General features: G+C 45.5%; 1 non-coding gene and 5 pseudogenes across 1 annotated transcript; all 6 read right to left on the bottom strand.

Annotated features, from left to right (window-relative positions):
* Positions 1 to 40575: 40575 nt before the first annotated feature.
* LOC147037610 (U2 spliceosomal RNA) lies at positions 40576 to 40748 on the bottom strand (annotated as a pseudogene).
* A 1897-nt stretch (positions 40749 to 42645) lies between these two features.
* On the bottom strand, positions 42646 to 43336 carry LOC147037609 (uncharacterized; annotated as a pseudogene).
* A 20985-nt stretch (positions 43337 to 64321) lies between these two features.
* LOC147037608 (5S ribosomal RNA) lies at positions 64322 to 64440 on the bottom strand. Its single transcript, XR_015064407.1, has one exon. It is a non-coding gene; the product is annotated as a 5S ribosomal RNA (ribosomal RNA).
* Positions 64441 to 65580: 1140 nt separating this feature from the next.
* LOC147037607 (5S ribosomal RNA) lies at positions 65581 to 65697 on the bottom strand (annotated as a pseudogene).
* A 1132-nt stretch (positions 65698 to 66829) lies between these two features.
* On the bottom strand, positions 66830 to 66938 carry LOC147037606 (5S ribosomal RNA; annotated as a pseudogene).
* Positions 66939 to 70957: 4019 nt separating this feature from the next.
* LOC147037605 (5S ribosomal RNA) lies at positions 70958 to 71076 on the bottom strand (annotated as a pseudogene).
* Between the last annotated feature and the right edge of the window lie 1013 nt (positions 71077 to 72089).

Here is a 72089-nt window from a genome sequence, read left to right as displayed (position 1 = left end):
GCGTTTTAAATTTTATTGCCGAAATCGCTTTTTCTCGCCGAGATAAGCACGTTTTCTGAAATGCCGCTCTCCCGTCACTCTGGTTAAAGTGTTATGAAAAAAAAGGCTGTTGGGGGCTAGGGAGTATCGAGTTGATCATTATACATGAAGAAATAACCAATTTCATCGTTTGGTTTATGTTTTACACGCGTTTTAAATTTTATTGCCGAAATCGCTTTTTCTCGCCGAGATAAGCACGTTTTCTGAAATGCCGCTCTCCCGTCACTCTGGTTAAAGTGTTCTGAAAAAAAAGGCTGTTGGGGGCTAGGGAGTATCGAGTTGATCATTATACATGAAGAAATAACCAATTTCATCGTTTGGTTTATGTTTTACACACGTTTTAAATTTTATTGCCGAAATCGCTTTTTCTCGCCGAGATAAGCACGTTTTCTGAAATGCCGCTCTCCCGTCACTCTGGTTAAAGTGTTATGAAAAAAAAGGCTGTTGGGGGCTAGGGAGTATCGAGTTGATCATTATACATGAAGAAATAACCAATTTCATCGTTTGGTTTATGTTTTACACGCGTTTTAAATTTTATTGCCGAAATCGCTTTTTCTCGCCGAGATAAGGACGTTTTCTGAAATGCCGCTCTCCCGTCACTCTGGTTAAAGTGTTATGAAAAAAAAGGCTGTTGGGGGCTAGGGAGTATCGAGTTGATCATTATACATGAAGAAATAACCAATTTCATCGTTTGGTTTATGTTTTACACGCGTTTTAAATTTTATTGCCGAAATCGCTTTTTCTCGCCGAGATAAGCACGTTTTCTGAAATGCCGCTCTCCCGTCACTCTGGTTAAAGTGTTCTGAAAAAAAAGGCTGTTGGGGGCTAGGGAGTATCGAGTTGATCATTATACATGAAGAAATAACCAATTTCATCGTTTGGTTGTTGTTTTACACGCGTTTTAAATTTTATTGCCGAAATCGCTTTTTCTCGCCGAGATAAGCACGTTTTCTGAAATGTCGCTCTCCCGTCACTCTAGTTAATTTGTTATTACATAAAGGGCTGTTGGGGGCTAGGGAGTATCACGTTGATCATTATACATGAAGAAATAACCACTTTCAACGTTTGGTTTATGTTTTACACGCGTTTTAATTTTTATTGCCGAAATCGCTTTTTCTCGCCGAGATAAGCACGTTTTCTGAAATGTCGCTCTCCCGTCACTATGGTTAATTTGTTATAATAAAAAAAGCTGGAGGCTAAATTAAAAAATAGCTGATGTATTTCCTGAGTACAGTGATGTGAATTAAGTCATATATCATTGTCAAGTGGAGTTGATTAAAAGGATCGGATGGTCTTTGGGTGGGACCTAGAGGCCAGCCGGTCCTCCCTGAAGGACAACTCATGACCTCGGTGTTGACTGAGGCCCATACAGTGGCACATATAGGGCCTCAGGCAATGTTTCCAAAACTTCGTCAATGGTGGCATCCAAGGTTGCAGGAGGTGGTCTGGCAGTTTGTGGCGGCTTGTGTATTATGTCAAACATTTAATGCACGACCGACATTGAAACCCAAGCCAGGAGCATTCTCCCCTGTGGCCTGGCCTGGAGCAGAAATTGTAATTGACTTCACGGACATGCTTGACAGGGTCAACGGGAAGCGGTTCCTTCTGGTCATTGTGGATTCTTATTCACGCTGGCCGGAGGCGTATCCGTGTGCAAGGGAAGACACCACGTCAGTCATTAAAGATTTGGTGAATCATTATATTCCAACACATGGTTTTCCTGCTTTAATCAGATCAGATAATGGGACACATTTTAACAACAAAGCAATGGCTAAAGTGGAGGCGCTGTTGGGGCTGAAGCATCGCTTTGGGTGTGTGTACCACCCCCAGAGCCAAGGCAAAGTTGAAAGGTTTAACAGGACTTTGAAAGACAAATTGGCTAAGATCATGGCTCAAACAAAAATGACGTGGTTGCAAGCTTTGCCCCTAGCCCTGTTGGTCGTCCGCCAAACTATTCACAAAATAACAGGTTTTGCGCCATTCGAACTGTTGACTGGTCGCCTAATGCCAGGGCCTGCCTCCACCTTGGTCCCGCCAGCTGACGTACCGACACCTGATTTATCACACGCTGCATACTGGAAGTATCTTCATTCACTTGTATCCAGTGTGTCTACGCAGGTCGCAGACAAAGCGGTTGCAGATTTGTCATCAGCATCACCGGAGTCGGACATCACTCCGTATGTCTACCTCCGGGTGCTTTCCCGGAAGTGGACTGAACCTCGCTGGAAAGGACCGTTTAGGGTTCTGGCTAGAACTTCACACGCCGGCCAATTGGAAACTAAAGGACAAAAGTGGTACCATTACTCACAGTTGCGCCAGGCCCCAGACTTTGTGCCTGCCTATGGTGAGCATAAAGGTTGACCGCCCGGACGGGCAGGTCAAGAGAGGGAACGTGACGATGGCGAGAATTGGATCAAAGTCGGACTTGAAAGTGTCTGAACCAAGACGACGACGATGCAAATGTTTAACTTTATTGACTATTTTGCTTGCTGGCTTGTGCTTTGTGTGGACTATGTTGGCGTTTGAACATATGGTGCGGGATGGCAGAAGTGATGGAGCGAAAGGAGAACGAGTGAGGGTGTATCATTCCTGTAATGGAACGGTATGGTATGAAGCAGAGCAAGATGGTGGTAAGACGCTGACACAGACACAACAACTACTGCTAAATCTGAAGTATAAACAACCGATACAGGTGAACGCTTGGGTGACAAATTTCAACTGGACTCAACAATGGCTTGATTTGTTAGATAAATTGGACAATTATCAACCATGGTACCAGGACTGGCCCTTGGTACGCCCACAGGAACCAAGAAGGAGAAGAGAGGTGAAGTCAGAAAATGAGTGGGAGAAAAAAGGCTACCAGCCTTGGATAATAGGCTGGGCATACAATAATTCGGTGAGAGTAACAGTGGCCCCGAAAACAACTACCCAAGTAAATATACCAATAAAGGCACTGAGAGGGTTTCGGGAAGCGTGGTATACATCAGTGATGGCAGACATGTCGGTAGTAACTGGAGACATGTTCCCTGGTTATTGGTGGTATATGACAGGGCATGTGACAATGTGGGGATGGGATTCCTTGGTTACCACACAGGCGGGTGATTATTGGACACCGTCAAAGAATAATATTGCTAAGTATTTCCATAATAAGATTCTCCTAAGAAAAGAAGGGGAGATATTGAAATTGACAATTGCAATGGGTGATAAGTCAATTGCGCCACCACACCAAGAAGTGTTAGTGTTAAATACATCATGTTGGGTGTTTAAGTTGTGGGCATATTCGTCTGGAAAAGATCCATATTTTCCAATTATCATTTGTGTGAATGGGACTATGACAAAAGGGGAAGCACCAGTGTTAAACAATTATACCCGTCAAATGGGTACCACGGCCAAAACAATGACGACGGTGGATGACTGGTTTATGATTCACACAGGTATTTCTATGGTCACTAATAATTGGCTCCTGATGGCTGAACAGGCCGCTAACAATACTAACGAAAATTGTTTGGTATGTTTAGGTGCGAGACCAGTTTTGAAAATCATGGCAGCAACTGCTGTATCCAAAACTTGTCTCTTTGGTTTCCTGTATAACAAGACTCTCCAAGGAGAGTGCAGCAAATTGGACTTGGCCTTTCCACTGACAGATATGGAAAAGAAAAAGCCCATTTTTGAAGCCCATGTTGCACAACAAAATTTCACCTGCCTAAAGTTAAATGGGACTGGCCCTGGGATTGGAAATATCCAGGAGTCATGGTGTAATGAAAATGTGTCTTTGCCAGCAGGAATCCCTCTCGCTCGTGCTGATGTTTGGCTGTGGTGTGGAGCAAAAGTGTTGTACGATAGGCTTCCCTCCAATGCCTCAGGTAAGTGCGCCCTAGTAACGCTGATCATGCCAATTAGTGTGACAGCATTAGACGTGTCCAGAATAAATTGGGAAGGCATTGGACGGTGGGGAAGAATCCCCTTCCTTGTGAGGAGGAAAAAGGACATGCAAGAATGGTTGAATGCAGGAGACCCCACGTACATAGATGCAATTGGAGTTCCGAGAGGGGTCCCTGATGAATACAAAATGGTGAATCAAGTGGCGGCAGGATGGGAGAGTATTTTCCTGCTCATTACAGTAAACAAAATGTGGACCGGATTAATTATGTCCACTACAATGTCCAACGATTGGCGAACTTCACCACCTCGGCACTCCGAACAGTGCACGAGCAATTAGCAGCCACGTCTCTTATGTCATTCCAAAATAGAATAGGTTTAGATATGGTGCTAGCGGAAAGAGGAGGAGTCTGTGGTATTTTTGGGGATCAGTGCTGTACTCTGATTCCCAACAATACGTCTCCTGACGGTCGGCTTACTAAGGCATTAGAGGGTCTGCGCACGCTAAGTAACAAAATGAAGGAGCACTCAGGTGTGGACACCAGTTGGTACTCTGACTGGTTAAACGTCTTTGGCAAATATAAAAGCTTGATTGCATCAGTACTGATTTCTATCGCTGTGTTTGCCGCTATTATGGTGTTATGCGGATGTTGCTGTATTCCATGTATCAGATCATTAACTGTTAAGACAATTGAACGCACGTTGGGGCCACTCCCTCCGGGTGGCCAGTACATGATGATCCCTCAGAAGGACCCCCAGGAGGCGGAGACAGCTGTGGCCCTCCGGGATGTGAGTATGTGAAGGTGGCCTCAGGGACCTGGGGCCATGGGAGGGTATGAAATTTTCTCCTGATTGTCTACTAGAATTAAATTGTTTACTGATTTTTAGCTTACGGCTAGTGATTTTTAGCTTGTGTTTAACAAGAAAACAAGGTATTCGAGTGATGACCTCAGTAGTCTGAGGTCATGAGAGGGAATGAAGGAACATAAGGGTTTGATCTTAAAGTAGTTCATTAGACATCTTGTGCATGAGAGTATGAAACTGTAAAGTGCTGAGTGTGTGACGGTGGGAACAAAACAAGATACGTGGTTGGTGCAAGGACGTCTGCGTTCCAGAACAAAAGATAACCCAGGAGCAGCAAGGAGGACAAGACCCACAGGGCCAGCTGGTAGATAACAACTGGTGACCCTGGAAGGAAAACTACAACCAGGAGGAGCGAGCAAGTTATTCGGCAGGAGAAGAAAGACCAATGAGAGCAAGCTAAAGTTAACTGCAGTTTACACATAGCCAATAGAATAATGACAGAATGCCTTTGTTGATGTTCTATTTGCATATTGTGTAGTATAACTAATGGCTGGGCAACTCGGATGTAGAGTACGTCTGCTGGTGGCAACAGAGGCGTACAGAGGTGTATTGAGAGGGACCCGAGACCCAGGTGATGTATTAGATTTGTGTGTTAGGAATAAATCCACTCGTGTGTGAAAATGCCGGCTTCCTGATACCTTTCTATTGCAGAACGAGCGCGCATATTGTTGGATGAGTGGCAGTTGGGTAAGGTCACAAATTGGAGTCAGATTAGTAACTCGAGTTCAGGTTAAATTAGAAATATATTCCAACAGTGTCCATATTATTTTTTCTGTCATTGCCATGGGGACTCCATGCACAATATTCAGCAGTGGTTGCGTCTTTTCTGCATAATGTGGGATCCATGCTCTGCAGTAATTGCAGAGCCCCAAAAATGACATCATTTTTTTTTTTTCTTCAGGTTTTGGTGCATCTGCAATGATTTGTTTTCAGTTTTTTTGTATCTGTCTTCCAGCAGCTGACAACGTGTGACCTAAATAGTTCACTTCCTGTTTGATCCATTGTAGTTTATTTTTGCTTACTTTATTCCCTGCTTTACAGAGATAGTGTAACAAAGCTAAGGAGTCTTCCTTGCAAGCAGCTTCAGTTTCAGAGGCTATCAAGAGATCATCTACATAAACTAGAAGTTGGCTTTTGTTTGAAATTTGAAAATCAGCCAAACATGCCATGATAGCTTGAGTGAAAATAGTTGGACTATCAGCCTATCTCAGCAGTCATCGGGCAGTAGACGGAGGACGCCCTGAACTTGCTGCCAACGAAGCGCAGGGCACACAGAGACGAACAGCCATTGGCACTCACGACAATTTGGAGTGCTCAATCGGCATACCGAGCATGTTTTAGGGATGTGGTAGGACACCGGAGTGCCTGGAGAAAACCCACGCGGGAACGGGGAGAACATGAAAACTTCACACAGGGAGGGCTGGAGGTGGAATCGAACCGTCACCCTCCTAACTATGAGGCGTACGTGCTAACCATATCCTAACAAAGTAGAAAATACAAATCAACCAAAATACCTCATAGGTTACATGTAACAAATTAATCTTATACTGTTACATGAATAGCATATTGTTAATTGGTCAATGCACAAATTCGTACGCACATAACACTTTGTATTTGCGTACTTTATTTCTACAGTTCTATGTTTGACACGCTGGCAGTTGTCCTTATATGTTTATAGTTACTGAATATATATTTGAAATAGTAATATGGGAAATGACTTTAAAATATATGTAGTCCCCACTCAGCATCCGTCGCCATTTAATGAATGCCAGTTTAGAGGCTGAATTTGTGTGTCACGTGACGCGCGTTCGCGTCGCACTGGAAGTCACGTCACGCAGCCTGATAACTGGCAAAAAAAAACGACTTTCTGAGGATGCACCCTGTTAATTTGGACACAGCTAGTGAATCCTTTTTTGCAAGACCAGTTCTCTTGCTAGCAATGAGGCTTTAGCACATACCGCTCATCAAAAATTCAAACACACTACTATCAATCAGGGTTAGCAGATGTAGCTGTCTGTCGGAGCCTAGTGGGAATTTAACTCACACCCTCTGATTTACAATTCTAGTGCTCTTATTACTGAGCTACGCGGCCTTGCTTGGCAAACCTGTGTCAACCTTTTAGAAGATTAACCAGAAGAAACGCTTGAAAATGTAGTCTAAACAGGACTCTAAGCCAGTGATTTTCATCCGGCGTGGACACATTTGTGTGCCGTGAGAAATTATAAAATTTTCCTTAACATCCTCAAAGACAATAACTCATCGCACAAAGTCCCAAGTTAAAGTCCCAATGATCATCATCACACACACATTTGGGTATGGTGAAATGTGTCCTCTGCATTTAACTCATCCCCATGTGATTTTGATCCATCCACTTGGGGAGAGGGGAGCAGTGAGCAGCAGCTGTGCCTCGCCCAGTAATCATTTGGTGATATAACCCCCAAATTCCAACCCTTAATGCTGAGTGTCAAGCAGGGAGGCAATGGGTGCTATTTTTATAGTCTTTTGTATGACCCGGCCGGGGTTTGAACCCAAAACCTTCCAGTCTTAGGGCGGACACTCTACTACTAGACCACTGAGCTGGTGTCTGCTGGCCACCAGTACCATGGACAAGATACATGGAATTACACCCTCAACTCATAAATTCAGCTTGTGCAGCAAATGTTTAGTATACAATCAGGCCTCTGTGAGAATTGAACTCACGACCCCTGGTTTACAAGACATGTGGTACTGCTGCTAATAATAAGCTGTAAAGTATTGAAGTACAATATTGCAAAGTGGAACTCAGGATGTCACCACGTTTACCTCCCATGCTACTATTCTGCGAGCAAGCAAGGCTAGATAGCTTGGCCAAGTTTGAGTACCTGTTAGTGTGCTCAAACCCCATAGCTGGTTGAACCCCTTGTCTTGTAAAGCAGTTAAAAGTCCTGATTTTGATTCTCCTATATGTACAAGTTTGAATGTGACAACAGCCAGGAACAGCCGTGCTTCACGAGCAAATGGACAAGGTGTGTCCTTTCATAAAAAAAAAAGAGGAGGCGGAGCCAGAACAAGGAGGGAAAAGACCCCTACGACATTAAAGAGAAGGAAGAAGAGGATATTTACAATATGCCCTCATCTGGTCTCTCTTTGAAGAGTATAGATGAGGCTCAACATGCAGTGAGCAAAGGGGCGGAGCCTCCAAGTAGAGCACTTGTCAATAAATGACAACAGAAGATAATGGAGACCAGTCTCTCGTTGTGCAAAACTGATAGAGACATACCCCAAGGGACTTGCAGCTGTAATCGCAGCAAAAAGTGGCGCTACAAAGTATTAGCACAAGGGGGCCGAATAATATTGCATGCCCCACTTTAGAGTTTTTTATTTGTTAAAAAAGTTTAAATTATCCAATAAATTTCGTTCCACTTCACGATTGTGTCCCACTTGTTGATTCTTGACAAAAAAATTAAATTTTATCTCTATGTTTGATGCCTGAAATGTGGCGAAATGTTGAAGGGTTCAAGGGGGCCGAATACTATCGCAAGGCACTGTATTTGCAGGTTGGAAAGCTTGGGCTAATGATTTAAAGGCGTAGGTGTTGGTTGGCCCTTTGTTTACTTACGGTTCTTGTTTAATGTCCTCCATTCTTGATGGTGACACGTGACGTTGTAGTTGAGGGTTTGAGCAACTTGTATTGTTGTTCCACGTATGCACTGGGTTGACGAGAGGTTTCATGCGGTTCCCCGCTTTCACGTTGTACTTCTTCGTATGCTGTTACCTCAGCTAATGCTGCAGCTACTTTTTTTTTACTTTTAAAAATATGACGTCCTGTTCTTTTGCCCTGTGATCTGGCTGTCTGCTATTAGCACGCTTGCTCCATTTTGCTGCTCTTATTTGTCTATTTATTTATTTGGGTTATTTGCTTATTACTTATTCGTTGCTCGTCTGTTCGTTTTTACTCTTTGTGCTATTTGATTGTAAGTGTTGTGTACTGTGTCTAGTCACCGTGGGACGGTGGGAAACGTAATTTCGATCTCTTTGTGTGTCTTAACGTGAAGAAATTGACAATAAAGCGGACTTTGACTTTGACTTTTGATGAAGACAGGCATCCAATTCAGCCTTTTGTCTCATGAGGTTGGCTTTCTTCTCGGCCAAGGCAAGCTGGGCCTTGGCTGATTTGGAGTCGGCTCTTGTAGGTGAGTAGTTTGATGATGCTTGTGAGCGCCTGCTAAACGAAGGCAGCCGTTTGCAGCACGATGGCTGTCCTCCAGGATACAGTTGGTCCGTGGCTGCGTCGGCAACTGGTGGTTGCTCCGAGTCGATCTCCACCACAAAGTCTGCCTTATCTTCAATCCACTGTTCATAAACTTTTAGGTGGTTCTTTCCTGAGGGTAGACTCATGTTTGCTGAATGTAGCTCCGTGTGACTTGAGCCTGCTGATGATACTCGTCTTTTTACTGGACTGTCCTTACGGCACGTGACTGGGTGCTGCTAGACAGCCAGCGAACCAATACAGAAAAACTTCACTTTTTTTGGTTCTTTTATCACAAACAATTTTAATTTTAGGTTATATTACCTGACATGTTTCAGCATGTACTTCCGCCTTTATCAGAGTGCCGAAACATGTCAGGTAATATAACCTAAAATTAAAATTGTCTGTGATAAAAGAACCAAAAAAAAGTGATTGACAAGGGAAACAAAATGAACTTAGTACAAAGAAAAACCTTTGCCTTTTGAACACTTGAAAGTGAAGAGGTCGTTCGTCACTGTGCATACAGCAATGTTCGAACAAAGTCTGTCTTAGGCCTCTTGCAAGAGCATATTTATTGAGAGAAGCAGGGTGGGGGTGAGAGTGGACAGGGTGGGGGTGAACCCCTGGCCTCTGGTCAAATCATAGCAGGGGATGTTTTACGATGTTGTGTAAACAGAACAACTTTGATTGCTTCCTCTGCAGCTGGTCAATCAGTTCAAAGGATTTTAGCACTTTGTTCTCCTACTTTGTTAAGACAGGCAAAGTTTGGTTAATTATTACAGGTTACATTCCAACATAATCATAGTGTTAGGATACGGATTTTAGCTATTGATCTGACTCCAAATTACGATCAACACTTAACACAAGTTTCTATGTCCTAATCCACACACTGGCGCACCTAACAATTTTGCGAGTTCGTTCTGTCAAAGAGAAGACCAGTAGATCAATCAGACCAAATTTACCAAATGTTTATTCCTAACCAAGCGCACTAATACAGGCCTGGGTCCCGGGTCCCTCACACTAAAACTCGTGCGTTTTTGTGACCACCAAAAGACGACACATTCTTCCGGGTTGCCCAGTTTTAAAGAAACACAATATGAATATTAAAGCATGCAAAATATTGTGTGATGATTGGTCGATGGTCATCTCCTCCCCGTCGAGGTGTCATCACTGTGGTCAGGAGTTGGGGATTTTCCTCTCGAAGCCCAACCACCTGGACGTGGTATTGTTCTTTGTTCTCGTTCCTCACCGACCTCGAGGTGTTATCGTCTGGTACTCCCTTCGTTCCGTGCCATCTCGTACTGCCTGTCTGGTACTCCCTTCCTGGGCCTGTTCCATAACTCTTAGAAGAAAACAAGTTCATGCAGTGTGCCTACACATTCCTCACCCCCCACCAATCCACACAAGCACTCCAATACTAGATATTATATTGATATGATTATATGTTTCACACAACCTTAAAAAATATGTTTGCTAACCGCTGAAAGCACATTTCCCTTTAATAGGATCAAACTAATCTATCAACCCTAACATATCCCTCCTATTTATCAAATGATTACCGTAATTTTCAGACTATAAGTCGCTCCGGAGTATAAGTTGCACCCGCCATAAAATGCACAATAAAGTGAAAAAAACCTATATAAGTCGCACCGGAGTATAAGTCACACTTTTGGGGCAAATTTATTTGTCAAAATCCAGCACCAAAAACAGACATGAACCAGCAACAACAAGCTAAACGATACGGTATGCTAACGTGACATATACGGAAACGAGGAGCTGAGAACGGGCCTGACGTAACATTCAGAGTTAATCAAGTAAGTATTACATAAATAACACGTTTATCAAACCATCTGTCACTCCAATTCATTAAATCTATCGATCATCCTTTATATAAACAATGCCGCGTATGCGCCGCATATGCTGACGTCGGGCCCATTGTAAGTTGCATTTCTAATTATTCCACATACCCATATAATGATATATCAAGTATATTTCAAATAACTATCATATGACGACAATATTATCAAACCATCTGCGTCACTCCAAATCTTGAAATCCATCGATCAAATTCCTCGTCCTTTATGTCAACAACGCCGCGCGTGCACCGCACAGATCTAGTATATAACTATGTTGTAGCGTTAACAAAGTACCAGGAAAGACGTGGGTTTATATAACAACAATATTATCAAACCATCTGTGTCACTCCAAATCATTAAATCTATCGATCAAATCCCTCGTCCTTTATGTCAACAACGCCGCGCGTGCGCTCTAGAGATCTAGTATATAACTATATTGTAGCGTTAACAAAGTACCAGGAAAGAGGTGGGTTTATATAACAACAATATTATCATACCGTCTGTGTCACTCCTAATCATTAAATCCATCGATCAAATTCCTCGTCCTTTATGTCAACAACGCCACACGCGCGCGTTGCACAGATCTGGTATATAACTATATTGTAGCGTTAACAAACTACCAGGAAAGACGTGGGTTTGGAAAATGGCAAGAGCCTTATGTATCCTTCCTGTCCTTACGTTACTTTTGTGTTTGTTTTTGGAAGAGATATTCACTAACAATGAGCAGAGATTCTTTGCATAGAGATGTTCTTTGTTTAGTTTAAAGGGACTTCATTCCTTTTAGTTAACTGTAGCTTTGATTCATAGATTGTTGTTGATCGAAACGTTTTTTCTTTGTTGAATGTTATATACGGGTTGAAGTAGTCACATATAAGTTATTCCATATTTACTCAATGTTTGTTGAAGGAACTGTATACCAATTACCTCACATTTAATATGTGTTGAAATGTTTAGGTAGGGCTAGTTACTCATTCTTATGATGTGTTGTGTTAGTTTACCAAGAAGATAAACTTAGCAAAGGTTTAGTTGCATTGTTCCACAGGTAAGCGGCATTCAATGTGCTTCAAGTTATCTGATCACAATCGAGGAGGAGTCGGCCGCCCATGCAGAAGACAGCTTTTGAGTGAAGAAAACAGACTCTGCAATTCCAGTGCGGGGGCATGGGCCGACAATTGTGCTAAATCACACCACACTACATTCCTTAGCTAATCAGCGTTGCTACAACCACTATCTCCCCTCCCTTTAGTGTAACAACGCCTCTGTAACCAGGGCAACCAAAACATTAAAAAGAGGAGCACGTGGAGAATCAATGGAGATTGGATCTGACTTTGCTTTCTGTATCGTTCTCCTCTCCTCCTGATATTCCCAACAACCGCCAAGTAGCATCTGGCCCCTCAATAGTAAACAGTCCTCGTTAGTATAGTGGATGGTATCTCTGCCTGTCACGTGGAAGACAGGGGTTTGATTCCCCGACGGGAGTTTACTTCTTTGTGCAAAATAGCATTTAAGCAGTTTTTGACCCATGTGCATTAATCTGTGTTTGTAGCAGAGTTATTATATAACTGCGTTGGTTGATATGATAAGATCATAAAATGGCCGCCTCTGTGACTCGCTCACTCCTACTTCGTGTTATTTTTTTGTGTTTTGGGGTCTTCTGCAGCCCATCCCAGATCAATTTTAGCAGAGAAGAACTATTGAACATTGGACAGTTTTTTTCCTGGCACTTTCTGTCCAGTTTTCACGGATGCGGGCAGTTTGACGGAGATTTTATCCGGAGCATCTGGTTTGGATTGGCCACCAAACGAGACAAGCACAGACTGCAATGGACAATCAGGACTGCGGAAAAGATCATCGGGACCAAACTTCTCCCCTCCGGACGGCGTTATAGAGAGCTGTACGCAAAATCCAGCAGACAAAGACACAGCTTCTTCCCCAGGCTGTAGCTCTGATGAACTCACACCACTCATAGAGTCTCAGAGACATCACTGTGCAATAACATCCTGCTCTCGCCACTTAAATGTTGTTAGTTACCTGAATGTTGTCAGTCACTTAAATGTCGTACAGAGGCTGAGATCAACTGGAGTCATAATCCTCGTTTGGCATGCACAAACCTGGCAAATATAGCTGATTTAGATTTTATGCAGGGGTTTTGGTGTTGGCAGGATTGGGCAGGTGTTGGTTCTGGATGCTGTTTTGGTGGGGAATACTGTAATGGAATGGTCTGACAATATCCTGGCACTGTCTGTGGCTGAGAAAACTGGACAATATGACCTGGAAGGGTAAGTGTTCCTTTTTTTATGTCAGATCATCATCAGCAGCTGCTGCAACCTCGTGTCTCAAGGACATCCAGCCCTAAGGTTAGAGTCATCCAGCTCTGCAACCAGTGACAGTCATTTCAGTACGGAGGTCGAGACGGCCGTGCTGTTCTCCGTATCCTTAGGTGTTAGTAGACTCACACATATTTTGACCTAATTGTTAGCGGTTTGGGTAGCTCAGTGGCGCACTGGTTAGGATGTCCGCATCACAGTTAGGGGGAGTTCGATTCCACCTCTGACCCTCCCTGTGTGGAGTTTGGTTTTTTCTCCCCGTGCCTGCGTGGGTTTTCTCCAGGCACTCTGGTTTCCTCCCGCATTCCAAAAACCATGCTTGGTAGGCCGATTGAGCACTCCAAATTGCCCCTAGGTGTGAGTGCAAGTGCAGGTGGTTGTTCGTCTCTGTCTGCCCTGCGATCGGCTGGCTACCGGTTCAGGGTGTCCCCCGCCTACTGCTCAATGACTGCTGGGATAGGCTCCAGCACTGCCGTGACCCCCGTGGGGACAAGTGGTATAGAACATGGGTGGATGTTAGTAGCCTATATTAATCATTATGTATTTTAGGGCAACAAAAGTGCACAAATGATATTGAATAATGGCACTAAATGTAGGAATTTACTCATAGCCACTCAAAGTAAACTGCCTTGACAGAAAATCGAACCCGAGCCTCACGCGTGAATCCTACCACTGGACTACCAATGCAACTTTTGGCAGCTACCTATCAGATTTTGGAAAGATGACTCCAGCCATCACAAACTGCTGAACTCACTGATTTTCTTTTGGCAAACTGTCGAAGCGAACATCATCAGAAACCAAAATTAGCTTTCGCTGAAATGCTAAATAATGTTAAAGTTGACTTGGAAAAGCTGTCAATTATTGTCCTAATAGGTTTCAATGGACACATATAATATGGTAGCTTACTGTTGAACGGGGAGGAAACTTGGGTCTCACCAATAGCTGTCCCCGTCAATATCCTTTGGAGCACCCGTCAGAGTCCGTTAATGATCCTAGGAAACGTCCTGACATGGTCTGCGCTGCTTCTCACTCTCTGACGCCATCTTTAGAGAACTGAAGGCTGAGTCTACTGTGCAATGCACAAGGAGGTTGTGGAAGTACACAATAAACTATCAATGGGGAATTTCACAAAGCACATTGTCCTTCCCTAAGCCTATTGAAAGAGGCCTCAGCTTTCCAGAGGCCGAACAGAAGGCCTTCGAACTTCCATATGCCGTCACTGGTGATAGGTGCTTACTTAGGCTTGACAACTGAGGCTGGTGTAGGAGGAGGATGGTGTAGATACGAGGGAAAGGCGGTTGGCATACAGGGGTTTAAATCCACAATTTATGCAGGGGATTTTATGTTGGTAGGATTGGGCAGGTGTTGGTGCTAGATTCTGTTTCGGTGGGCAATACTGAAATTGAGTGGTCTGACAATAACCTGGCTTTGTTGATGGATGAGAAAACTGGACAATATGATCTGGAAGGGTAAGTGCTCCTTTATTTGTGTCAGAGCAGCAACAAAAGCCAAGTGTCTGTTAGGATACGGATTTTTAGCTATTGATCTGATTCCAAATTGCGATCAACACTTAACACAAGTTTCTCTGTCCCAATCCACGCACTGGCGCACCTAACAATTTTGCGAGTTCGTTCTGTCAAAGAGAAGACCTGTAGATCAATCAGACCAAATTTACCAATTGTTTATTCCTAACAAAGCGCACTAATACAGGCCTGGGTCCCGGGTCCCTCACACTAAAACTTGTGCGTTTTTGTGACCACCAAAAGACGACACATTCTTCCGGGTTGCCCAGTTTTAAAAAACACAATATAAATATTAAAGCATGCAAAATATTGTGTGATGATTGGTCGATGCCCATCTCCTCTCCGTCGAGGTGTCATCACTGTGGTCAGGGGGTTGGGTTTTTTCCTCTCGAAGCCCAACCACCTGACGTGGTTGTTAGGGTTGAATAGATTAGGGTGATCATATTATGTTGGAATGTAATCAGTGGTGATTGACCTAGATTAGGGTGATCATATTATGTTGGAATGTAATCAGTGGTGATTGACCTAAGCTTGTCCTGTCTTAACAAAGGAGCAGAACAAAGTGCTAAGATCCTTTGCACTGATTGACCAATTGTAGAAGACTCAATCAAAGTTGTTTTGTCTACTCAACATTGTAAAACATCCCCCGCTATGATGTGATCAGAGGCCAGGTGTTTCAACCCCCACCTTGGCCACCACACATGTAAATTGTCACCCCCACCCTTCTTTTCTCAATAAATACTCTCTTGCATGGGTGCAGCGGCAGACTTTGTTCGGACAGTGCTGTGTCAACAGCAACGAACAAATTCTCCACTTGCAGAATTTGTTCGGACATTGTTGTATTTACAATGACGAACAAGTTCTCCACGTGCAAGTGTTCAAAGGGCATACTGTCTCCTGTGTTGTTCTTGCACAGTAAGTTAGAGTCGGAACATCTCTAACAGTGGTGTTGTTCTTTGTTCTTGTTCCTCACCGACTTTGAGGTGTTATCGTCCGGTACTCCCTTCATCCCGTACTCCCTGTCTCGGCCTGTTTTACAACACTTCGCAGAAAACAAGTTCATGCAGTGTGCCTGCACATTCCTCACCCCTCACCAATCCACACAAGCACTCCAATACTAGATATTATATTAATATGATTATATGTTTAACATAACCTTAAAAAATGTTTGCAAACTGCTGAAAGCACATTTCCCTTTATGTCTCAAGAAGACCTGGGGCTGGGTCTTCTTCTGCAACGAAAAAATGCAGCAAAAATCATCTTTGCATAATCTCAAGGTCACCAGTGAGTCACTCAATATATGTGCTCACTCACCAGGGACAGTCATTACTGAGGTCAAGACGGACATGCCGTTTCCTTTTTCCTTAGGTGTTAGCAGACTCATTTTCTTTACCTAAATGTCAGTGGTTTGAAGGAAGCCTTTGTTAATCACAATCCATTTTAGGGCGTTCGATCATTTCTGGTGGTACCCATTTGAATTTAAATCTGTCATTTTACTTTAGGAAGGAAACATTTCTTAAAAATCCATACTTGTGATGTGCGAGGAACAACAATCTGGAGCATTCTTCAAAAGGACGGACCAACAGCCGACAAAAATGCACAGTTCCAGACTACAGTTGATAATGCTCAAAAGTCGTATTGTGTCGCGGGATGCTGATGCTTGTATCGAGTATTCCAGGAAGTGTTCAGTGCAGCTTTCATCGAGGCATGTATCATTATGGAGTGGAGACCTCATCGATGAAAGAGGAGGCTTCGTCTGCTCGACGGGTGCCGTAATTGGCTCACACACAGACGAGGCTTAGTCTGCTTGACGGGTGCCGTGATTGGCTGACATATAAAAGCGGCAACGCGTCCCCTGTCTTCCCCGCGCAATTCGAGTTTCTGTGCGACAATACGAGATTTTTTGCTAACGAACCGTTTTCATGGAGCCTAAGAGAAAAAAGAAACATTCCCCTGTAGGATAACATTTTGATCTCGTTTCCCCAAATAAGGTGTTCTTTTGTATGGTGCCCCATTTCATCGACGTTTGCATTTATGTCTTGCATTCTTTTCCAAGGTGTCCCTGATGGTCCAGTGGTTAGGATGCGGAGCTTCCACAGCCCCGCCTCCTGTTTTCAATTCCCGGTCACGTCAGGCTATTTATTGTTTTTGAATAAAAACCAATAACTGTTAGGGTTTATAAACTATCTTGATCGTATGATTATGTTGGGATGTAGACTAGAATGATGAAAAACAATAAACTGGGACCCTCTGAAGTGGTTAACCATTTGCTGAGGTGACCACCACACATGTCAAATGTCACCCCCACCTTGGCCACTCTCACCCCCACCCTTCTTCTCTCAATAAATACTCTCTTGCATGACTCAAACGGCAGACTTTGTTCGGACATTGCTGTATCTACAGTCACGAACAAACTCTCCACTTGCAAGTGTTCAAAGGGCATACTGTCTCCCGTGTGGTTCTTGCAAAATAAGTTAGAGTCAGAACATCCCTAACATTTTGGTGCCGTGACTCGGATTCCAACATACCCACTGCTGATCGACGGAGGACGACGTGCTGCATTGTCGACAAGCCAGCGTCCATTAGGAGGACCTGGTAAAGAAAAGACCTGGCAAAAAATTCTTCGCTGGGCCAGCATCTTAGGTCTGCCTTCGTCTGACAACAGTGGATTGACGGAATCCGGCAGTGCAACGAACCAGGGGACAAGTAAGTTAAAGCCCTAAAAATTGTGTGATTGTGTTGTTGTGAAACGCGTAAAAAGAGATACGGCTTTGGTTTATCCGAGCTATGAAGTTTACGGCTTGGTTTGTCCGAGCTATGAGATACGGCTTTGGTTTGTCCGAGCTATGAAGTTTACGGCTTTGGTTTGTCCGAGCTATGAGATACGGCTTTGGTTTGTCCGAGCTATGAAGTTTACGGCTTTGGTTTGTCCGAGCTATGAGATACGGCTTTGGTTTGTCCGAGCTATGAGATACGGCTTTGGTTTGTCCGAGCTATGAGATACGGCTTTGGTTTGTCCGAGCTATGAAGTTTACGGTTTGGTTTGTCCGAGCTAAGAAACAGCTGGGGTTCTCGTCCTAGGGGAAGGAACAGGCTAAGAAAAAACAGAGCTTCTTTTTCTTAATTGAAGAAGGGCGTAGATTCTTTTTTTTTTTTTTTTTGGTCTGTTTTTCCGAGCTGTTTGCATGAAAGTTGTGTGGTTGAGAGTGTGAATGGTAGGATAAATTGCAGCAATTGCGACACATGGGCCTTGCCATGTGTCGACAGGAGGGATGACGTCAATTCATGGTCAATTCACTACCTTTGGTTTAGATGCTTACTTAAAAAATGGTCAATTCACTACCTTTGGTTTAGATGCTTATTTAAATTTTTTTTTTGTAAAGCATGTCCTGTTTGTGTAAAACATAATCCACAAGGAAACATGAGACCTAAGAGAGGCTCATTTCCAAAACCATCTTACCCATTCCAAATCATGCACATGGATTTTATTGGACTCACAGAAAAGAACCTGTGATCGAACTCTTTTGGATTAATGTCAACGCAACTGTTAAAGGACGAACGTTGCCGCAAGTGGCCTACACAGAGAGACCAGCTGAAGTGAACTATACATGTTACATCCAAGGAAACAAGACCCACAAATGCATCAATGACGACTGCTCTCCAGGAGGACACTGGATGGGAGCTTTGGATGTCACTGCTAAGTGTCAGGATGAGAGAGCCATTTCAAGTGGTTGTCCGATGCTGCCCGCCAACTGGACAAGTGTGTGCACCAGTGTGGGTGACAGACCACACCTACAGAATACAACATCATCAGTTGACGACAGCACGCAACTCTTCTGGACGTCGACGCAGGGCTGTTGTGACCTTTGACTCTCATGATCCTGTCTGGGGATGGTTCTGGACTTGATGACTGCAACACGACGGTTCCAGCAAAGAAGCAGATCCACCATCGACAGCGTCCCCGCCCCCAATTCAAATAGAGGCAGAATAATCCTCTTCCCCCTTGGTGGCCAGGTAGTCTACACTGGCCACTGAAGATTGAAGACGACAACCGCACGGCAGACACTTCCAGGTTCTCCCCCGACGAAGCAGTGCTGCAGAGGGGGTGAGAATTGTGCTCACCCTCCAACAGTGGGCGTGCCAAACCCCCGACGGCTGAACAATCACGAGCAATTTTTGTCTTGACTGTTGTTATTGGTAACATTCTGGTCGCCTAAGGCAGAGGGACCGTGTGAGACTTTTCCTGCATTATAACATCTTGCCGCAGGTTTTTCACTCACACACTAAAATTGATCTACGTAGATTGCAATGATGCTGTTTAGCCGTACATGTCTTACAGAAACTTAATGATTTGGCCATCGAAAATGCTTCGCAAGTGATGGGTACAATGATATGCTGTTTCTGTGGTTTTTTTTTTATTTATTTCTTTTTTTTTTTAATTGTTTTTCTTGACAACATCATATGATAAACAGGAGGGATATGTTAGGGTTGAATAGATTAGGTTGATCATATTATGTTGGAATGTAATCAGTAATAATTAACCTAAGCTTGTCCTGTCTTAACAAAGTAGTAGAACAAAGTGCTAAGATCCTTTGCACTGATTGACCAATTGTAGAAGACGCAATCAAAGTTGTTCTGTCTACTCAACATCGTAAAACAACCCCTGCTATGATGTGATCAGAGGCCAGGTGTTTCACCCCCACCTTGGCCACCACACATGTAAATTGTCACCCCCACCCTTCTTCTCTCAATAAATACTGTCTTGCATGAATGCAACGGCAGACTTTGTTCGGACATTGCTGTGTCTACAGCAACGAACAAATTCTCCATTTGCAGAGTTTGTTCGGACATTGCTGTATTTACAATAACAAACAAATTCTCCACGTGCAAGTGTTCAAAAGGGCATACTGTCTCCTGTGTGGTTCTTGCACAATAAGTTAGAGTCGGAACATCTCTAACATCTGGTGCTACTCACTCTCTCCACCACAGCTCCGTCGACGGTCAGCGGCAGGTGGTGGGTGTGACCCTTCCGGAAGTCAATGATAATCTCCTTGGTCTTGTTGACGTTCAGCAGAAGGTTGTTGTCCCTGCACCAAGCGGCCAAAAGGTCGACCTCCGATCTGTAGTGAGTCTCGTCGCCACCGGTGATCAGACCCACCACAGTCGTGTCGTCGGCATATTTCAGCACGCGGTTGCTGCCGTAGGTCGCAGTGCATTCATGCGTCAGCAGGGTGAAGAGCAGCGGACTGAGCACGCAGCCTTGAGGGGCCCCCGTGATCAGCGTGATGCTGCCGGAGACACTGTCGCCCACACGCACTACTTGAGGCCTCTGACAGAGGAAGTCCAGTAGCCAGTTGCAAAGGGAGGTACTGAGGCCCAGCTTGACAAGTTTGCAAATGAGACGCTGTGGAACAATGGTGTTGAATGCAGAACTGAAGTCCACAAACAGCAATCTCACATACGAGTCCCTGTTCTCCAGGTGGGTGAGGGCAGAGTGGAGGGCAGAGCAGATGGCATCCTCAGAGGACCGATTGGGTCGGAAGGCAAACTGGAAGGGGTCCACGGTGGGAGGAAGAACAGATCTGACGTGCGCCAAGACAAGCCTCTCAAAGCACTTCATGACAATGGGGGTCAGTGCCAGAGGGCGGTAGTCATTGAAGCAGGAGGGAGCAGGATTTTTCGGCACAGGTATGATGGTGGCAGCCTTGAAGCAAGACGGGACGACGGCCTGCTGCAGGGAAATGTTAAAGATGTCCGCGAAGACATCCATCAGCTCCTCAGCGCAGTCCTTCAGCGCCCGTCCCGGGATGTTGTCCGGGCCCGCCGCCTTACGGGTGTTGATAGCAGCAAGCGTCTTCCTCACGCTAACGGCAGAGAGGCACAGAGGCTGCTCGTCCGGATGGGGAGGGGTCTTCAGCGGGCAAGTGTCGTTCTGAGCGTCGAAGCGAGCAAAGAAGCGGTTCAGTTCGTTGAGCAGAGGGACGTCGCCCTCACAGCTCTGCGGCGCGGGCTTGTAGTCCATGATTGTCTTTATAGCATGCCACAGGCTCCGAGCATCCTTGCTGTCTTTGAAGTGAGCAGTAATCTTGGAAGAGAACGCCTTTTTCGCATCCTTGATGCCCCGGGACAGTTTCGCCCTTGCTGATCGCACGCTCGCTGCATCCCCAGCCCTGTAGGCTTTGTCTCTGGCCCTCAGGAGCCCAAGGACAGCCCGTGTCAGCCATGGCTTCCAGTTAGACCGAGTGACGACGTACTTTGTGAGGGCCACATCATCAATGCACTTAGCGATGTAAGAGGTCACAGAGTCAGCATACTCCTCAACGTCCGTCCGATTGTCGCAAGTGGCTGCCTGCTTAAACATTTCCCAGTCTGTAGTGCCAAAGCAGTCCCGAAGAGCATCAGAGGCCCCCTCAGGCCACACCCTAACACGTTTGCGAACCGGCCTGGAAGTTCTCACTCTCTGTCTGTACGCGGGGGTAAGCAGAATGGTGACGTGGTCAGAAAGTCCGATGTTGGGGAGGGAGGTGGCCTTGAAAGCTCAGGACTGCAGAAAAGATCATTGGAATCCACCTCCCATCTATACAAGACTGTACCTGTCCAGGACCAGGAAATGTGCAAGAGACATCTCTACAGAACCTTCTCACCCAGGTTACAGTCTGTTTGAACTACTCCCCTCCGGACGGCGTTATAGAGCTCTGTACGCTAAAACCAGCAGACACAAGACAGCTTCTTCCCCCAGGCTGTTGCTCTGATGAACTCACACAACTCTTAGAGTCTCAGAGTCATTGCTGTACAATAACATCCTGCTCTCCACACCTTTTTGGATTGTCTACACTGTTTGTACTATGTGTCTTCTCTGCATCTATTGCAGCCTGGTCATCCTGGAAGAGGGACCCTCCCATCTGTGGTCTCTTCTCAAAGTTTCTCATTTCCCCTAGTCGGAGTTTTGAGTTTTTCCTTGCCCTCATGGGATGGCTGAGAATATTTGTCATTTTCACGTCCTGAATGTTGTTAATCACCTAAATGTTGAACAGAGGCTGTGATGCACCATTGGCCATGGTCGTATAGTGGTTAGTACTCTGTGTTGTGGCCGCAGCAACCCCAGTTCAAATCTGGGTCATGGCATAATAAAATTATTTTGTTATCTTTGTCCCTTGCTCACTTGCTAAACAGCCATATTTTGGACATTGACGATCTTCCACGCAAGTTTACGGTTGGTAGCCGTAACTTGTAGGGCGAGTGGCGCAATCATGGCAGATTCAAATAATGTCACCCATTTTTTTTTTTTCAATTTTTCGAAAGTGTTACCCACAAGCTTACAAACCCCATTTTCCAGTGGGGCGAGTTGACCATTGGATAACGCATATGTCTACAAATCAGAATATTCCAGGACTCCTGGCTAGCTCATATGCCATTTTGTGGTCAACATTAGCTATGTGTACTTTATGTGAACTTTTGGGTTGAAGTAACTCACAGACATTTTCAAGAAAAAAGTCTCTCCAATTTTGTCTCATCTCAAGGCTTTGGGATCATCGGATTTGCGAAGTTATTGGATAGTTCCACCAACATTTTAACATCAACATTCTTTCATGGTCTGCCTGGGTGCCCTGGCTGAAGATCCTTGAGAAAAGACATTAAACATGCAACTGCATATTGGCCATCATATAGCATTGAGGCGGCTGTAACCCCGGTTTGAATCTGGTTAATAGCAGAATAAACCTGCTGCAGAGTTGTGTTTTATTCACCCTGAACAGTCTACGTTCGACCATGACAAATGTACATACAAACAAGCTTACAGACAATGACAACTTCCTCGTTCCTTGCCCTGAAGGGACAGCTAAAACGATTCCTAACACTTACTAATCAAGTCCTAACCAACTTCTATCCAAATCCTAACAAGCCTCCGCAGGTCTTAATCAGGGTGGGCGGGGGCAAAGGAACCAATTAGATGGCCCAAATCCATGCACGGTGGATGACGGCAGTGATAAACACAGTGATATTTGAGAAGTGAAGTGAGGTTTATAGGATTTGCAGACAGTGTGCAATCATTATTTCAATAAAAGTAGGCAGGTGCATACATTTGGGCAACCCAACAGTAAAATGACATCAATATTTAGTAGATCCTTCTTTTGCAAAAATAACAGCCTCCAGACCAGTGGTTCTTAACCTGGGTTCGGTCGAACCCTAAGGGTTCAGTGAGTCAGTCTCAGGGGTTCGGCAGAGCCTCCACTGCGGAGGTCCGAACACACCTGATTTATAAATTTGCATATCTGAAATGGTCTCGCAAAGGCAACAGCAGAAGTCACACTGATTTGCTGGTATGTCATTTGTTGTGAATTCATGCATTGTGTTGGTTTTATTCTTTGAACAAGGTGATGTTCATGCACGGCTCATTTTGTGCGCCAGTAAAAAACGTCTATGTCTTGAATATGAAAAAAATAAAGTTTTTTCTCTAAAGAGGGGTTCGGTGATATGATATATTTAACTGAAATTGTTGATCCGAACAGCCAATGATTTATAAAGGAAAATCTTGAAATTAATTTGGGGTGCCCAAACCTTTGCATACAACTGTATATGACCAAAGATTTGAGGTCCAACCGAGACTTGAACTGAGATCACTGGATTCATAGTCCAGAGCGCTCATGGAGCATAGGGAAGTGTAGGGAAGCATACGATTTCATACGGAAGCACACAAGCTGCTACCATTTCGCGAATTTTTCCCAGCTAAATGACAAAATATTTGAGGTCCCACCGAGACTTGAACGCGGATCGCTGGATTAAGAGTCCAGAGTACTCACCATTACACCATGAAACCCTAGCAATGACTGAAAAAGGAGCATACTTTTTCTGAGCACAATGCACTAACTAAGGCGCTCATTTTTACTAAATTGGGCTTACACACTCAATTTATGTTCCAAATTACTACAAATTGGAAGTTCCACCAAGACTTGAACTTGTATTGCTAGATTCAGAGTGCTCACAATCACACCATGCAAACATTATACGGTATTCCAGAAGAGCATTAGCTTTAGAATCATCCAAGATCTAACTGGTGCCAACTGGTGGACTGGTAACTTCCACCAGTTGACATTGCAACCCAGACAACATGTGATTACTTTATCAAATATAAGCAAGGTATAGGGATATGTTTTCAAAGGGTGGCAGACTGTATTGAAAATGTTTCTTTGATAAATGTCAAATAACAGTTCCACTGAGAATTGAACTCAAATCACTGGATTGAAAGTCCAGAGTGCTAAGCATTACACCATGAAAAACTCAGCCCTAATCACTGGGAGGCATATGGTTTCATGGGGCAGTACAGGAGCAAATTTTTCCCATATACGTGTATACGACCAAATATTTGAGGTCCCACTGAAATTTAAAACTCCGATGACTGGATTCAGAGGCCAGAGTGTTAACCATTACGCACGGGCGCACGCACGCACACACAAACACACTCAATACCCAACGCAGCTATATAATGTGGACATTATTCTCCAAATCTATATGGAAATTATAATGAATACATCAAAATTTGTCCTCCCCCGTCAGAGCACAAAGAGATTTGGACAGTCATTTATTCCAGCCGCACTCCGACTCTACAACTAGGCCCGCAGGCACGGGGAGACCTGGAGCTAGAGCTGATAGGTTAACTGACTTGGGACTTTTTATCTGCGCATTGTTAGGATACGGCTTTTAGCTATTGATCTGACTCCAAATTGCGATCAACACTTAACACAAGTTTCTATGTCCCAATCCACACACTGGCGCACCTAACAATTTTGCGAGTTTGTTCTGTCAAAGAGAAGACCAGTAGATCAATCAGACCAAATTTACCAAATGTTTATTCCTAACAAAGCGCACTAATACAGGCCTGGGTCCCGGGTCCCTCACACTAAAACTCGTGCGTTTTTGTGACCACCAAAAGACGACACATTCTTCCGGGTTGCCCAGTTTTAAAGAAACACAATATGAATATTAAAGCATGCAAAATATTGTGTGATGATTGGTCGATGGTCATCTCCTCCCCGTTGAGGTGTCATCACTGTGGTCAGGGGGTTGGTTGTTTTCCTCTCGAAGCCCAACCACCTGGACGTGGTATTGTTCTTTGTTCTCGTTCCTCACCGACCTTGAGGTGTTATCGTCCAGTACTCGTCCCGTGCCATGCCGTACTCCCTGTCTGGTACTCCCTTCCTGGGCCTCCCTTCCTGGGCCTCCCTGTTCCATAACTCTTAGAAGAAAACAAGTTCATGCAGTGTGCCTGCACATTCCTCACCCCCCACCAATCCACACAAGCACTCCAATACTAGATATTATATTGATATGATTATATGTTTCACACAACCTTAAAAAATATGTTTGCAAACCGCTGAAAGTACATTTCCCTTTATTCCCTCTCATGACCTAATTTATGAGGTCATCACCCGCTACTCTAGCAAAAAGCTACCAGCACGCTATCGGTCCTTCCTTCCTCCCGCGGCTCATGTTGAGCCACCAGGGTATATTGGCCCATCGGTGGCAACGGGCCAACGGTTTTCTCGATCAACCAGACAGTGAGTGATCTAATACATGGAACACAACAACAACCGCATAACATCATAATTGTAGTAAAAATAGCCACAACAACAACCGCATAACATCATAATTGTAGTAAAAATAGCCACAGCGACAAGCACAGACATGATGAGCCCTTTCCAGTTTCCGAACGTTTTCATCCAATCAAACCAAATATCGGTGTGTACACCTGAATGATCTTTCATCTTTTTATTCAGTGTCCTTAGTCCTTCCAACGCCTTGGTCAGTCGTCCCCCTGGTGCCGTGTTGTTTGGGATGAAAGTACAACATGCATCACCAAACATTCCACACACACCATGTTCCTTAGCCAATAGCATGTCCAACGCAATTCTATTTTGGAACGCCATTAATGACGTGGCGGCCAATTGTTCATGAACTGCGGCAAATGATTCAGCTGTATAATTACCCAGTCGTTTGACATTGTAATGAACGTAATTAATACGGTCTACATTTTTATTGGGGGTGATCCATAGGAAGATACTTTCGAATCCCGAGGCCACTTGATTAACGAGTTTATACTCATCTGGTACACCTCGGGGCACTCCTATAGCGTCAATATATGTTGGATCGTCGTCACTCAACCACATGGGCAAAACGTCTTTTTTGGCTCGCTTCAGGAGCTCCGCCAATGGGGACTCCAGGTCCCAATTGAGATTCTGTATTTCAATGGGGACAACCACCACAGGCATTATCAAAGACACGAGGGCACAGATACCTGATGCATTCTTTGGCAAGCGATCATATAATTTGTCATCACCACACCACAACCAGATGTCTGCACGAGAGAGAGGAGAGGTTACAGTCAGTGACAAATTTTGAATTTGAAATTGAATTTCCACCATGTGGAATCTATTGTCCCAATACTTATGCCGGTTCCCTTTAACTTTAAACATGTCATATTTTGTTGAGTCACATCGTTGTCAAAAACGGGCTTTCTTTTTTAGTGAATAATTGTATGCCGTGACTCTCCAATGCCCTCTCAACCGAGGACAAACTAAACTCACCCCCCTAAGCATTGAGAATAAAACAACCACATTTCTCCGTATGTTAACTTACCTTGTCCATGACATGAAGCAACTACAAACCGTCCATCCTCTTTACATTGGTGAATACATGTCCCTTCTCTGTCTGGTGGGGCTAAATCCAATACTTCCCTTACCTGTTCAATTTGCTTCCTCCACACCCTTCTCTGTTACTTTTCCAATTTTTCCTGTAACGTTTGGTTTATCTCTGTCCAATTAAACAACGTGACATGCATTTTCCAATTTCCGCTGTCACATCTCTGTCTCAAACCTCCCTGTTCCTCTCGTGAGAGCTCTTCTGTTGTGTTCACCTCAGCCTCAAAAACTACTTCTCCTTTGCATCGGTATTGTTTATAAGTGGGTAAAATTTGAATCTGGGACGTTTTCTGCTGGATAGTCTCATCAATTGTCATCAATGTCCACACAAAAAGACAACTTACTAAAAATAGCACTACTAAAATTAATTCTGAAAAATCCGAAAAACCTTTCGAGCCCTCCCCTTTACTTTTCCGTATTGCTGCTCCTTCTCCTTCTGTCTCCCCCCTTTTGGCCGGGTCCGGGACACGGCCAAACAAGAATACCCTTATCCTGACGGAACAAACTCTGGGGCCGGACGTAGGTGTGAGTAGTGATACCACCGGCGTCCTTTGAAGTCGAGCTGGGCCGCGTGAGACGTCCTGGCCAAGACACGAAATGGGCCCTTCCACCTGGGCTCTGTCCACTTTCTGGAGATGACTCTGACGTAGACGTGTACATGTGAGCTGTTTCTCCACCGACACGCCTTCCTCCGCCGCAGCGGATTTTTCTCCAATCTGTGCAGAAACACTGGACACCAAAGCAGACAAATAGGACCAGTATGCTGTATGAGACAAATTTGGTACCGTAACATCCTCCGGTGGGACGAGCGTCGTTGATGGTCCCGGCATTAGACGACCTGTCATCAATTCAAACGGTGCAAATCCAGTGTGCCTGTTAACAGATTGCCGCACAGACAACAAGGCAAGCGGGATCGTTTGGAGCCACTTCATTCTCATTTGAGCAATAATTTTGGCCAGTTTTTTTTCTTCAACGTCCGGTTCATTCGTTCAACTTTGCCCTGGCTCTGAGGATGGTAGACACAGCCGAATCGATGCTTCAAACCCAAAATTGATTCCACCTTGGCCAAGGCTTTGTTGTTAAAGTGTGTACCATTGTCAGAGCGGATCAGGGCGGGAAAACCATGCGTGGGGATGTAATGGGTGATCAAAGCCTTGATCACAGCAGTAGAATCTTCCTTCGAGCACGGATATGCCTCAGGCCAGCCTGAGTAAGCGTCAACCAACACAAGCAAAAAGCGTTTACCATTCACTCTTGTATTCATGTCGGTGAAATCAATGATCACCTCGGCCCCCGGCCACGGGGCCGGCTGAAACAGGCCGGGCTTAGGCTTCAACGTAGGACGTGCATTAAATTTCTGGCAGGACTCACAATCCGCAACGAATCTCCAGACCACGTCCGAAAGTCTGGGATGCCACCAACTTCGGAGATAGACCATCATGGCATGGGGACCCACATGGGACGGTGTGTGTGCCTGTGATAGGACCTCTGCCATTAGCCTTCCTTCCGGAAGAGCGGGCTGGCCTTTGGGTCCTACCCACAAGCCATCCGATCGTTTGACAGCCTTTGCTGCCAGCCAGACTGATTTTTGTTCCGGGGACGTGGCATCCTGGGCGGCACACAGATCGGCATGTGAGAGCGACAGAGGCAAACAGGAGTCGGGGTGTTCCCCGTCCAGGATTACTGGACCGCGGGACACCATTATGTCCGCTGCCCCGCCATACCCGGCCGTCTGTTTGGCCAATTCATCAGCCGCTTGGTTTCCCCTGGCCACTAAGGTGTGAGCTTTGGAGTGACCAGGCACTTTGACAACGGCTACCTCGCTCGGGTATTTCAACGTCTCGAACAGCTGCAACATCAAGTCCTTGTGTGCAATCTCTGAGCCTCTGGCCGTTGTGAACTCATTCTGTAGCCACCCTACCAGATCAATTAAGGCCGCCGACACCGCATAGGCGGAGTCAGAGTAGATGGTCACAGCCTCCCCCTTACACTGCTCTAAGGCTAATACCAATGCAAAAACTTCCGCCGCCTGGGCCGATGGGCGGGTGGTGAGCTTCATCACTTTAAGGGGCTGGAAGGAACCATCCCTCCACTCGACCGCAGCCGCATGGAGGGAGCCTTCTTTGTCTCTCCAACAGCAGCCATCTGTGAACACCACCCGACCGTGCCCGAGCGGAGTGGAATAGAGGTCAGGTCGGACTTTCGCCACTGTCTGGACCTTTAATGCACACTCATGTGGACCCACCAACAATTGATCGGCCATGTTCACTCCGGAATGGACATAGTTGACATTTGGAGCAGTCAATATTTTCAACAACCGTGTTTGTCGCAGCGGAGTCAACGTGAACGCTGCTGACGCGACAAATGAGGATACCGCATGATCAGTCAACACATAAATGGGATGGCCCATTACTGTGTGGGCTGTTTTGAGTAAGATCTTTGCCAGGCCAGCAGCATATCTGAAACAGTCGGGTTGTCGTTGCTCAATGTTGTCCAAGGGGACGCTGCAATACATCAGCACTGCACGTCCATGCTGCATTTTCTGGTACAGAGCTCCATTCACAACTTTTCCTGAAATGGAGACATCGAAATGAAAGGGCAGAGTGTAATCAGGAGTGGCCAAAGCTGCAGCAGAGGCCAGCTCCTGCACCAGTGATACAAAGACCTCAGCAGCCTCCGGTGTCCAGACCAGGCAAGCCTTGAGATTCCTGGCTCCCTGTTCACGGATCAGGGTTCGGAGGACACCGGTTTTGTCGGCAAAGCAGGGTATGTAGTGTCTGCTATAGCCGCACAACCCCAGGAATGATAGCATCTCCTGCACAGTGGCGGGCCGTGGATGGCGGAGGATGGAGTTTCTATGCTCAGGCGACATGGCGAGGCCACTAGGGGTCAGCACTCGACCCAGAAAAGTGACCTGTTGGCGACAGCATTGCAGTTTCTTCCTTGACACCTTGAATCCTTTCTCTCCTAACCACAACAACACTTTCTTTGTTCCTGCAAGACACGCCTGCTCATCCTTCGCTGCAATCAACAAATCATCAACATACTGCAACAACAAAGTTTCATCCGGCATTTGGCATGGTTCGAGGAGTCCCTTGAGAACCTGATTGAACAAACCTGGCAAGTTTTTGAATCCCTGCGGCATGCGAGTGTATTGCAATTTTATCCCATTGTAGGTGAATGCGAACACGTGCCGCACTGAGGGGGAAAGCGGAAGACAAAAGAAAGCATTGGCCAAATCAATCACTGTGAACCACTGGTAGGCAGGATTCAATGACGCTAGGATCCGGTGCGGGTCCGGCACAGGAAGAACAGGAGTGATAGTGACCTCATTTACTGCTCTCAGATCATGTGCCATGCGCCATGTTCTCCCATCTGCTTTCCGCACTGGCCTCAGCGGGGTGTTCCATTCGGAACACGACACTTCCAACACCCCTGCGTCCCAGAGGCCACACAGAGTGTCTTCCATGCCTTGGTCCGCTTCTTCCGGCCAACGATATTGAGGCCGTTTGATAAGCTGCGTCTCATCCATTTGGAGATCAATAGGGGTCACCGAGTGACAAAATCCGACATCAAATGGACCCTGGGACCAAAGTGTGTCGGGCAAGGCCGCCAGCATTACTTCAGCGTCCTCATGGTCAGTTAATTCCCTACCATGTGTGCGGGACACTATCGTCATCTCCAGCAATCCTGTATCTGACATGGGTTGTTTAATTTGGTATGCATTCTGAGACTTAGACCAGTACAAATTAGGAATGTGAGTTTCCCGCCAATCGGTCTGTTGCAACAACCGCTTGACCATTGAACCCAATTGTCTAGCCTCGTGTCCTGGGGCAAGAGCTAGGGAAATGTGTGGCACCCCTTTTTCTGTCATTTTGAACCACTGCATTTGTTCATGTGTCAGTTCAGTTGCCGCTGCAACTCCCTCTTTACCAATCAAAATGCATGATGAAGTTAAATCCCACATGTGCCCTTCAACTTCTTCAAACAAATCCTGATATACATCCTCACTTTTTCGTTCATAATATAGAGTGCAATGCAAAAGATCAACAGGTGGGTGGTATGGCGTCAGTGAGTGTTAGGGTTGAATAGATTAGGTTGATCATATTATGTTGGAATGTAATCAGTGGTGATTGACCTAAGCTTGTCCTGTCTTAACAAAGTAGTAGAACAAAGTGCTAAGATCCTTTGCACTGATTGACCAATTGTAGAAGACGCAATCAAAGTTGTTTTGTCTACTCAACATCGTAAAACATCCCCCGCTATGATGTGATCAGAGGCCAGGTGTTTCACCCCCACCTTGGCCACCACACATGTAAATTGTCACCCCCACCCTTCTTTTCTCAATAAATACTCTCTTGCATGGGTGCAGCGGCAGACTTTGTTCGGACAGTGCTGTGTCAACAGCAACGAACAAATTCTCCACTTGCAGAATTTGTTCGGACATTGTTGTATCTACAATGACGAACAAATTCTCCACGTGCAAGTGTTCAAAGGGCATACTGTCTCCTGTGTTGTTCTTGCACAGTAAGTTAGAGTCGGAACATCTCTAACATTTTGGTGCCATGACCCAGATCCAACATACCCACTGCTGATCGACGGAGGACGACGTGCTGCATTGTCGACAAGCCAGCGTCCATTAGGAGGACCTGGTAAAGGAAAGACCTGGCAAGAAAATTCTTCGCTGGGCCAGCATCTTAGGTCTGCCTTCGTCGGACAGCAGTGGATTGACGGGATCCGGCAGTGCAGCGAACCAGGGGACAAGTAAGTTAAAGCCCTAAGTGTAAACGCGTAAAAAATTAAAGGTGCACAAGATATACGGCTTTGGTTTGTCCGAGCTATGAAGTTTACGGTTTGGTTTGTCCAGGCTAAGAAACAGCTAGGGTACTAGCCCCAGGGGAGGGAACAGGCTAAGAAAAGTCAGAGCTTATTTTTCTTGATTGAAGAAGGGCGTAGATTCTTTCTTCTTTTTGGTCTGTTTTTTCCGAGCTGTTTGCATGAATGTTGTGTGGTTGAGACTGTGACTGGTAGGATAATTTGACCAAGAGGCAATTGTTGTTGAACGGTCAATTTAATCCTGCATTGAGTATCCGAAAAAAAAAAAAAAAAAAAAAAAAGATACGGCTTTGGTTTGTCCGAGCTATGAAGTTTACGGCTTTGGTTTGTCCGAGCTATGAAATACGGCTTTGGTTTGTCCGAGCTATGAAGTTTACGGCTTTGGTTTGTCCGAGCTATGAAGTTTACAGCTTTGGTTTGTCCGAGCTATGAAATACGGCTTTGGTTTGTCCGAGCTATGAAGTTTACGGCTTTGGTTTGTCCGAGCTATGAGATACGGCTTTGTTTTGTCCGAGCTATGAAGTTTACGGTTTGGTTTGTCCGAGCTAAGAAACAGCTGGGGTTCTCGCCCCAGGGGAAGGAACAGGCTAAGAAAAAGAAAAAACAGAGCTTTTTCTTAATTGAAGAAGGGCATAGATTCTTTTTTTTGGTCTGTTTTTCCGAGCTGTTTGCATGAAAGTTGTGTGATTGAGAGTGTGAATGGTAGTATAAATTAAAAAAAAAAAAAAAAAAAAAAAGGTCAATTCACTACCTTTGGTTCAGATGCTTACTTAATTTTTTTTGTAAAGCATGTCCTGTTTGTGTAGGTCAATTCACTACCTTTGGTTCAGATGCTTACTTAATTTTTTTTTGTAAAGCATGTCCTGTTTGTGTAAAACATAATCCACAAGGAAACATGAGACCTAAGAGAGGCTCATTTCCAAAACCATCTTACCCATTCCAAATCATGCACATGGATTTTATTGGACTCACAGAAAAGAACCTGTGATCAAACTCTTTTGGATTAATGTCAACGCAACTGTTAAAGGACGAACGTTGCCGCAAGTGGCCTACACAGAGAGACCAGCTGAAGTGAACTATACATGTTATATCCAAGGAAACAAGACCCACAAATGCATCAACGACGACTGCTCTCCAGGAGGACACTGGATGGGAGCTTTGGATGTCACTGCTAAGTGTCAGGATGAGAGAGCCATTTCAAGTGGTTGTCCGATGCTGCCCGCCAACTGGACAAGTGTCTGCACCAGTGTGGGTGACAGACCACACCTACAGGATACAACATCATCAGCTGACGACAGCACGCAACTCTTCTGCACGTCCAACTCTTCTGCACGTCGACGCAGGACCGTTGTGACCTTTGACTCTCATGATCCTGTCTGGGGATGGTTCTGGACTTGATGACTGCAACACGACGGTTCCAGCAAGGAAGCATATCCACCATCACCAGCGTCCCCGCCCCCAATTCAAATAGAGGCAGAATAATCCTCTTCCCCCTTGGTGGCCAGGTAGTCTACCCTGGCCACTGAAGACGACAACCACACGGCAGACACTTCCAGGTTCTCCCCCGACGAAGCAGTGCTGCAGAGGGGGTGAGAATTGTGCTCACCCTCCAACAGTGGGCGTGCCAAGCCCCCGACGGCTGAACAATCACGAGCAATTTTTGTCTTGACTGTTGTTATTGGTAACATTCTGGTCGCCTAAGGCAGAGGGACCGTGTGAGACTTTTCCTGCATTATAACATCTTGCCGCAGGTTTTTCACTCACACACTAAAATTGATCTACGTAGATTGCAATGATACGCTGTTTCTGTGTGTTTGTTGTTTTGGTTTTTTTGTTTTTTAAATTGTTTTTCTTGACAACATCATATGATAAACAGGAGGGATATGTTAGGGTTGAATAGATTAGGTTGATCATATTATGTTGGAATGTAATCAGTGGTGATTGACCTAAGCTTGTCCTGTCTTAACAAAGTAGTAGAACAAAGTGCTAAGATCCTTTGCACTGATTGACCAATTGTAGAAGACGCAATCAAAGTTGTTTTGTCTACTCAACATCGTAAAACATCCCCCGCTATGATGTGATCAGAGGCCAGGTGTTTCACCCCCACCTTGGCCACCACACATGTAAATTGTCACCCCCACCCTTCTTTTCTCAATAAATACTCTCTTGCATGGGTGCAGCGGCAGACTTTGTTCGGACAGTGCTGTGTCAACAGCAACGAACAAATTCTCCACTTGCAGAATTTGTTCGGACATTGTTGTATCTACAATGACGAACAAATTCTCCACGTGCAAGTGTTCAAAGGGCATACTGTCTCCTGTGTTGTTCTTGCACAGTAAGTTAGAGTCGGAACATCTCTAACAGTGAGCAGATCCAGGGTTTCCACAGTAGGTAGGTCGAGAACACACCACCACCAGCAGGGGTCTCTGGCTCCAGCCTGGCCCAGTAGATGGTTGCAGTTTCTGCTTCTGTCGGTAGGGGCGCCATCAGCCACTGACCATGTTGTTGTATTTGTTGTGAGCACTGGATGCTGATGCCATCTGGAAATTGGATAATCACTGTTAGAGATGTTCTAACTCTAAGTTATTTTGCAAGAACCACACGAGAGACAATATGCCCTTTGAACACTTGCAAGTGGAGAATTTGTTCGTTACTGTAGATACAGCAATGTCGAACAAAGTCTGCCGTTGAAGTCATGCAAGAGAGTATTTATTGAGAGAAGAAGGGTGGGGGTGAGAGTCAGCCAAGGTGGGGGTGACATTTGACATGTGTGGTGGTCACCTCAGCAAATGATTAACCACTTGGGAGGGTCCCAGTTTATCGCTCCACGAGGCCGTGGACATAAATCCTAGTGGAGCAAAACAAGGACGCCTCCACACCATCTGGAAAGCTTCAACAACTGAATGGTTAAACTTTTCAGAGTCACGGGAAGGTAAAAGGTTCAAACAAAGTTCATCATTCTAGTCTACATCCCAACATAATCATACGATCAAGATAGTTTATAAACCCTAACAATCACTCCCTCTGGCCCACACAGAATTCTGGCTTCAACGGCTGACAACAAGTCCCTCCCCATCAAATTGATCGGAGTGTCTGTGGAATGGATGTATTTGTGCCAGAGTCTACACCCCGTCCGGGTGATCACAGTCTCAAGTGGTTTGGTAAAAGGCAGAGTTTGTGGTTTTCCCGAGAAGCCGACTAAAGTTGTTTTCTTTGACAGTGAGGATACAGGAAGGGCAGTGTTTATTGATGAATATGTTGCGCCTGTGTCCACCAGCATCTGCGCAGGTTTTCCCTCCACTGTCACATGAAGCACTGGCTCCGCCGGGCCGCTGCTTCTCTGGCTCCCCGGGCATCCCTATTCGAATTGTCCACACCAGAGATCATCATGTTGATAGTACTGACCTCCGTGTGCTTGTGGCTGTTGCCAGGGTCGTCCACCCGAGGGAGCTGTTCCTGCTTGTTGTATCGGCGCCTCGGGTTGATGTGGCGGGCCTCCGGCTGGGCGGGCGGCTCCGTGCGGTCGATACTGCGGGCATTCTCTTGCCCAGTGATCGGTTTCGCCGCAGATGAAGCATGCGTTGGGCGAATGGTTTTTGTATCTTGCCATCCCCGGGTAAGCAGGTGCACTCCCTCCCCGGCCTCTGTATCCGCCCCGGAACTGGCCCCTTCCGCGTCCCACCACCTGAGGAGCCTGTGACATTTGCATTTCCTTTTTCTGTGATTTAGACTGTTTAGCTTCACCATGCATTTTTGCCAACTGTAATTTAAACAACAGTTTGGATAATGCGTCTGTCTCGTTATCAACTTTAGCTTGTGACTCAGTAAACATTCTGCAGTGATGCAAAAGATGACGTTTAAATCGTTCCTCGGCACAAACCAGAATGTCAGGGTCTGACATTAGCTGTTTCTTCACATCTGGCGGAAGTCCATCCACCAGCGCCGTCCGGAAGAGCATTCTGCCCCGTGCGTGAGAGTCGGATGGCGACCTGCGGTTTCAATCCAACTCTCCACACATGTTACATAATGTTGGGCAGGTGACATTTTCACATCATAAGGAAACATAGTGGGGGCCAGATCGGTGGGTTGTGGGAAAGTCATTTTAATGTTTTCAAACTACTACTGCTACTGCTACTTGTGGCAAGGGCACCTCCCTCCCCAGTCTCGATGTGAACGCTCTTTCTGTCTCCACTTGCTCTTCACGTCTTGTCTCACTTTTCCGTTACCCATTTTAACATCTGCGCTTCCTGTCTACGCTGCTCATCAACTTGATCAAATTTCTTCTTTAGCTCCTCGTTCTCGGCACTAAGTCTATGCCAGCTTTCTCTACCTCCTCTGCTTTTCTCACATTAACAACACTTTCTACGGGCAGTTTCTTCTGAGTGGCAAACAAAGCTGTTGCAGCTGTTGCCATATTGTGCAAAGAGCGTCGCTCTTCCTCTCTCTCCCTAATGTGCTTCTCGAGCACCTTGCGCTCACGCCAGCCGGCCCCTTTCTGCTCGTCTTCTAAGGAGAGCTTTCTTTTCAGCACCTGACCCTCTTTTTGCTGCAATTGCCGTGAGAGACGTTCCATGTCCCAAGTTGTTGAAAAACTTTGAAACAATTTGTCAGCTTCCAATTTCGCGAAGACTTTTCGGTGTCTCACACGCTCCTTTGCCACTTTCTTTCTGTCAATGCCACTCACAATTTGCGCTACCACATTGCATACATTCTTTCAATCTCACTCACACACACTATCTCACTCGATTCATTCCTCTCAGCGCACAAACACCTCTCATCACACTCACTATCTCACTCCATTCATTCCTCTCAGCACACGCACTCCTCTCATCACACACACTATCTCACTCCATTCATTCCTCTCAGCACACGCACTCCTCTCATCTCACACACACACACACACACACACACACACACACACACACACACACACACACACACACACACACACTTTTATCAATTTGGGGCATTTTGGATGTTTTAGCGGTCTGATCTCTCACAGAAGGAACTGTTACCACCGGATGTTTTCGGGAGCGCCTCACTCCTCCCAGGATCTAAAAAAAAACCTGGCTATTTGAATACGCTCGTCAACGTACCCTTGTCCGCCACGACTAAGCTAGGTCCCGGACCTATTCGTAATACGCGTAAGTCCCTGACTTTACCGTACACGTCACACACATAAGTTCCAAACTTATTCGCCGTATGTATCTCTTGCACACTTTATTTGATCTGAACAACAGTCTCCTCTTAAATTTCCTCTTTGAATTTGCAGAATTTCGACTTTTAGTAACAGGCATTCTGCTTACCTTATCAGTGATGAGCTCAGGGTTGAAGAGACGTTGTACCAGCTCAACGTTGTGCACTTATTCCAAACGGTTCGCCGACCGATAGACAGCGTCCCAGACGCTGTCCGGTGTTATGGATACAGACCACGAGTTGTCAATTACCCTTCTCTTGACATCACGTCGGGGTCACCAAGAAATTGTTAGGACACGGATTTTAGCTATTGATCTGACTCCAAATTGCGATCAACACTTAACACAAGTTTCTATGTCCCAATCCACACACTGGCGCACCTAACAATTTTGCGAGTTCGTTCTGTCAAAGAGAAGACCAGTAGATCAATCAGACCAAATTTACCAAATGTTTATTCCTAACAAAGCGCACTAATACAGGCCTGGGTCCCGGGTCCCTCACACTAAAACTCGTGCGTTTTTGTGACCACCAAAAGATGACACATTCTTCCGGGTTGCCCAGTTTTAAAGAAACACAATATGAATATTAAAGCATGCAAAATATTGTGTGATGATTGGTCGATGGTCATCTCCTCCCCGTCGAGGTGTCATCACTGTGGTCAGGGGGTTGGTTGTTTTCCTCTCGAAGCCCAACCACCTGGACGTGGTATTGTTCTTTGTTCTCGTTCCTCACCGACCTTGAGGTGTTATCGTCCAGTACTCGTCCCGTGCCATGCCGTACTCCCTGTCTGGTACTCCCTTCCTGGGCCTCCCTTCCTGGGCCTTCCTGTTCCATAACTCTTAGAAGAAAACAAGTTCATGCAGTGTGCCTGCACATTCCTTACCCCCCACCAATCCACACACGCACTCCAATACTAGATATTATATTGATATGATTATATGTTTCACACAACCTTAAAAAATATGTTTGCAAACCGCTGAAAGTACATTTCCCTTTAGCATGATGCTCTTTAGCAAACCACCAGCTTGCACTGCATATTTATTGGAGCAGTGTGTTTATATTTATTGCATTGTGAACTCTGTTTGTCTTCCTCTCTTTAAACGTCATGAGCTGTTTGACAACTGATTTTCCCCAGAGGGGACAATAAAGGTTTCAATCAATCAAAATGAAACAAACTATGGCGAAAGGATAGCAAAGAATGAGAATATCATCAGAATGCCAAGATGAACAATAAAACCAACTCGAAATAAGTGTCACGGGCATGAAACGGTGTTAACGTTCATAAGGGGTGACCATGAACCAACTTAACTCCTGTTCCCCAATTTAGGCTACATTTTTAAAACAGACTACGCGTCGGGGAATTGAACCTCGACCGAGGCCGTGAACAGTTTAGCTAAAACAGCCTGTTGCATTTTGTTAAAGATGTCTGTCATTGAGCAAAGAAAACAAAGACGTGGAGTAACAGTTGTTTTTTTATTTGCAAGATGTTGGTTTGTTTAATGGCGGTCAGTGAACAAGGCACTTCAGCAGATGAAACAACAATGTACTCTCCAGATCGGAAGGCTTTATACTGACCAAAAGCAAGAACTAGGAAGGGAATGGGCCGGAAGGAAAAACATGTCCTTATAAGGTAGACATATGTTCTGTTATCACTTCAATGTCCTGTTATCTACTGAATGTTTTGTTACTATGTGTCATGGAACTTAACTGAGCTCTGTGCTCTCTGCCTATGTGTAAGTGAAAGTCACAAAACTTTGTGTGCTGTTCTGTGCTCTGATTGAGCAACTATGTTTGGATAGATTATTTACACATTGATTTATATAATGAAGTTTGGATAAATTAACAAGAGTATGTACACATTGCTGTGGCTCCCCCTTCAGGCCCTAAACTGATCTCCATTCAATTCCATCCATTATTTGTGATGCGGGGGGTTGCGGGCGTGCTGGAGCCTAGCTCAGCAGTCATCGGGCAGAAGGAACGTAACTGGTTGGCAGCCAATCGCAGGGCACACGGAGACGAACAACCATTCAAACTTGCACTCACACCTATGGGCAATTTGGATTACTCAATCGGCTGACCAAGCATGTTTTTTTGATGTGGGAGGAAAACCCACGCAGGCACGGGGAGAAAATGCAAACTCCACACAAGGAGCACCAGATCACAAGTCAAAAGTCCTTTTATTATACAAATGGACTTGCTTTTTAATATTTCTTTCTTTTTTTTAATTCAATGTTTTACCAGGTAAGCCAATTGAGAAAAGTTTCTCATTTACAATGGCGATCTGGAGGCAAGGTGTGTGAAGTGTCTTGCCCAAGGACACAACGACATGTGACTGTGACAGAGCCGGGATGGAACCGCCAACCCAGCCACAGCCGCCTTTCATGTCAAACCGTATGCTTTGCGTGTTAGGGTGGGGATTTGGGGAGGTTTCACTGAACGTGAATGAATGTGGGAGTAGTCGTAAAGATCTAAAATAGCGATGGTTTGGGTGTGCTTGGTGCCCATAGCACTCACGTTTGGGCCAGCAGGTAAGGTCCACCACTACAGCAGATGTTTCCATGGTGTAGTGGTTATCACGTTCACCTAACACACAAAATGTCCCCAATTTGAGACAGCTTCTAATCTTCATTGTTATTGATGGTTCCTTTGCAAAGTGCCTGACACATTAAAATGAGTTCGCATTGCAACTACGGTGTGGTACCTAATTTGAGACTGGGTGAAAACTGCTATCTTTCACTCACTTTTGCATTCCCTTTGGTTTTTCTCGGGGCACACTTGGTCACAAACCTTCATCATGCACTTTTTTACAAACTCTCCCTCATTAAAGGGCCGGGCTGATTTGGCGATTTCTTGTGCCACGATATAACTTGCCTATACAGCAGCCTCACTTTGTGTTGTGGCTTTTGTGAACATTTTCTGTTGTGAAATCAAACCTCTTTTCATCTCCTTAACTTTCTGGCTCCTTTAAGCCGTGTCCAGGTCCTTATATTTGTCCTGGTGTTTGGTTTCATAGTGTCGTCTAATATTGTGCTCCTTAGTTACTGACACGTTGACTCCACAAACAAGACAAACAGGTCTGTCTTGTATACATATAAACAGATATTCTGTCTCCCACCTGTCCAGAAAAGTTCTATTTTCTGCCTTTCTTTTCGCCATTTGTTGGTAGGCTAACACAGTGACAGCTGTCGTTTGAGGTCGCAGTGTGGGGGAGAGGCACGGGGATGCGGGGTGTGCACATAGACTGTATATAAGAAATGGATGTAACATCCGTGACGTCACCCATTAGTTGGTGGACGGCTGCTCGGAAGCCAATAGTATCGAATCCAGGCAGCGCCATCTTGAAAATTTCAGGTGCATTCTGGGAAAAAATGAACACGGATTCTACTTATATGGGCATGAGGCGGAGTCATGAACGGACGTATGGGCGCCAAAGCAACAGCAGACCATTATGGAATTTGTAGTACAAGCGATGAATGCGGTGTTACAGCGCTGCCGCCGTATAATACCGGCGGGCCAGCTCTAATGTTAATTTGAAATTGCCTCGCGGGCCAAATATAATTACACTGCGGGCCAAATTTGGCCCGCGGGCCAGAGTCTGACACCTATAGTGTAAACAATGCCGCGTACGCGCGCCGTCGGACTCGTGATTTGCATGTCTAATTATTCCACAGACCCATATAACGATATACAAAGTATATTACAAATAACTATCATATAGCAACAATATTACCAAACCATCTGTCACTCCAAATCATAAAATCCATCGATCATTGATCGTGTAAACAATGCCGCGTACGCGCGCCGTCGGACTCGTGATTTGCATGTCTAATTATTCCACAGACCCATATAACGATATATAAAGTATATTTCAAATAACTATCATATAGCAACAATATTACCAAACCATCTGTCACTCCAAATCATAAAATACATCGATCATCGATCGTGTAAACAATGCCGCGTACGCGCGCCGTCGGACTCGTGATTTGCATGTCTGGCGTGATGTGTGCTCGCATGCTGTCCATCACAAGCAGAGCTTGCATCCTAAATTGCATTGCTGCCCCTACTGTTTTTTTTGTTTTTGTTTTTTGTTTTTTTACATCACCACACTAAATTCTCTTCACCAGACCCACTCAAGAAATAAACCTATTTGCAAACCGTTTGGTGGGAAAGCCTCAAGCCCCTATTACACCTCCCTATTCCAAAAATCAATTTCATATGTGGTCTCCTGAGAGGGGACGTATCAGATATGAAACTGATAAGAACAGATACTACACTTGATCTTAGCCAAAAGGCCGAGAAGCGATAAGCAAAAATGGGTCTGAGGCAACGACTTCAATCAAGAGACTACCAATTCAAGTTAACGGCCGACCTCGGATGTGTCATCGCGAAGCTACTAAGTTAAAACAGTCGAAGTAAAGTACCCAGTTTTTCACTGGCAGGCCAAAGTATGTTTTACTTTTACTTTTGTATTTGATGTGTATGTTTTGTAATTCTACGTACAGCGGAGCCTCGGTTTTCGAACACAATCCGTTCCAGAAGGCTGTTCGAGAAGTGAATCATTCGATTTCAGAAACCTTTGTGCGCAGAGAGCATAATTTGGTCGAATACGGAATTGTTCGAGAACCAGGACGTTCGAAAAAAATAAATAAATAATATATATATATATATATATATATATATATATATATATATATATATATATATATATATATATATATATATATATATATACACAGTATATATATGTAGCAGTGGAGTGGGTCGTCTAGTAACCGGAGGGTTGGGGATATATATATATATATATATTATATACAGTAATTAATATATATATATATGTCACGTATTTCTATGATATGGCCTTTAATTAACCTGTAGTAGCAGATTCGGCTGGAGTTTGTTTTTGCTCCCTCTCCCCGACCCCACTCCCCCCACCCCTCCCAGGCTGGGGAGGTGGTTAGGTGACACCCAAGCTGACGACGGCTATCTAGATTCTCGTGGACCAATTCAGCATGAGGGAACTGCAGCGGAATACCCTCCTAGAGGACACTGCCAGGACAATCGAAGGCACCTCCGACAGCTCTTCGCTTTGGCCTGGACATCCACTTTTTGATTTCCATATTATGTATTTTATGTGCCCTCTTTGCATCCATTGCAGCCTGGTGATCCTGAAAGGGGGATCCTTCCATCTGTGGTCGCTTCTCAAGGTTTCTCATTTTTCCCCTGGTAGGGTTTTTTGAGTTTTTCCTTGCCCTTTTGGGAGCCAAGATCAGGGGATGCTTTGAGAATAATTGTCAATTGATTGTCTATGTGAAGCCCTTTGAGACTGCTTGTGATTTAGGGCTATACAAATAAACTTGACTTGACTTGTTGTGATTGATTCGGTACAATCAAGGTATGGTGTTGTTTCTGCCGGGCACATGTGCCTGTCGCGCCTCCTACGGTGCCTTGGGTGAGCTGCAGGGTCGTCAGCCAGGGACCACCGCTCATCGGAGTTTCGCTCTATTTAACCCTGGAACGCGTCTGGTGGAGACGTCCCTGCCCCCCCTGCAGCTGGGCCATTTTACTGCCTTGACACCCAATTTTTATCTCTCCTCCTCAGCCACAGCCAGAAGCTTCCCTTCTCTGCTTCCTCAGCCAGGGCTTTCGTTACCCTTCCCTTCGGAGCTTAGCCCCAGTTCTTCACACATCACGAAGCAGCCTTGTCGAAGTCGATGTGCTGACGTAGCCCCGACAGCCCTCTTCAACAGGGTAGGTGGTCGTGGACCAACCTACTTCTTCTGCGTATTTGGCTGCTTTCTGCTTGTAGGCAGCTTGGATTCCCTCCTCCCAGGAGATGGTGAGCTCTATGAGTATGGCAGACTTGGTAGCAGCAGACCAAAGCACACCTGGCCGGAGTGAAGTGGTGGTGATTTCACGGGGGAACTTCAGCTGTCGTAAAACTGCCTCGTCGGCTGGTGTTTCGGCTGCTCTCCCTTGCCCTCACAAACCAGACAAGGAGCTGTTTGGCTGCAGACTTGTTGTTGGCCTCTTTTCTGCTGGTCTCGAGAACTTCGGCCAGCTTCGTCACGACTGGGTCATGGCGCTAACTGTAGCGTGCCTGTGTCAGTGCAGCCTGACAGTAGGTGCTGTACCCTGGCGTTAGGTGCTCTGAGCAGGGGACAGCTCCCTTCCTTGCCAAATCACTGGCGGAGGTTTCTGTGGCTAAGTTGCCCTGAGCACAAAGCCGAGTCTGGCTTGCGGCATCTTCCAGAGCTCAGCCAAGCTGAAAGGTTTCCTGATGGTACCTTCCCAAGTGGTCCATCTCCCTTGGCGACCCTGTAACACGGCCTTGATGGTGGACTGCTCCTGTTCTGATCTTGACACCTCTTCCACAACCATGACTCTTCAATCCCTCTTTGTGGCCTTGGACCAGAGCCGTGGAGGCTCTCCCCAGCCAAGCCCCGCTCTCCCTTCTTTCACGTTGCCAATTGTTTCCTGATGTTGATAGCGCCACAAGTGGATTTCTCACAGTAGGATCCAAGGATTCTCTTAGCTCAAGAACGAACCTGGCCGTTTCCTGCTCATAGCCCAAGGTATGGACTGGATTGGCAGTTGCAGCGAGGTTGCCCCGAACAAGCCTGTTTCAGAGAAACTTTTCGGTAGACCTAGCCATTTCTGAATGTAGGTGTTTGCTTCGTCTGTCCAGGCCGTTCGCTGTTGATATTACTCATCTTCAGTGGCCACATGGCCCTTTGGTACAATGTGAAGTTGTGGCACCACAATTTTTGCTTTCCGGGTAGTTGGCTCTTGTGGATGATCGCCAGGCCTTCTGCGAGTTATTTCTTCTTTGTTACATTATAAACAAGGCGCTGTAGGACAGCACTAACCTGGTTGCTGGTGGGGAAACGAGCATTGTATTCTCCGATTCCAAAGTTTTAATATAATTGTCAAGAAAATTCCATACAGTAGCCCAGCAATCAGGTATTGTGGCCGAGCGGTCTGAGGTGCTGAATCTAAAGCTCCAGTCTCTAATGAGGTGTGGGTTTCAAATCCCACCACAGCCACTTCTGCATCAATTCAGGTCTGGTCTCCTTGCCCAACTCCTGTCAGTGCACCTGTAAAGTATCAAGACCCTTCAAAGGTCTTTGCAAAATATAAATCTTGGCCTTTTATTCTAACCTGGAGTACCCATTTGATATGTAACTACACTGTGTATTTGGGCTGAGAATGATGAAAGAAGGGACAACATATATGCCTCATAAAGTGTATGCATTGAGGATGGGTCGACTTCCATGCAGCACAACCAACGTGTGGAAAATACAGGTGCGGCATTTCTTCTCAATAGAACGACTTGAAAGAAGGTCAAAAGCTTTCCAAAGGACACAAGTTACAAATAGCAGAGGATGGTTTCGATCCATCGACCTCTGGGTTATGGACCCAGCACGCTCCCGCTACGCCACTCTGCTACTCACTAATACTTCATGATGTCCTCTAATGGGCAAACAAGCATTCGGTTCCAACGCAACTGGATTTTGATTGTCACTCATATTGTTTGGCCTCTGCTGTGTACAGGCTTCATTACATTATGAAAAAAGCTCAGTCCGGCAGCACTAACCTGGATGCTGGTGGAGAAACCAGCTTTTCCGCCTTCACGTTTTAATAGAATGTCAACAAAATTCAATGTGAAAATGACAGGTGGTAGGTAGTGTGGCTGAGCGGTCTAAGGTGCTGGAAATGGGCTCCAGTCTCTCCTGAGGTGAGGGTTCAAAACCGACCATTGCCACTTCTGCATCGGTTTCACTCTTTACTTCTGGCCCAACTCTTTTCGGCGCAGCCATTGAGTACATATGATGACCCTGGAAAGTTCTTTGCGATTTATCAATCTTTGCCTTTCATGTTCATCGGGACTACTGTTTTAATAGGTACCTACACTGTGTATTTGGATAGAGACTGCTGAAAGGAGACACATATATGCCTCGTGAACAAACAAGTCGGCAGAAAGGTTTGCCGATTTATTAGTGCCCAGAAGAGCAGCACTCTGTTCCGTACTGTAACCGTCGGTGAGAATGGGTAGACAGGGAAGCCTGTAAGCGAGTCCGTCACTCATATATTCCATCGCTTCTCAGTCCTTATGCTAAGATCAATTGTAGTATCTGTTCTTAGCTAGCTCGGAAGGCAATCACCTCGACTGATTTGCAAGTTCTCATCCATGGCAGTGAACTTGACTCACTTTGTGGAGGAAATAGTGACAGAGCATTGTGTTACAAATAACCTTATACTTTTGTTACAGAATCTACTATGGTAAATTACTTTAATTGACTTTGCATTATTTTGTAGTTGTTTGGTATTCTTTGTGTGTTTCTTTCCTTTAATCTAAATCTCTTTAAGTGGTGCTTCCGCTATGGTAGCTCCCCATGCTGCCATGCGGAGGAACCACAGTGTACGCTTTACATTTAAGGAAATGAATGGTGAGCCGCTGGTAATGTCAAGGTTAAACTTTTCCAGAAAGCTAATCCAACAAACCCTGAAATTTAAAGCAGATGATTTGAACTGCATTATAACGTTGCCTTTTAGCAAAGGCTTTGATGTGAGCTTTTGCTCTGCGGCAAACCTCCGTGAGTTTTGGAATGGGTATAAAAATGTTAAATCCCTGTTCTCTTTGTTTAATGTAGAAAAGCTGACCGACAATGCTGCGAAAACGGTTATTGTCAGAATGTTTAATGAGGCCTTGAATGCAGAGGACATTTGTTATTTTCTGGGAAGATATTGCACGGTTAAAGGCCAGGCTATGACGGTGAGTAGTGATGGGTCCTGTAACATCGATGCGTCGGCGCATGTGTCGAGCTCATAGACTCTATGACATAGAGCGAAGCCCTGTGTCGGTGCGCGTATCGCTTTAAACAAGTCACGTGACCGAACGAGCAGTAGTATAGTCTGTCAAGGAAGCGTGCCAAAGCTCTGTTAAAGGAAGCGCATTGTCAACGGGATGGATCTGCTAAAACAATATCTGATCTTTTGCGGTTCATCCTCGAAGATATCAAGAATTCTGGAGCAGCCCCAAGTCAGATACTGGGACAATAAAAAGACATTGCACTCCAGCCTCATCTGTGCCGTGTGAGTGGGTGTTTTCAAAGGCGGGAAATTGCGTCCAAAAAGCGCAACACGCTCAATTTCAAAACATTTGAAAAACGTATTGTTTTAAATAAAATTTGTAAAAAAAACAATCCCAGTGCACAAGCATCCTCTTTCACAACACGTTCACTTAGATTTTCACGTTGATCCATGTTCACATTATTGATTGAATGTAACTCATAAATAAAATATATTTTCAATTTAAATGAATATGTGAAATAATACAAGATAAAGTATAATTACTTAAATTAATGAATGTATATACTAGGTCATCAAATCAGTGTCAGTCGAGTCTGCCCACTAGGTTACCTGTAGTATTTTTAAGTTCTACCGGGTGTCAGCAGTGAGCGACACAGTATCGACACAGTGTCAATACAGTTTGGTAATGTGTCTAAACGATAAACGAGGCCTCATGGACCCTTACGGTGAGAGATGAAGATGGCATCTGGAATTGTTCCTGGCGGGCCCCCATTCAACAATGGGAGGTCCCTCAGGGGTTCCAGGGCCTCAAAAATCTCCCATCAATGATAGTTTTGGGAGAAAACCAAGGCTACATATATTATCAGGGCCAACCCAAGCTCTGCCACAAGTGTGGACACAATTGTCTATTTATTTATTTATTGTTTATTATTTGGGTTATTTGCTTATTACTTATTTGTTGCTCTTCTCTGTTCGTTTTTACTCTTTGTGCTGTTTGATGTGCGTGTTGTGTACTGTCTAGTCACCGTGGGACGGTGGGAAACGTAATTTCGATCTCTTTGTGTGCCTGGCATGTGAAGAAATTGACAATAAAGCGGACTTTGACTTTGACTTTGAGCATGGGCACTTTACAGAAGCGTGTGAGTAAATAATATCCCGGAAATGTAGAGTAATTGGTCACACTTTTGAAGAGTGTACCAATGACAGAAGGTGCAATCTCTGTCAAGAACCTGATCATCTCTACAGAAAGTGCCCAAAGTCTTTTGCCAACTGAAGGCCGCGAGAGAATTGATAGGTGAAGGAAAATGAAGCTAACGAGCATTGTGGAAATTCAAATTTCCCTCCAAGGCCTGTAATTGGTGAGGAGGGAACAGGTGATGAGGGAACAGGAGATGAGAGACCAGGTAATGAGGGAACAGATGAGGAGAGGGAAAGGACGTTGTTGGAAGAATCTCGGGGGAAGCCTTGGCCTGCCAGACCAGGAGGCCTTATATTTTACGAGTTTACGACTCTCCTTTAAACTAAACACTTTGTATTTGGTTTAAGGAATGTCTTTTGATCTCCGACAGCCTTATGGTTCCTTCCTGTCCTTATGTTACTTTTGTGTTTGTTTTGTAAGAAGTCTTCAATGACAATGAGCAGGTCTTCTTTGCTTGCGAGATGTTCTTTGTTTAGGGACTTCATTCCTTTTAGTTAACTGTAGCTTTGATTCATAGATTGTAGATGATAGAAACTGGATATATACAGTTTGAAGAAGTCACATTAAAGTTATCCCATATTTACTCAATGTTCGTTTAAGGAACTGTATACCAGTTACCTTACATTTACTTAATATGTGTTGAAATGTTTAAGTAGGGCTAGATATTATTATTATTATGTGTTGTGTTAGTTTACTAAGAAGATAAACTTAGCAAGGGTTTAGTTGCATTGTTCCACAGGTAAGCGACATTCAACGTGCTTCAAGTTATCTGATCACAGTCGAGGAGGAGTCGGCCACTCATGGAGAGGACAACTGGTTGGGGGAAGAAAGCAGACTCTGCAGTCCCAATGCGGGGGTCGAGGGCCGACAAGTGCTAGATCACACTACACTACATTCCTTAGCTAATCAGCGTTGCTACAGCCACTATCTCCCCTCCCTTTAGTGTAGCAACGCCTCTGTAACCAGGGCAACCAAGACATTAAAAAGAGGAGCACGTGGAGGAGGAACTCAGAACTGGTGGAGATTGTAACTGAGCTTCCTTTCTCTATCGTTCTCCTCGCGAGTAAACTCATCCTGGTTGTCTTCTCCTCTTCGTTCCAGCATGTGATTTAATGTCTGATCATATTTAGACCCAACATTTATTTGGTCCTTCGAGCCGGATGCCAATATACTATATTATATTCCAGCTGACGACAGCAGAGATCCAGAAAGACCGCGCGCGGGAGGAACTCCATAGGTGAGATCCTAGAATCCTTTTCAAAGGCTGGCTGTCTGCTCGTCAGCTGGGATCTGAAGGTTGAAGGCAGTCCGAGGTGCAGAGGTGAGGAGAACCAGGGGGTGAGTTGGTTTTTTTTTTTTTTTAAAAGAATGGTGCGGCCGAGGGTTTGTCGTGCCCTATAAAAGTCCTAGGTTAGAACGGAAAGGTCCGTCTAAAGGTACCAAAATGGAAAGGTCCATTAAAGTTACACAACGGAGATGTAACAAAACGGAAAGATCCGTTTAAAGGGTTGGCGGAGTGCCCGGGAAACCGTAATACTGAATGATTGAGAGTGTGAATGGGAATACGTATCACTAGATATAGTATTCCATATTAAAGCAGTGGGGAACACATAACGTGGTTCTGTGGACGCAATAGGCAAGGATTCTCCACGAGTACGCTGGTAGAAGTGAGAATCACCACAGGATCTTTTCGTTATCCTACTGGAAACACCCGACTTTAGAAACCCCTATGGTTTTACAGTTGGGACCAAATTGATTAAAATGGGGAACGGAAAGAGCAAAATTAATATCCGAGATAATCTAAAATGTAAAGATTGGAAAATATTTGAAAGGCAGGATCCTGATCGAATTAATAATCTAGATAAACGGATCAAAAAATACAAATTTGAGGGAGAGCCAAAAGAAATACAAGAGCGGGAGGAAAAAACACAGGCTACAAATTCGAAACAAAAGATCTTAGTAAAAGTAAAATAGAGAATAAATTAGACAAGATGAGCAAAAAGGTGTTCTTAGTGTGCTCTTTGTGGTCTTTCATGTGTGCCAAACGTGTGTGCTAGCGTGTGTGTGTGCGTGCGTGTGCGCGCAGAGGATCCTCATGAATGAGTGTATGTGTGTGTGAGTGTGAGTGAGATGTGTGTCCTATGGAAGAAATTAGTCATGGAGAATGTTCAGGAGCCTGTTGAGCGATAATAGGGAAGTTGAGAAGTAGACGATGGTATGTTTAAGTTGGTTGGAGAAACTAAGATGATCGAGGTGTGGCAGTAGAGAAAATAAGGTGCGTGGCAGTAGAGAATATAAAGTGTGTGACAGAAAGTGACTAGAAAGGTGGCTTGATAGGATGAGAATAAGAGACAACAAATGTTGTGTCGAAGACAGTGAAAAATGTTGAATGTGAACATGATGAAGGGGGAACAGTAAAGTAGGCCTGCCCTTTGAGAGGGTGAGATTGAGGAGCGTGCCTGTGCTTGCGCGTAGTCGCAGGTCTGGGCTGTGCACGTGGGCCTGTGCTATGCTCGTGTGGGTGGTGGGCCGGCATCATGATTGTTGCAGGAAATGGCCAGCCTGTGAGCAATCAACATTGATGCCGCGTCCCCCCCCTCGCACGGGGTGTGCTATGGCTGGGTGAGGCAGAGAAAGTGTGAGTTTTTAAGAGAATGTTTGAAGAAGAGTAATGCTTAAGGAAGTGGTGACAACATTTGCATGAAGGATAAAAGGCACTGATGAGAAAAAAAGTATAACCAAAACGTCATCCTCTATGACGTTTGCGCAGCGTTGTTTGTTGGTATTGTTTGTGAGCTGTGTCTGTGCTGTTTTTTGTGTTGTCTGTGTGCTGTCAGTGTTATGTGTTAAAAGGATGAAATTGGCTAGAATAGGTGCAAAAATTTTTTTTTGTTAGACTGTAGTCTATCTGATTTGCACCGCAAAACAAAAGCAATTTTGAAAGATGTGTCAAATTAAATGATAATGGAATCGTATGTAGTAATACAACACCTTACTACATATGGGTTCTCTAAGTTATAAAAACATACATTTTGATTTTTATTCAAATTTCTAAGATTCTTGTGATAAATGATGAAAAGATGATTGTAAAGTAACTAAAGAAGGTACAAGAAAGTGAAAATGTCTAATCATTTGATACCTGGATCGCTCCCCATGCGGGGAAGCCATCCATTTATTTGCTAAGCTAGTTGTGGAAGCAATCCAATTGCCTCAAAAAGTAGCTATATGCACGTGTGCAGGGCACACGTACGAGACTGATAAGGTGTCAAGAGGTAACGGGCTTGCTGACAGAACCGCATAGCTGCAACGCAAAAGTCACTTCAAACTTTTATACACACAGGAAGCAGATTAAATTACTGAAACATTTTTAAAGATGTGCAGCGACAAAATCCATAGACTGAAATTCAATTATGGACGAAAAGAGGGGCAAGAGTCGAGAATGGCATCTATAGATGACCAGAAGACTGACCTATCCTACCAAAATAAAAAAAACATGATAAAATGGGCAGTAATATTGAGCCATGGTGTGTGTCACATGGCTCAAGAGGAGGGATAGTGGGGCAAGTCAGCTTTATACAACATATGGATTTGATTCATATTCAAAACATTTATAAAAAACAAAAAAATCGTAGAGCTTGTTTGACATGTGCTAAAGAGAATCCATAGGGTTATAATGCCTGATCATAATAGATGCATTCTCAAAATGGATTGAATTGTTTCAAAATTAACACTGAATGCCTTAACAGTGGCAAAAACGTAATGTAAAGAAACAATGACGTTATTGCATGTTAGGTGGCCATCTTGGTTGTAGTTTTGTTAACTTTAACAATATGGTATTTGTGGGAACTAAGAGTCATAACGAATAGGGGCGAGATGAGTTGGCAATTTATATAGAACAGTCCTAAAATTATGCTGCATTGCGTTGATTTAAAAAAGATAAATTTGGCCTTTGCAGTGTGATCCGCTGTGTTGCATCTGGCCATGGAGAAAGTATGATGTTTATTTGTGTACTTTGTCAACAACCGATGTAGATGTTAAAGAATGAAATTAATAGCTTTATGTTGTACCGTTGCCATTGACCAAAGAATGTGTGAAATCTGTCACGTCTACTGATTGTGAAATGTGCGACAGAGATATATCTGTTGAGAAAAAAAAAACAAACAACAACATTGCTTTCAGAGAATGAAGTCAAGCGAAATTGTATATGTATCGACATGTCAAGATCTGGGGAAAAGCTGGTAAAAACTAAAATGCCTTTAAATATGAGTGACGACGATGATCTGACTGAAATTGATGCAATTGGAGTCCCAAGAGGAGTTCCTGATTAATACGAATTAATTGACCAAATTGCAGTAGGATGGGAGTCCTCCATTTGCTGCTGGTGAACGATGAACAAGAACGTTGACAGGATAAATTACATCCATTGCAACATGCTGAAATTGGGCAAACGGACACAAGCGGGATTTGAGGCAGGGCATGAACAGCTAGCCTTCCCTAATGGACTTCCAGAATCGCATTGCTTTTGATATGTTGTTGTCTGAGAAAGGGGGGGTCTGCGCCATGTTCGGAGAACAATGCTGTACCTTCATCCCCAACAACACTGCCCCTGATGGGAGCCTGACGAAGGCCATTGCAGGCCTGCGGTCCCTCAACATGAGGACGAAAGAGCACTCTGGTGGTTTATCTCCCGGGCTGCAACAAAACTTGCAGCAGTCGTAGAATTTGGAGCTGCAATCCACTTATTGAAACAGTTTTTTTGTTCCTCAAATTACACCTTTCCTCTCAGTTCCAACAGGGCGATCGGCAGCAAATTTAGCATGCTTTAGCTGAAAATGTCGCTCCAAATTCCTCTTCTTGTTATTCGACAACTTCTCATTACAAATCAAACATGCAGGCAATGCTTCAGCATTGGCAATGAAAGCAAAAAGTTCAGTCCATTCTTTCTTAAAGCCTCTGTTCTCATCATCAATCTTTCTCTTTTTGCCTTTTGAATCCATGGCCCATCACTCACACACACTCATCACTTTGTTTACAACTCATCTGTGCTGTGACGCAGGCTATGACGCAATTTTGCTATTTGGCGTCATTCTTAAATTCAGTATTTTTAATATATTTACAACTACATACATTTTTAAAGCATAAGAATTCTTGTGTCATGATAACCATCTAAAAACCATTTTTAAAAAAACAACAACAAAAAAAACCCACACGTATTTTTCCATTTTCACGCATTTTTGCAAAACTCCAGGGAGCCGCTAGGGGCGTGCTAAAGAGCCGCTTGTCCGGGAGTTAATCCCAGGTAATCAGGCACCCTAAGGGAGAATCATTCCCCTGCACCAATGAGCCCCATAGTAGACCAGCTGACCTTGTTATATTATGACTGGTAGCCCATGTGACATGGACCTGAAGACTGAATGTCAGTGATTAATGGAATAAATGGAATCTGGTTGGCCTAAGCCTCCCAATTCCCTAACTTCAAGCCCTAACGCTAACCCTAAAACCCTAACAATAAGCAAACCCTAATAATTAACCCTTAACCTACGAACCCGCGAACCGTAACCTCCTTATGTTAAAGGTAGTGGTCTCCAAACTTGAAGGCAGGCATCGAACAGGACCAGCAGATTGCCTCATTTCAGAATTGTTTTAGAAACCTTTACAGACGGTTAAAATCCACATCATAGTTTTGAGCGCATCTGTTCTGTGAGCGTTCTCCACCCCCCCCCCAACCCCCAACCACCCCCACTCCCTTTCCGCTCTGTGCCCCGTGCAATTTTAGGACTCGGACCACTGTCTAGTTCATCTGATCCCAGGCTACAGGCATAAGCTAAAAACTTCTGTTTTAGTTCGTCACCTGTGGTGAGGACTGTGGGGAAATGGACCGTCGAGTCAAAGCAGGACCTCCAACACTGCTTTGACTGCACCGATTAGGGTGTTTTTGAAGCTGCAATTTCAGACCTGCATGAATTTACTGATACTGTGATGTCATACATCAGCTTTTGTGAGGACTTGTGTGTGCAGACTATGACCTTCTGCACGTACAACAAACGGTGGTTTACACCAAACTTCAGGATGCTGCCCAAAGCCAAGGAGGAGGCCTACAGGTGTGGGGACTGTGACCTGTTCAGGCAGCCCAGGAACACATTGACCCGAGGGATCAGGAAAGCTAAGAAAAGCTATAGGCAGAGTTTGGAGAGACACCTCTCTGTCAATCCTAATCCCTCATCAGTGTGGAAAGGCCTGCGGAGCATCACGGGCTTCAAGAGACCAACCCCCCATCCTGTGGAGAACCCAAGGCTTGCAAACCAGCTAAACAGGTTTTACTGCAGGTTTGAACGGTCCAGCCACACAACGGGACCTCCTGCAGCACAATCAACTTCCACACCTCCCCCAACAACACCCCTGTTCACACCTCCATCTCCGTTATCACCTACTCTCTCTCTTTCAGAAGCCGCGCCAATACTTCAGATCCGTGAGGAGGAGGTGTGTCAGATGTTCCGGAGAAAGAAGGTCAGGCCCAGACGGCGTGTCCCCCTCCTGTCTGAAAGTCTGTGTTGAACAGCTGGCACCCACCTTTGCACAGATCTTCAACCATTCCCTGGAGCTGTGTGAGGTGCCCTCAAGCTTCAAAAGCTCCACCATCGTTTCAGTGGCCAAGAAGCCCGCCATCCTAGGTTTGAATGATTCTAGACCTGTCGCCGCATCTGTGGTCATGAAATCCTTTGAGAGCCTAGTGTTGAGCCACCTGAAGGACATCCCGGGCCCCCTGCTCGACCCCCTGCAGTTTGCCTAACGGGCAAACAGGTCGGTGGATGATCCGGTCAACATAGGACTGCACTACATCCTGCATCACCTAGACACCCCAGGAATGTATGCCAGGATCCTGTTTGTGGACTTCAGCTCGGCGTTCAACACCATCACTCCCGACATCCTACACCAGAACCTCGTCCAGCTCGCGGTGCCTGGCTCCACCTGTCAGTGGATCACCAGCTTCCTGACCAACAGGAGACAGCACTGGCGCCCCCCCCAGGGGTGCATACTCTCCCCACTGCTCTTCTCTCTCTACACCAACGATTGCTCCTCAGGGGACTTTTCGGTGAAGCTCCTGAAGTATGCGGACGACACCACTCTCATCGGACTGATCCGGGACGGTGACGAGACTGCGTACAGACAAGAAGTGGAGCAGCTGGTCCACTGGTGCAGCCAAAACCACCTGGATCTGTACCCGCTCAAGACCGTGGAGTATGTATGTATGAATTTACTCACAGCAAACTGCATTGACCAGGAATCAAACCCAAGCCTCCCGCGTAGCAGGCAAGAATCCTACCACTGGACTACCAATGCAACTTGTAGCAGCTACCTATCAGATTTTGGAAAGATGACTCTAGCCATCACAAACTGCTGTCGAACTCATTGGTTTTCTTTTTGTCAAACTGTCAAAGCGAATCTAATTAGAAACCAGAATTAGCTCTCACCAAAATGCTAAATAATGTTAAGGTTGACTTGGAAAAGGTGTCAATTATTGTCCAAATACGTTTCAATGGACACATGTAATATGGTAGCTCACAATATACTGTTGAACGGGGAGGAAACTTGGGTCTCACCGATAGCTGTCCCCGTCAATATTCTTTGGAGCACCCCATCTTACAGCCAGTGTCAAATATTGAACAGAGTCCGTTAATGATCCTAGGAAACGTCCTGACATGGTATGCGCTGCTTCTCACTCTCTGACGCCATATTTAGAGAACTGATGGCTGAGTCTACCGTGCAATGCACAAGGAAGTTGTGGAAGTACACATTGTCCCCTCAGCCTATTGAACAGAAGGCCTTTGAACTGCCACTTGCCATCACTGGTAATGGGTGCTCACTTAGGCTTGACAACTGGGGCTGATGTAGGAGGATGTTGTAGATACAAGGGAAAGGCGGCTGTTATACAGGAGTTTAAATCCACAATATATGCAGGGGTTTTGGTTTTGGTGAATCATCAGGCAGGATTCAGCAGGCGTTGGGGCTGGCTGCTGTCTCTGTGAGACAGGGTCGGTCCCAACCATGAACTTGAGAGTGAGGTATTATGGTGTCATAATTGTATGCTGCCTTTACGTCACATCACGTATAAACAATTCTGGAGTATCCACATTTTGAGGAGGATTTTTTTCTATTTGTAATGTTAATCACGCATAATCACATTGGTGACCCATCAGACAAGATTAGGCAGGCATTGGTGCTGGATGCTCTCTCTGTGGGCAACACAGTACTGGAGTGGTCTAACAATAACCTTGAACTGCGGGCTGGTTGGCCGCTGTTACTTTTTTCCTTTGTCTTTTGGCTTTGCTTTGATGGCTACGCACTTATTGGCTTTCTTTGTGGCGCTGTTGTGTGGCAGCCTTATAGGAGCATAATGAGTTGTGTGTCTTTTATATACCCGCTCTGTGGTATGAATGCTGCTGGGGCCTGAATTTCCCCACCCCCGGGATCAATAAAGTTTCAATCAATCAACCAATCAATCAATCAATCAATCAATCAGTCAATACATCAATCAACTGTCTGTGGCTTTGAAAACTGGGCAATATGACCATCCGGAAAGGTAAGTGTTCCTCTTTTTGTGTCAGATCAGCAGCAAAAGCCTAGTGTCTCAATGACATCCAGCCCTAAGTTTACAGTCAGCACCCAGATCTGCAACCAAAAAATTCAACAAAAGTTCTTTTTGGATAATATCAAGGTCACCAGTGAGTCACTCAAAATTTATGCTCACTCACCAGTGACAGTAATTTTAAAACTGAGGTCGAGACAGTCGTGCCGTTCCCTTTTTCCTTAGGTGTTAGCAGACTTGGACGTTTTTTTACCTAAATGTCAGTGGTTTGAAGGAAGCCTATATTAATCACAATCTATTTTAGGGCAACGAATGTGCACAAATCATATCGAATGATGGTACCCGATGCATGAAATTAGTGGTCTCAAACAAGCCTATATTAATCACCATGTATTTTTATGCAACAAATGTGCAGAACTCATTTTGAATAATGACAAGTTATGTTGACACGGTATGTACGTTGTGCCAAGATATACGTACTTTGGATGTGAAACAAGATCATGAAAATTCGACGAGGATGTGATATGAAATGATGAGTGAAGAGCACAATGAAGTAGCAATTCATTCCCTGAATCTCAGCCACCGCATGAGTTGTGTGGGTCGACATGATAGGGTATGTACGGTGTTGTATAAGTCGCAAGGAAGAAAGCAGGCACTTATGAACCTTTTCATTTGCTTTTCAAAACTGTGCCAGCAAAAGCAATTTTTTCATACAAAGAAATAAGCTCCGCGTCGGGGAATTGAAGTCCGATTTGCCGAGCCGAGGCTGTGTGTCGTTTCGCTAAAGGGTACCTGATTTGAGACTGGGTGAATTTTTGCACTTGGGTTGAAATTTTGCCTGGCTTTTCAAAAGGCTGTGTATGTCAGCACAGTGTCCATAGTGTAGTGGTTATCACATTCGCCTCGCACGGGAAAGGTCTCTGGTTAGAAACCAGGTGGTAACCGGTCTTATGATCCTTTTGATTTGCTCTTCAAAACTGTGCAACAAAAGCTACGGTGACCAGACGTCCCATTTTCCCCAAACATGTCCTACTTTTCAGCCCCAAAAATCTGTCCCAGGGGAATTTCAAAAACTGTCTGGGATTTGCTTCGACTGCCTCACATGTACAGTACATTGTCAATAGAATTGCCACTCCGTTCCATTTCACTCTATTCCAGGTTTCTCTGTAATCGTTCGCATTAAAGTCACGCCCTTCTCCTCAAATCTAGCCACCTTGCGGTGGAGTGACAGGTGGTACTTTTTTTGCAAGATTTTGGGTTGTTTAATGGCGGTCCGTGCACAAGGCACTTCAGCAGATGAAACAACAACGTCACACTCCAGATCAGAAGGCTTTATACTGACCAAAATCAGGAACTAGGAGGGGAATGGGAGGGAAGGAAAAGCATGTCCTTATAAGTTAGATGTCTGTTCTGTTATCACTTTAATGTTCTGTTATCTACTGAATGTTTTGTGACTATGTGTCATGAAACTTAACTGAGCTCTGTGTGCCGTGGCTGTGCTCTCTGCCTATGTGTATGTGAAAGTCACAAAGCTCTGTCTGCTGTGTCTGGGCTCTGATCGAGCAACTATGTTTGGACAAATTAATAAGAGTATTTACACATTGATTGATATGATGAAGTATATACGTATGTTTGGGTAAACTAGTAAGTAACTAACATTGCTGTTGCTCCTTCTTGAGGCCCTAAACTAATCCCCATTCAATTCCATCCATTCCATCCATTATCTATACCACGGGGGGTCGCGGGCGTGCTGGAGCCTATCCGAGCAGTCATCGGGCAGTAGGCGGGGGAGACATTATAACTGGTTGTCAGCAATCACAGGACACACGGAGACAAACAACCATTCGTACTTGCACTCACACCTATGGGCAATTTGGATTACTCAATCCGCTGACCAAGCTTGTTTTTGTAATGTGAAAGGAAAACCCATAGGTATGGGGAGAACATGCAAACTCCATACAGGGAGAGCCAGATCATAAGTCAAAAGTCCTTCTATGATAGTTAGTTAGTTAGTTAGTTAGTTAGTTAGTTAGTTAGTTAGTTAGTTAGTTAGTTAGTTAGTTAGTTAGTTAGTTAGTTAGTTAGTTAGTTAGTTAATCTATTGACAAAATTATAAAACTTTGGGTCTAAACAAAAAAAGATACACATTACAAAATATTAAAATAAATACCACAATAGATTAAAATAAAAACAAAACACAAAAATCCTTGCTTCACAGTTTTATGTTTTTCCAACGTTGACAGACATGTAACATTCGCAAAGTTGCTCTGTTAGTGCCCACAAAGAGTGAGCTCAGGTCCTTACACTCAAGTCCATATTTCTCTCTAATGTCTTGTGTGAGGGGACACACCAGTATGTGCTGTTCGTTCTGTTTACCAGTCTCACATTGACATGTCCACTGCTCAGGTGGTGTGCGATTCCAACTTCCCATTTCCACACGTAATCTATGAGACAACCGAAACCGTGTAAAGGCTATCCTCAAATAGTCCTCGATGTAAGGTATAATGCTGGTGCTTGTATATAGTGGATGCACCGATAATTCTGGGTTAATATCTTTGTATGTCATAGGTGTCAAACTCTGGCCCGCGGGCCAAATTTGGCCCGCAGTGTAATTATATTTGGCCCGCGAGGCAATTTCAAATTAACATTAGAGCTGGCCCGCCGGTATTATACGGCGGCAGCGCTGTAACACTGCATTCATCGCTTGTACTACAAATCCCATAATGGTCTGCTGTTGCTTTGGCGCCCATACGTCCGTTCATGACTCCGCCTCATGCCCATATAAGTAGAATCCGTGTTCATTTTTTCCCAGAATGCACCTGAAATTGTCAAGATGGCGCTGCCTAGATTCGATACTATTGGCTTCCGAGCAGCTGTCCACAAACTAATGGGTGACGTCACGGATGTTACGTTCATTTCTTATATACAGCCTATGTGCACACCCTGCATCTCCGTGCCTCTCCCCCACACTGCGACCTCAAACGACAGCTGTCACTGTGTTACCCTACCAACAAATGGCGAAAAGAAAGGCAGAAAATGGAACTTTTCTGGACAGGTGGGAGACAGAATATCTGTTTATATGTATACAAGACAGACCAGTTTGTCTTGTTTGTGGAGCCAACGTGTCAGTAACTAAGGAGCACAATATTAGACGACACTATGAAACCAAACACCAGGACAAATATAAGGACCTGGACACGGCTCAAAGGAGCCAGAAAGTTAAGGAGATGAAAAGAGGTTTGATTTCACAACAGAAAATGTTCACAAAAGCCACAACACAAAGTGAGGCTGCTGTAAAGTCAAGTATATCGTGGCACAAGAAATCGCCAAATCAGCTCGACCCTTTAATGAAGGAGAGTTTGTAAAAAAGTGCATGATGAAGGTTTGTGAACAAGTGTGCCCCGAGAAAAACCAAGCCTTTGCAAACGTAAGCCTGAGCAGAAAAACAATAGCTGACCGCACATGCGAGCTTGCCACCAATCTGCATGTCCAGTCGATGGAGAAGGGAAAATATTTTGTTTCTTTTTCCCTTGCTGTGGATGAGAGCACTGACGCGTTTGATATTGCGCAGCTGACTGTCTTTGTCCGCGGCTTGGAAACAAATCTGTGTGTTATGGAGGAGCTTTTGGGATTTAAACCAATGGATGGCACAAACACAGGGAAAGAAATCTTTGAGGAGGTTTGAAAATGTGTAACTGAAATAAACATCCGTGGGAAAAACTTGTGGGATTAACCACTGATGGTGCGGCAACCATGAGTGGTAAAAGGAATGGACTGGTGGGCAGGATCTGTGAAAAGATGCGCGAAGAGAACTGTGCAGGTGAATTATCTGTTTATCACTGCATCTTACATCAAGAATCCCTGTGTGGTAAAGGGCTGAAGATGGAGGATGTTATGTCCACAGTAACACAAAGATCTCAATCACCGCCAGTTTAAGTCTTTTCTGGAATTTTCTATGCACTTTTTCTTGCTACTCCAAGGCCTGAATGGTTGATTTATTCATAGTTGTTATGTTATTTTATTTTCAAATTTATTAGCCTCTGTAACAAGCTAATTTTGACATTTACCTCAGAAGGCTGCAAACAAAAAGGAGGCATTCAATTTTTATTTAAATTGTATTTATTATGCCATTGATATGTTTTATTATTATCATTATTATGATTACTATTATTACTATTATTGTTAGTATTAGTATTATTAGTGTTATTATCAACTTGATTTTGCACGCCTGCACTTTTAAGTTATATAAGCCTTGGTTGTTCAATATTCATTGTAAAATCAAAACTTGTTTGATTCCATATTAAAAGGTTCATTTGTTCCACCTTGGCCCGCGGCTTTGTTCAATTTAAAATTTTAGCCCACTGTCAATTTGAGTTTGACAGCCCTGCCGTAAGCCATCAGAGTGTCCAGAGTTTTGCATTTTATAGACACAATTGCCCCTGAAAACCCGTGCCAAGCAACTTGATGGCTGTTGTAAAAGTTTCCTTTCACAATTGACGTGGGAAAAAAAAGGCTTCAGCTTGAAAGGCTGGTATTCCCTGAACGTCTCCTATCCATGTCACAACCAGATCCGAAAAAAGGCTTTCTTCCAAGACTTTTGGTGTTTCACGGAAACATGGCTATCATGAAACGTTATTGACAGCTTTTTGTGTGGTAGCACGAATTTGCCGTTGCGACCTGCATTTTGCTGTATCAAAGTAAATGTCATGAAAAGGATAAAAAAACTACATGGAAGCGCAATATGTATGTAATGTTGGGTTATTTTACAAATAAAGACTGCTGCTTTGAGTTCACAGGGAGCCAGGCTCTTTATTTACTGTACATAGTCTCCCCTCTAGCGGTAAGAAACGTGAACTACAACGGTATGGATGACACCACACAATTTACGTTTCAAACTCGGGTTATAGTTTCAATGTCGGAGTTAAAACTAGGGCTGAAGTTTCCGAATGCCATACGTGATGGGTGTTGTAAAAGATTGCTTGAACGATTGAAGTGAATGTGTCGTCTTTCGGTGGTCACAAAAACGCACGGGTTTTAGTGTGAGAGACCCTGGACCCAGGCCTGTATTAGTGTGCTTTGTTAGGAATAAACAATTGGTAAATTTGGTCTGATTGATCTACTGGTCTTCTCTTTGACGGAACGAACTCGCAAAATTGTTAGGTGCGCCAGTGTGTGGATTGGGACATAGAAACTTGTGTTAAGTGTTGATCGCAATTTGGAGTCAGATCAATAGCTAAAAATCCGTATCCTAACAATTTCTTGGTGACCCCGACGTGATGTCAAGAGAAGGGTAATTGGCAACTCGTGGTCTATATCCAGGACACCGGACAATGTCTGGGACGCTGTCTCTCGGTCGGCGAACCGTTTGGATTAAGTGCACAACGTTGAGCTGGTACAACGTCTCCTCAACCCTGAGCGCTCATCACTGATAAGGTAAGCAGAATACCTGTTACTATAAGTCGAAATTCTGCAAATTGAAAGAGGAAATTTAAGAGGAGACTGTTGTTCAGATCAAATAAAGTGTGCAAGAAGTTAAGAAACATACGGTGAATAAGTTTGGAACCTACGTGTTTGACGTGTACGGTAAAGTCAGGGACTTACGCGTATTACGGATAGGTCCGGGACCTAGCTTCGTCGTGGTGGACAAGGGTACGTTGACGAGCGTATTCAAATAGCTAGGTTTTTTGAGATCCTGGGAGAAGTGAGGCCTCCCAAAAACATCCGGTGGTAACAGTTCCTCCTGTGAGAGATCAGACCTCTAAAATATCCAAAATGAATCATATTGGGGGGAGTGTGTGTGTGTGTGTGTGTGTGTGTGTGTGTGTGTGTGTGTGTGTGTGTGTGTGTGTGTGTGTGTGTGTGTGTGTGAGATGAGAGGAGTGCGTGTGCTGAGAGGAATGAATGGAGCGAGATAGTGTGTGTGATAAGAGGTGTGTGTGCGCTGAGAGGAATGAATGGAGTGAGATTGAAAGAAGCCATTGTGAGTGGCATTGACAGAAAGAAAGTGGCAAAGGAGCGTGTGAGACACCGAAAAGTCTTCGTGAAATTGGAAGCTGACAAATTGTTTCAGGGTTTTTCAACAATTTGGGACATGGAACGTCTCTCACGGCAATTGCAGCAAAAAGAGGGTCAGGTGCTGAAAAGAAAGCTCTCCTTAGAAGACCAGCAGAAAGGGGCCGGCTGGCGTGAGCGCAAGGTGCTTGAGAAGCACAGAGAGAGAGGAAGAGCGACGCTCTTTGCACAATATGGCAACAGCTGCAACAGCTTTGTTTGCCACTCAGAAGAAACTGCCCGTAGAAAGTGTTGTTAATGTGAGAAAAGCAGAGGAGGCAAGGTGTGGCTGAACAGATTTTTGGCTCTGATGAGTGGGCAGACCTGCACACTTGGTGACATTCGCCAGATGTTGGCAGGAGCATGCTCCCTAGTGCAATTACAGGCGATTGAGGAAGCAGCAGGCACAGCGAGACTGGGGAGGGAGGTGCCCTTGCCACAAGTAGCAGCGCCCCTGTTTGAAAACATTAAAATGACTTTCCCACAACCTACCGATCTGGCCCCCACTATGTTTCCTTATGATGTGAAAATGTCACCTGCCCAACATTATGTAACATGTGTGGAGAGTTGGATTGAAACCACAGGTCGCCATCCGACTCTCACGCACGAGGCAGAGGTGCTCTTCCGGACGGCGCTGGTGGATGGACTTCCGCCAGATGTGAAGAAGCAGCTAATGTCAGACCCTGACATTCTGGTTTGTACCGAGGAACAATTTAAACGTCATCTTTTGCATCACTGCAGAATGTTTACTGAGTCACAAGCTAAAGTTGATAACGAGACAGACGCATTATCCAAACTGTTGTTTAAATTACAGTTGGCAAAAATGCATGGTGAAGCTAAACAGTCTAAATCACAGAAAAAGGAAATGCAAATGTCACAGGCTCCTCAGGTGGTGGGACGCGGAAGGGGCCAGTTCCGGGGCGGATACAGAGGCCGGGGAGGGAATGCACCTGCTTACCCGGGAGGGCAACATACAAACCCCATTCGCCCAACGCATGCTTCATCTGCGGCGAAACCGATCACTGGGCAAGAGAATGCCCGCAGTATCGACCGCACGGAGACGCCCGCCCAGCCGGAGGCCCGCCACATCAACCCGAGGCGCCGATGCAACAAGCAGCGCCCCTACCGTCTGGTGGACGGCCCTGGCAGCAGCCACAAGCACACGGAGGTCAGTACTATCAACATGATGATCTCTGGTGTGGACAATTTGAATAGGGATGCCCGGGGAGCCAGAGAAGCAGTGGCCCGGCGGAGCCAATGCTTCATGTGACAGTGGAGGGAAAACCTGTGCAGATGCTGGTGAACACAGGAGCAACGTATTCATCAATAAACACTGCCCTTCCTGTATCCTTACTGTCAAAGAAAACAACAACTTTAGTCGGCTTCTCGGGAAAACCACGAACTCTGCCTTTTACCAAACCACTTGAAACTGTGATCACCCGGACAGGGTGTAGACTGTGGCACAAATACATCCATTCCACAGACACTCCGATCAATTTGATGGGGAGGACTTGTTGTCAGCCGTTGAAGCCAGAATTCTGTGTGGGCCAGAGGGAGTGATTATTCAATTTCCAGATGGCGTCAGCATCCAGTGTTCACAACAAATACAACAACATGGTCAGTGGCTGATGGCGCCCCTACCGACAGAAGCAGAAACTGCAACCATCTACTGGGCCAGGCTGGAGCCAGAGACCCCTGCTGGTGGTGGTGTGTTCTCGACCTACCTACTGTGGAAACCTTGGATCTGCTCACTGGCGCCATACCACCCACCTGTTGATCCTTTGCATTGCACTCTATATTAAAGCCGAAAAAGTGATGATGTATATCGGGATTTGTTTGAAGAAATTGAAGGGCACATGTGGGATTTAACTTCATCACGTATTTTGATTGGTAAAGAGGGAGTTGCAGCGGCAACTGAACTGACACATGAACAAATGCAGTGGTTCAAAATGACAGAGAAAGGGGTGCCACACATTTCGCTGGCTATTGCCCCAGGACACGAGGCCAGACAATTAGGCTCAATGGTCAAGCAGTTGTTGCAACAGACCGATTGGCGGAAAACTCACATTCCTAATTTGTACTGGTCTGAGTTTCAGAATGCACACCAAATTAAACAACCCATGGCAGACACAGGATTGCTGGAGATGATGTTGGTGAACCGCGGTCCAGTAATCTGGACGGGGAACACCCCGACTCCTGTTTGCCTCTGTCGCTCTCACATGCCGATCTGTGTGCCGCCCAGGATGCCACGTCCCCGGAACAAAAATCAGTCTGGGTGGCAGCAAAGGCTGTCAAACAATCAGATGGCTTGTGGGTAGGACCCAAAGGCCAGCCCGCTCTTCCGGAAGGAAGGCTAATGGCGGAGGTCCTGTCACAGGCACACACAACTTCCCATGTGGGTCCCCATCCCATGATGATCCATCTTCGAAGTTGGTGGCATCCCAGACTCTCGGACATGGTCTGGAAATTCGTTGCGGATTGTGAGTCCTGCCAGACATTCAATGCACGTCCTACGTTGAAGCCTAAGCCCGGCCTGTTTCAGCCGACCCCGTGGTCGGGAGCAGAGGTGATCATTGATTTCACCGACATGTATACAAGAGTGAATGGGAAACGCTTTTTGCTTGTGTTGGTTGACGCTTACTCAGGCTGGCCTGAGGCATATCCGTGCTCGAAAGATTCTGCTGCTGTGATCAAGGCTTTGATCACCCATTGCATCCCCACACATGGTTTTCCGGCCCTGATCCGCTCTGACAATGGTACACACTTTAACAACAAAGCCTTGGCCAAGGTGGAATCAATTTTGGGTTTGAAGCATCGATTTGGCTGTGTCTACCATCCTCAGAGCCAGGGCAAAGTTGAACGAATGAACCGGACGTTGAAGGAAAAACTGGCCAAAATTATTGCTCAAATGAAAATGAATTGGCTCCAAGCGATTCCGCTTGCCTTGTTTGATCTACTGGTCTTCTCTTTGACAGAACGAACTCGCAAAATTGTTAGGTGCGCCAGTGTGTGGATTGGGACATAGAAACTTGTGTTAAGTGTTGATCGCAATTTGGAGTCAGATCAATAGCTAAAAATCCGTATCCTAACAAGTTTCAATGTAGGAGTTAAAACTAGGGCTGAAGTTTCCGAATGCCATACGTGATGGGTGTTGTAAAAAAACTGCTTGAACGATTGAATTGAAAATAAATAAATAAATACATAAATGCATAAACGCATAAATAAATAAAAGCTTACAGCACCTGGTATTCCCAGGCGGTCTCCCATCCAAGTACTAAGCAGGCCTGACCCTGCTAAGCTTCCGAGATCGGACGAGATCGGGCATTCTCAGGGTAGTATGGCCGTAAGCCATAGGAATTCCCAGAGTTTTGCATTTTATAGACACAATCGCCCATGAAAACCGGTGCCAAGCAACTTGATGGCTGTTGTAAAAGTTTCCTTTCACAATTGAAAAAAAAAAAAAGAAAAAAAGGCTTTCAGCACCTGGTATTCCCTGAACGTCTCCCATCCATGTCACAACCAGGTCCCAAAAAGGCTTTCTTCCAAGACTTTTGGTGTTTCACGGAAACATGGCTATCATGAAACGTTATTGACAGCTTTTAGTGTGGTAGCACGAATTTGCCGTTGCGACCTGCATTTTGCTGTATCAAAGTAAATGTCATGAAAAGGGTAAAAACATTACATGGAAGGGCAATGTGTATGTAATGTTGGGTTATTTTACAAATAAAGACTGCTGCTTTGAGTTCACAGGGAGCCAGGCTCTTTATTTACTGTACATAGTCTCGCCTCTAGTGGTAGTACATACAAGTACTAACCGGGCCCGACCTTGCTAAGCTTCCGAAATCGGACGAGATCAGGCGTTCTCAGGGTAGTATGGCCGCAAGCCATCAGAGGCTCCAGAGTTTTACATTTTATAGACACAATCGGCCCTGAAAACCCGTGCCAAGCAACGATGGTACTTGATGCCTGTTGTAAAAGTTTCCTTTCACAATTGACGTGGGAAAAAAAAGGCTTTCAGCACTGGTATTCCCTGAACGTCTCCCATCCATGTAACAACCAGGTGAGAAAAAGGCTTTCTTCCAAGACTTTTGGTGTTTCACGGAAACATGGCTATCATGAAACGTTATTGACAGCTTTTTGTGTGGTAGCACGGATTTGCCGTTGCGACCTGCATTTTGCCGTATCAAAGTAAATGTCTTGAAAAGGGGAAAAACACTACATTGGAAGTGTTTTTCCCCTTTTCAAGACATTTGACTGCTGCTTTGAGTTCACAGGGAGCCAGGCTCTTTATTTACTGTACATAGTCTCCCCTCTAGTGTTACGAATCGTGAACTACAACGGTATGGATGACACCACACAATTTACATTTCAAACTCGGGTTACAGTTTCAATGTCGGAGTTAAAACTAGGGCTGAAGTTTCCGAATGCCATACGTGATGGGTGTTGTAAAAGATTGCTTGAACGATTGAATTGAAAAAAATAAAATAAAAGCTTACAGCACCTGGTATTCCCGGGCGGTCTTCCATCCAAGTACTAACCAGGCCCGACCTTGCTAAGCTTCCGAGATCGGACAATTGGGCGTTCTCAGGGTAGTATGGCCGTAAGCCGTCGAAGTCACCAAAGTTTTGCATTTTATATAAACAATCGCCCCTGAAAACCTGTGCCTAGCAACTTGATGGCTGTTGTAAAAGTTTCCTTTCACAATTGATGTGGGAAAAAAAAGGCTTTCAGCACCTGGTATTCCCTGAACATCTCCCATCCATGTTTTGCAGGCTGGCGCCCCCTTGGCTCCCCAGTGAGTTCCTAGCCCCCCGTCCCCCCACAGACACATATGGAAACAAACACCTCTTTCTTGATATTTGGTATGCTGCAATTTGAAAAGAGGTTAAACACAAATGTGTATTTCACAAATAAAACCCAATTTAGCAAACCAATTCATTTTTTAACTGTTTTAACTGTTTCAGCAACATAGAATGGTAAAGACCTAAACACTCCACCAGTAACATTTTTGTCTCACACTTAATATTAATGGGATGGATGTGCTTGGTGCAGGGACACAAGCTTCTCAACATCAGGCTGGAACTCACTAAGAAGAAGTCGTAGATCCCCGCGGTCAGTAATTTTCAGTCGGTTTCTTTGCTTGGAAAGAAGCAAGGCGACTGCACTGAAGCCCCGTTCTACTAAATATGATGTTGGGAAGGCAATAAAGTACATCTTGACCTTGTTCCACAGCACTTGATAGCAGTCAGAGATTTTTTTTGGGAACCAAAAATCTTGATATGACTTTTTGAACTTTGGCCTTAGCTCAATGTCATTTTGAATTGAAATCAGTTCTTCCTCTGCCACTCCAGTTTCTTCACCGACGACATTTAGGAATGGATTGATCACCCAGTCTGGTATTTCAAGCAATAAAATGTCCTCAAATCTACCACTCGAACTTCTGACTTCGACTTCAGACTGCCGCCCCCCTACCGCCCCCTTCTTCCTCACCGCCCCCCCAGATCTTCCCACCGGTACCGCCCACTTTGGGAACCACTGCTGTACATAGTCTCCCCTCTAGCGGTAAGAAACGTGAACTGCAACGCTATGGATGACACCACACAATTTACGTTTAAAACTCGGGTTATAGTTTCAATGTCGGAGTTAAAACTAGGGCTGAAGTTTCCCAATGCCATACGTGATGGGTGTTGTAAAAGATTGCTTGAACGATTGAATTGAAAAAAATACAATAAAATAAAAGCTTACAGCACCTGGTATTCCCAGGCGGTCTCCCATCCAAGTACTAACCTGGCCTGACCTTGCTAAGCTTCCGAGATCGCGTGTTCTCAGGGTAGTATGGCCGTAAGCCATCAGAGTTCCCAGAGTTTTGCATTTTATAGACACAATTGCCCCTGAAAACCCGTGCCAAGCAACTTGATGGCTGTTGTAAAAGTTTCCTTTCACAATTGACGTGGGAAAAAAAAAGGCTTTTACACCTGGTATTCCCTGAACGTCTCCTATCCATGTCACAACCAGATCCGAAAAAGGCTTTCTTCCAAGACTTTTGGTGTTTCACGGAAACATGGCTATCGTGAAACGTTATTGACAGCTTTTTGTCTGGTAGCACGAATTTGCCGTTGCGACCTGCATTTCGCTGTATCAAAGTAAATGTCATGAAAAGGATAAAAACACTACATGGAAGCGCAATATGTATGTAATGTTGGGTTATTTTACAAATAAAGACTGCTGCTTTGAGTTCACAGGGAGCCAGGCTCTTTATTTACTGTACATAGTCTCCCCTCTAGCGGTAAGAAACGTGAACTACAACGGTATGTATGACACTACACAATTTACGTTTCAAACTCGGGTTATAGTTTCAATGTCGGAGTTAAAACTAGGGCTGAAGTTTCCGAATGCCATACGTGATGGGTGTTGTAAAAAAATTGCTTGAACGATTGAATTGAAAATAAATAAATCTTCACCTTCACCTTCATCCGCTTATCCGGGGTCGGGTCGCGGGGGCAGCAGCTTTAGGAGGGACTCCTAGACCTCCCTCTCCCCAGCCACTTCCTCCAGCTCATCCCGGGGGATTCCAAGGCGTTCCCAGGCCAGCCGAGGGACGTAGTCTCTCCAGCGCGTCCTGGGTCGTCCCCGGGGTCTCCTACCGGTGGGACATGCCCGGAACACCTCCCCAGGGAGGCGTCCAGGAGGCATCCTAATGAGATGCCCGAGCCACCTCAACTGGCTCCTCTCAACGTGGAGGAGCAGCGGCTCTATTCCGAGTCTCTCCCAGATGACCGAACTTCTCACCCTATCTCTAAGGGAGAGCCCGGACACCCTGCGGAGGAAACTCATTTCAGCCGCTTGTATCCTGGATCTTGTTCTTTCGGTCACGACCCATAGCTCGTGACCATAGGTGAGAGTAGGAGCGTAGATCGACCGGTAAATCGAGAGCTTTGCCATTTGGCTCAGCTCTCTCTTCACCACGACGGACCGGTACAGAGTCCGCATTACTGCCGACGCTGCACCGATCCGCCTGTCGATCTCGCGCTCCATCCTGCCCTCACTCGTGAACAAGACCCCAAGATACTTGAACTCCTCCACTTGGGGCAGGCTCTCATCCCCGATCCGGAGAGGGCATTCCACCCTTTTCCGACCGAGGACCATGGACTTGGATTTGGAGGTGCTGACCCTCATCCCGACCGACCATGGACTCGGATTTGGAGGTGCTGACCCTCATCCCGACCGCTTCACACTCGGCTGCGAACCGCTCCAGTGAGAGCTGGAGATCACGGACTGAAGAAGCCAACAGCACCACGTCATCTGCAAAAAGCAGTGACGCAATGCTGAGGTCCCCAAACCGGACGCCCTCAACGCCTCGGCTGCGCCTAGAAATTCTGTCCATAAAAATTATGAACAGAATCGGTGACAAAGCGCAGCCTTGGCGGAGTCCAACCCTCACTGGGAACGAATCCGACTTACTGTCGGAAATGTGGACCAAACTCTGGCATCGGTGATACAGGGACCGAACCGCCCTTATCAGTTGGCTCGGCACCCCGTACTCCCGAAGCACCCTCCAGAGAACCTCCCGAGGGACACGGTCGTACGCCTTCTCCAAGTCCACAAAACACATGTGGACTGGTTGGGCGAACTCCCATGCACCCTCGAGGATCCTGCCGAGGGTGTAGAGCTGGTCCACTGTTCCACGGCCAGGACGAAAGCCACACTGCTCCTCCTGAATCCGAGATTCGACCTCCCGACGGATCCTCCTCTCCAGCACCCCTGAATAGACCTTACCAGGGAGGCTGAGGAGTGTGATTCCCCTGTAATTGGAACACACCCTCCGGTCCCCCTTCTTAAAGAGGGGAACCACCACCCCAGTCTGCCAATCCAGAGGCACCGTCCCCGATGTCCACGCAATGCTGTAGAGGCGTGTCAGCCATGACAGCCCCACAACATCCAGAGCCTTTAAGAACTCCGGGCGGATCTCATCCACCCCCGGGGCCTTGCCACCAAGGAGTTTTTTAACTACCTCAGTGACTTCGACCTCCGAGATTGGAGAGTCCGCCTCAGAGTCCTCAGGCCCTGCTTCCACAATGGAAGGCGTGTCGGTCGAATTGAGGAGGTCTTCGTCACCGACTCACGACATCCCGAGTCGAGGTCAGCAGCACACCATCTCCACTGTAAACAGTGTTGACCGTGCACTGCTTCCCCCTCCTGAGACGCCGGATGGTGGACCAGAATTTCCTCGAAGCCGTCCGGAAGTCATTCTCCATGGTCTCGCCAAACTCCTCACACGCCCGAGTTTTTGCCTCAGCAACCGCCGAAGCCGCGTTCCGCTTGGCCATCCGGTACCTGTCAGCTGTCTCCAGAGTCCCGCAGGCCGAAAGGCCCTATAGGACTCCTTTTTCAGCTTGACGGCATCCCTTACCGCCGGTGTCCACCAGCGGGTTCGGGGATTGCCGCCACAACAGGCACCAACAACCTTAACGGCCACAGCTCCGGTCGGCTGCCTCAACAATGGAGGCGCGGAACAAGGTCCACTCGGACTCAATGTCCCTCGCCTCCCCGTGGGAAAAGCTCTGCCGGAGGTGGGAGTTGAAGCTCTTCCTGACAGAGGATTCTGCCAGACGTTCCCAGCAGACCCTCACAGAGCGTTTGGGTCTGCCAGGTCGGACCGGCATCTTCCCCCGCCATCGGAGCCAACCCACCACCAGGTGGTGATCAGTTGACAGCTCCGCCCCTCTCTTCACCCGAGTGTCCAAAACATGCGGCCGCAAATCCGATGACACGACTACAAGGTCGATCAACGAACTGCGGCCTAGGGTGTCCTGGTGCCAAGTGCACACATGGACACCCTTATGCCTGAACATGGTGTTCATTATAGAAAATCCGTGTCGAGCACAAAAGTCCAATAATAGAACACCGCTCTGGTTCAGATCGGGGGGGCCGTTCCTCCCAATCATGCCCTTCCAGGTCTCACTGTCATTGCCCACGTGAGCATTGAAGTCACCCAGTAGAACGATGGAGTCCCCAGAAGGAGCGCTCTCCAGCACTTCCTCCAGGGACTCTAAGAAGGGTGGGTACTTTGAGCTGCCGTTTGGTGCATAGACACAAACAACAGGACCCATCCCCCCACCCGAAGGCGGAGGGAGGCTACCCTCTCGCTCACCGGGGTGAACCCCAATGTGCAGGCGCCCAGCCGGGGGGCAATAAGTATGCCGACAGCTGCTCGACGCATCTCACCGTGGGCAACTCCAGAGTGGAAGAGAGTCCAGCCCCTCTCGAGAGGGCTTGTACCAGAGCCCAAACTATGTGTGGAGGCAAGTCCGACTATGTCTAGTCGGAACCTTTCTGCCTCACACACCAGCTTGGGCTCCTTTCCAGCCAGAGAGGTGACATTCCATGTCCCTAGAACCAGCCTCTGCAGCCGGGGATCGGACCGCTAAGGTCCCCGCCTTTGGCCGCCGCCCAGCTCACTATGCACCCGACCCCTTTGGCCCGTCCTATAGGTGGTGAGCCCATTGGAAGGGGAACCCATGTTTTCTTTTCGGGCTATGCCCGACCGGACCCCATGAGCGAAGGCCCGGCCACCAGGCGCTCGCCTTCGAGCCCCACCTCCAGGCCTGGCTCCAGAGAGGTGCCCCGGTGACCCGCGTCCGGGCGAGGGAAAACGACATCCATATATTTTTTTCATCATAAGGGGTCTTCTGAGCCGTGCTTTGTCTGGCCCCTCACCTAGGACCCTTCTGCCATGGTTACCCTACCAGGGGCATGAAGCCCCAGACAACATGGCTCCTAGGATCATAGGGGCACGCAAATCCCTCCACCACGATAAGGTGACGACTCAAGGAGGGTGAAAATAAATAAATAAATAAATAAATAAAAGCTTACAGCACCTGGTATTCCCAGGCGGACTCCCATCCAAGTACTAACCAGGCCCGACCCTGCTAAGCTTCCGAGATCTGACGAGATCGGGCAGTCTCATGGTAGTATGGCCGTAAGCTGTGAGGATATCCAGAGTTTTGCATTTTATAGACACAATCGCCCCTGAAAACCCGTGCCAAGCAACTTGATGGCTGTTGTAAAAGTTTCCTTTCACAATTGACATGGAAAAAAAAGGCTTTCAGCACCTGGTATTCCCTGAACGTCTCTCATCCATGTCACAACCAGGTCCGAAAAAGGCTTTCTTCCATGACTTTTGGTGTTTCACGGGAACATGGCTATCATGAAACGTTATTGGCAGCTTTTTGTGTGATAGCACGAATTTGCCGTTGCGACCTGCATTTTGCTGTATCAAAGTAAATGTCATGAAAAGGGTAAAAACACTACATGGAAGCGCAATGTGTCTGCAATGTTGAGTTATTTTACAAATAAAGACTGCTGCTTTGAGTTTACAGGGAGCCAGGCTCTTTATTTACTGTACATAGTCTCCCCTCTAGCGGTAAGAAACGTGAACTACAACGGTATGGATGACACCCCACAATTTACGTTTCAAACTCTGGTTATAGTTTTAATGTCGGAGTTAAAACTAGGGCTGAAGTTTCTGAATGCCATACGTGATAGGTGTTGTTAGGGTTTATAAACTATCTTGATCATATGATTATGTTGAGATGTAGACTAGAATGATGAAATTTGTTTGAACCTTTTACCTTTCCTTGACTCTGAAAAGTTTAACCATTCAGTTGTTGAAACTTTCCAAATGGTGTGGAAACATCCTTGTTTAGTTAGTCATCTAAAATGCTCCACTAGGTTTTATTTCCACGATCTCGTAAAACAATAAACTGGGACCCTCTGCACTGGTTAACCATTTGCTGAGGTGACCACCAACGGGGACCCTCTGCACTGATTAACCATTTGCTGAGGTGACCACTAAACATGTCAAATGTCACCCCCACCCTACTTGTTCTCAATAAATATGCTCTTGTAAGAGACTAACGGCAGAGTCTGTTCGGACATTGCTGTATCTACAGTAACGGACAAGCCCTCCACTTGCAAGTGCTTAAAGGGCATACTGTC

Source organism: Syngnathus leptorhynchus, unplaced genomic scaffold, assembly GCF_054491065.1.
Source record: "Syngnathus leptorhynchus isolate UIUO unplaced genomic scaffold, UIUO_Slep HiC_scaffold_153, whole genome shotgun sequence".
Lineage (NCBI taxonomy): Eukaryota > Metazoa > Chordata > Actinopteri > Syngnathiformes > Syngnathidae > Syngnathus > Syngnathus leptorhynchus.
This window is presented reverse-complemented; position numbering and strand designations above follow the sequence as displayed.